General features: G+C 42.6%; 4 protein-coding genes across 10 annotated transcripts; 2 read left to right on the top strand and 2 right to left on the bottom strand.

Annotated features, from left to right (window-relative positions):
• Positions 1-624: 624 nt before the first annotated feature.
• On the top strand, positions 625-27910 carry gpatch8 (G patch domain containing 8). 7 transcript variants are annotated; one of them, XM_034088715.2, is made up of 9 exons: positions 4611-4688; positions 5585-5621; positions 8838-11980; positions 15559-17613; positions 20015-20082; positions 20818-20904; positions 21073-21216; positions 21333-21463; positions 22358-27910. In XM_034088715.2, exons 5-9 carry the CDS (start codon positions 20056-20058, stop codon positions 26289-26291), a joined length of 4323 nt encoding a protein of 1440 aa, XP_033944606.1. In that variant the 5' UTR covers positions 4611-4688; positions 5585-5621; positions 8838-11980; positions 15559-17613; positions 20015-20055; the 3' UTR covers positions 26292-27910. The 7 variants fall into 7 exon arrangements, with proteins under 7 accessions (XP_033944601.1, XP_033944603.1, XP_033944606.1 ...); XM_071203981.1 differs by having other exon boundaries at positions 17572-17613; XM_034088711.2 differs by lacking the exon at positions 15559-17613 and having other exon boundaries at positions 8838-8856; positions 11908-11980.
• Positions 27911-28141: 231 nt separating this feature from the next.
• Positions 28142-32617, bottom strand: gosr2 (golgi SNAP receptor complex member 2). The gene is made up of 6 exons (XM_034090051.2): positions 32412-32617; positions 32115-32179; positions 30427-30535; positions 29830-29962; positions 29451-29591; positions 28142-28959 (listed from the first exon to the last, which is right to left on the bottom strand). Exons 1-6 carry the CDS (start codon positions 32438-32440, stop codon positions 28798-28800), a joined length of 639 nt encoding a protein of 212 aa, XP_033945942.1. The 5' UTR covers positions 32441-32617; the 3' UTR covers positions 28142-28797.
• An 11780-nt stretch (positions 32618-44397) lies between these two features.
• wnt9b (wingless-type MMTV integration site family, member 9B) lies at positions 44398-50383 on the bottom strand. The gene is made up of 4 exons (XM_034089009.1): positions 50212-50383; positions 49325-49578; positions 47624-47889; positions 44398-46222 (listed from the first exon to the last, which is right to left on the bottom strand). The coding sequence occupies exons 1-4, from the start codon at positions 50295-50297 to the stop codon at positions 45761-45763; spliced, it is 1068 nt and encodes a 355-aa protein (XP_033944900.1). The 5' UTR covers positions 50298-50383; the 3' UTR covers positions 44398-45760.
• A 1568-nt stretch (positions 50384-51951) lies between these two features.
• On the top strand, positions 51952-56674 carry arf2a (ARF GTPase 2a). The gene is made up of 5 exons (XM_034089010.1): positions 51952-52046; positions 54732-54886; positions 54984-55094; positions 55208-55332; positions 55438-56674. Exons 2-5 carry the CDS (start codon positions 54742-54744, stop codon positions 55597-55599), a joined length of 543 nt encoding a protein of 180 aa, XP_033944901.1. The 5' UTR covers positions 51952-52046; positions 54732-54741; the 3' UTR covers positions 55600-56674.
• Positions 56675-70961: the final 14287 nt, after the last annotated feature.

Here is a 70961-nt window from a genome sequence, read left to right on the forward strand (position 1 = left end):
AAGCAAACCATGCAATTTTGTTTAAACAGAACAAGCAGAAGAGTGGATTTCAATCTGCTGTTTGCCCATTTAATTGCAGAAGAAAATATGACAAGAAATGTGAGCATTTTTCTTGTCTGCAATTTCGATGGACTAACAAAAAGATGCTATAATCTGGTGGACAAAAAAAGTTCCTAGGACACACTACAACTGCTCTCTTAGATTAAGGGCAAAGCACATCATCTAAATAGATTAGAAACTGGCAAAAAAATTGACAAAATTATGTTGGTATTTTTTTTTAGTTTTTTTCCATATGCTATATTCTGTCAAGAGCACATTCAATTATGGGTTTCAGATATACCCAATACCATTCCAAAATTAATCAACCACGACACAATGCATACAATACTTTAGCTTCTTAGCTTAATATGTCATCAGATTAGTCTTAATACAGATGCAAACAGAGCAGTCAAATAAGTATAAAGAAGAATTAGAAGTATAAAGTATATGACAAATGGAAATACTGCATGAAGTAAATCAAAATGTTAGGTAGGTCCAGTAGCCTACTAAAAATAAATGTACTTCGTTACTTTTCATATCGGGCATACAGTGTTAATATAGCCCCAGTTCATTCCAAAAGGTACACATGTAACATATTGCTGGGAATCATACTGTTACAGTGTATGGTGAAAATTGTTAGCGAAAGGTCAGTTGACAGAGGCAGGATCATTTGCTTAGAGCACCTCATCATCCGCAGCAGCGGCAGCAACACAGTGCATCTGTTGGACACAGACAGACGGAGCAATAGAGAAGCTGCTGCTCGGTTCAGAAAATGGCCGACAGATTTTCTAGGTTCAACGAAGAGCGTGATTTCAAGGTAATGCATGTTAAACAATTGACGGTTTGCACATATTTCACCATGTATGTGTGTTTAAGCACATACATATGGTTTACAACGTAGCGGGTGGTTAAATGTAAATGCAAACGTCTAATCTAGATGTCGCTTGCTAGCACCGCAAGCTGGCTAAGCTAACGCTAGTGCACTGCGGTTCTTTTGAATGTTACTTCCCTGACGTCTCAGTGTTTGGCTGCGTGCTATATTTGGCTCCTGTCATTGGTTATTAGCCTTACGATTATGCTTACCACGCAAACTATCTTAACCACGCAACAGCAACATATATATTGAAGTCCAACTAGCTGTTAGTGACCTTGGGTAGTGTGGTTGTTTATCGACATATGCTAACGATGGATTGCTAGTTAGCTTGTAGCTAACTGGTACGCACATTCATTAGCAGTTGTAGTACTAGCTAGAAATGGCTGTATCATTTTGACAACAACCACAGCAGCTAGTTAGCGTGTTAAAATTGACCTAGTTTTAACCAGATGTATGTAGGCTCGATAATAAATGACACATGAAATTATATCTTACAGTTTGCTACTTAAATGTCTGAGGCATGTTTATCGATTGCTTTTAGATCAACAACATATCCTTGTCCACTTATTAGCTGATATTTAAAAAAAAGTTTTATTTCAAACTGTTTTATAACCTGTGTTTTCCTTGCGTAAAGCCTTTACGGTAAAGGTGACATAATTGCTTAACTTTTTTTGTTTTTGTACCGTTGCCAAGACTGGTTTATCTAGCCTTCATTTTGTTTGTTTCTATCATTCGACTTAAACGTACAATTCACAAGTAGAGAAGTTAGTAACAATGGGTTTCCATTTTGCTTCGTTTGTGGGGAAATGTCAAGCAATTTTACAAATAAATCCGTCCCTAGTGAACAGTTTTAACATGCCTTTTTGTAAAGGTTTTAGTTTGCATATTTACAACAGTAGTGCCAGAGTTGAGTTGCTGAATTACATCCACATATGAGCTGTTTGTCTTTCACTTGTCTATCTTTGATCGAGGACCGCACCCAGTACAAGCCAAACACAAAATTAAAGATTACAGAAAACAAGATGACCATGTTAACATGTGTTTTTTTCACCATAAACATTGTCATTCATCATATTTGTTTACTTCAAATTCTTTACATGACATTCTAATCCCCTACTTTAACTCTGCAGCATTTGTACTTTCTGGCAATACATATTTTAAGCCACCCAACATATTTTTAATGATTTAATGTATGGTTATTGACTGATCTCAAAACTGTCAATAGAAGACATCCTTTGTAACAAAGTATGCAGATAATGTGTCATAATGTTTTCCGTTCTAAATATATCAATGCAGTGTTTTGAAATAAATTGTCATTTGGTTTTTATCAAATTTAAAGCAACTTGAAAATTGAGTTTTGGGATTACCTCGGGTTGTAAGTCTGTCATTCAGCTACAAGTTGCAAAACATTTCCTCCAGGAACCATTTTTTCACATGGTACAAATTAGAAAAGTTGTGGTTTCATGTTATGTATATACAATGAATGTTAATATATAGAAGATGGTAAACATATTGTGTGACCAAAAATGTGTGCTTGTATTTAGAATATTTCGAATTGGTTTAGAGTGAAGTAACTGCAGTGTTCAGGGACATTTAAAGGGTATTGATAAAAAAAATGCAACACCTAACTTGTCCTTACATTTTTCTGACGTCATTTGTTGTGTAATATTTGGCCCATTTTTGAAAAAGAGCAAGTGTTTTTGAACAAGAAGCCGTTGATACTCAGTTTGTTTTCTTAGGTATTTTGGGGGGTTCTTTTGCTTTTGGACAGTTATAAACTTTGCTTAAAATGCTGTAGTTGTTTTTTTCAAAAGCAGTCAAGTACTTTTTGTAGCGATGATATGGCGAATGGGTGAATTAGTAGACAGGCCATTACAATTTTAAGCATGTATAATTGCTTGTGAAATTAGCCAGTGTTTTTCCCTCTAAAGCCACTGTGATGCTGTCGAGTGGGGAACTCAGTATTCAGCTTTTTTGTCAGTGAGAGCTAAATGTTGTGTGCTCTGAATGAGTCTGTTGAAGGCAGCTTTGGCTCAGCACAGTGGAGCTCTGTGTGGGAGATCTGCTGTGAAGGATTCATTTGCTCAGTATTCAGAAAGTTTCTCCTTGACTCCATGGACTAAAGCAAGCTGCCAAGCAACACGGAGAAGGAAACTCCCACTGATGGTCTACCTACTATCTAAAGCAAAACAAGTCCATTTGCAATATGGAGCTATGTTTCAGCAGCTTTAGAATGCGGCTTATCTTGAATTGCAAGACACCAGGTTATTTATGAGCATCTACACTGCTGGCTGGCATTAGTTCTCTTATTTGTTAATGTTAAGTGGTATGGAGCGCTCATATCAGCGTTTAAAAACAAAGAGAAATGTTCTCTTGTAATATCAGAGGACACAGCGAAGATCAGTTCTATGCAGCATTGCCGTGGTGTTTGTTTACCAGACTCAGGGGATGAGAAAGCAGCAGAACATACGAAGTCATTGTGGCAGGCCGAGGTTGTGCTTGATAGCACATTAAGGGGTCTGAGCAGAAAGTCAGGAGGAAGAGAGGTGGCTGGGGAAGAGAAGCCAGGGATAAATTGATTTGTTCATAAATAAATCCTTTGCTATTCTCTGAATCTCCTTCTCATAATCCCGGGCTTCACTCATGCTGACGAGAGGTCCTGTCTCATCTGAATTAATGGCTGCCAGTGTGGCATCAAATCGCCTCTTTATGGTGGGCGGATTTGAGTAGTTGCTTATCTCTGCAAAACCCAGATCCCCCTAGAGAATGTAGGGGGTACAGCTGCTTGCATAGCCCAGTCCATGTTAGCATTGTCTTTGCTGCACAGTTCTGCAGCTGTAACCATATACTTTTTAGCAGTGAAGGAAGAAGTCCTGAATAATACAAAGGCAAATCATTTTTTTGCAGTGCCTGTTCCATCTCCCAGATAGATTACTATTGCTAGTTGCTGCAGGCATCTAGTAAATATTGTACCACAAACTATTTTTGGACTTGTTCAGTTTTTTCTGAAGGTCAGTAGAAAAAACACTCACAAACATGACCTTCGTCTCTCTTCTGCTGCTTAAGAGAGGAAGCCATCTGTCTCTGAGCAGAAACTGCTCTATAAACATAACCCTTTTGGTCAGGGTAGCAAGCCCATTACTCACTCTCAGTCCCTCCCAGGGTATGGACTTAAAATGAAATGCTCAATTTGTGTAAGTAAAGCCCAGCTTCAAATTCAGACAACAAATAGCCTAAGGCGGAAGTCATCCTTCACTGCTGCTACTCCTGGAATACATTTACCAGGAATCTGCTTCCTGAAATAACAACCCAAACTTCAAATTAAAGGCTTTTTTAAGTTTAAATAACTGGAAAATGGGATTGTTTATAGTGGAGTAATGGTTTTCTTACTTGATATGTTTTTTATTAAACTATATAAATGTCATAAACATGATTTTATATGCAGTAAACCACATGCTGTTTGTGGAATGTGTGTTTTGCTTTTATTTGAGAGGTAAACATAATTAATGAAGCATATGTTGTGATTATTTTGGCCTGAGATTGCATGATAAACCCAAAAACTACTTAATGCAGTTAAATCCTCACCACTGACTGGAATATTTAGGATTAGCTCAAAAACTGATTTAACTGATGATGATGAAAGAAAGCAAGTCTACATGATATTTCTAAATTAAGCTTTTACATGTTTTTCACTCAGGGTGGGAATCACTTTGACCAGTATGAAGAAGGCCATTTGGAGCTGGAGCAGGCGTCCCTGGACAAGCCCATCGAATCGGTAAGGCTGCATTCATCATCCCACACCATTGGACCAGCTGTGAGAGTGGATGATTGGTCCAGGGAGAAATAAAAGCCACACCTATAAAATCCATTCATTCTGCTCATGTAGATGCATCCAGTGTTTTCGTAAACACACTTGCCACCTAACCTGTAGAATCACCTGTCTCATGGTCATTAATACCCTTTAAGTCCCTCCCACTTCCCATGTCCTCTGCCTATTCCATTTCCTGTGTGATAGTTAAAAGATAATGTATATGCTAGATCTTCCTGTTTCATGTGCAGCTTACAGATAATCATTTGATTTATGTATCAGTCTCCCATTAGTCATTGTTAGTCATCTTAGCACAATGAGATAAGATGACTGAAAGCATGGGGTGGATAAAGCACTGTCATCAATGGCTGTTTTCTAATCATCCTAGCTGTTATTCATTTTTATTTGGTAATGACAAGACTTTATTGTGGATATACCTGCTTTAAACAAGGTTTCTGCACTGAGCCATGTTGAGAGGGTGATTTACCTTTTCAACAACTGATTTGATGATTCACGGATTTAAAATGTATTCAAAGGGTTAAGATCATAAATGCAATCCTCTTGAATCAAGGCACATGTTACCATTTTGCATTAAAAAAACTGCCAGATTAAGAAGTGTTTACACCTGTATATCTGACTATTTTTCAGTGGCTCAAATGTTTCCGATTATAAAAAGTTGGCAGTGCTTTTTCCACTCCATTTAGCAAACAAAATAGCACACATAAGATGGCGTGAATGGCTACATCTGTGTTTGAATGAGTGTGTGTCCATGTAGCTCTAGAATTTGTGTGTAAGTGTTTGTGTCTATAGGACAGTTATCTTATTGTACACAACTTGGGGTGTTCGACATTTCTCTCCTGCAGCGAATTGGCCCCCTATTAGCTAAGCAGCAATGACCCGGTTTGTATTTGCACGCTCTGCTTTCTTACTCCTATCTTTAGGGTCCTTGTAACGCTTCTCTGACTGTCTTTCTCTCTCTCCGTTTCACTACTGTCGCACTCTACATCTATTCTCTCTCTACCTCTACTTCTCTCTCGCTCCCTCCCTACTACACAGTGATTCGTTGTACAGTACCCTCTGTCATTCTGTGCTGGCATGGTGCTTGTGCAACTGGGACTGCATTTTTTTCGCTGAAGAGGCACAAAGATAATGGCGCAGGCAGCTCTCTTTTTTTCTGTCTTTCCCACTCTCTCCACCCCCCCTGCCCCTCTCTGTCACTGAAGCTCTTTGGTGAGCAGGCCCAAACTCCTCTTACCTACACAGTGTCCCATGGCCTCTCCTCAACCTTAGGGATGTGCTTTGAAAGTCAATCAGATAGTACCGGCAATCTAACAGGCATGCTCACTTTCTTCAGATTCTATAATCATCAAACAAAAGCATGACAAATAAAAGGGATTTAATTCTTTCCTAAATTAAAGCTATATTTAAATAATTAACATAGCTAGATTGCAACATAAGTAAACTAGATATTTGAAACATAATTAAACAAGTACATTATGAGTATCATGAAATAAGAACAGGATTGCCTGAGAAAATACAAAAATTGAGATTAAACATTCCCGTCAATTAAAAAAATAAACATTCAAGCAGCGGAATAAATTTAATTTTGAAAGGGAAAAAAAAAACCTTAATTTATTCACAATTTTCTAATTTATCACTGTATGATCAAATGTGTAGCCTATATTTGCGTTTAAGATGTGCCAGAATCTGGCATAGAATTTTTTTTACATCCTGGTTGAGTTTCACTTATAATGTTTTCTAACAGGCACACACACCTCCCACTGTGTGTGGGTGGTGGAGGGGGAGAAATAAAAATAGAGAGAGGTGGCCTTCTCACCTGGCTTGAGTGACTCTTTAGCTCCTGCGCTATTATTTGTGGAGGGGCGTTGAGGGCAGCGCTGCAGCATCACACATGTGGAAAAGACATGGCCACAACTGTGGGGGGTGTCAACTGTCACATCGTCACTAATAGAAATACACACCTTTACATATTCTCTTTGGAAAGTGCATGCTCAAAGACATGGTGGCAGACTGTTTAACTACAAGCAAGTCACTATGAATGTTTGTTAACCCTGAGGATTATTTTAAAGGATCTGGTGACACAGTTTCGTTACATCAGTTATATTTCAATAATACAAATTACACAGTTTATAAGACTGTCAAATGCAACATGTACAAACAGTATAGTCCAAAAATGCTACCCCTTAATCAGCCTTAAACAGTGCACCTAAATGGATAGCTAAAACATCACGGTAAAACACAGACTGACATAGAGTATGTGACAGTGTTGTTACAGGTACACAGGCCTGATCTGTTAGTGAATGCTTTGGCCCAGCTTCTCGGAGCCCCTCCCCCGCCACTTATTGTGTGTGAACTATAGGCAGCTCGAGGTCTGTGGTACTTTATTGGGATCTTTTTTCTCTTTCTGTCTTTCCCCTTTGGTCTTTTGCTCTTTCTCTATAACATTGTTTTTGCATTGCATGTGTTAACTTGGGAGCATTCAGTACTATTTTATCTCAACACTCTGTCCTAATCACTACTACAGTTTTCCTCCAATACTCATCCCTCCTACGTCATCTGCCCCCTTTCAGTCCCTCCAACCTCCCCTCCTTCCCCCTCTGACCCTGTCTAAGCGATATGCAGCGGGCAGCCTCAGAGCCACAGAAACCACATATACGCACCAGAAATCTAAGAATCACATGTACGCAGACCACAATGCGTTTTTCTCTTAGTAAAAATGTTGTTTCAACTTTTTGCATTCAAGAGTTATTCATTACTACTTGTCTCAACTTGTACTACAGGTGCTAAAATATATGGTGTATTAGATATGACAATTTGATAAGAAAATGAAAACGCCCAATCCTTTTTTTATTTTAATCCTGCCCTACTCGTGGCCTACATTATTTGCAACATGGCAAGCTTTCTATTAAGCACCAGCCTTAATCCAGAGAGCATCAGTGATGCTGTGTTCAAGGTCATTGCTAATGCCCTAAAAATAATCTGTTTTAAAGTCAGCAATGGGGTAAGTGTGGAGAAAAAGAATAACCTAACCAAAAAACCCACTTCAAACTGAATGGGAAGGCCAGTTTTACAGTCTCCGTTTAAAGTTACTGGAGACCGCTACAAATGTTGGCTTCAGTGTCAACTTAATTTCCGGTTGATGCATTGGGCTTTCAGAATTATGAGGTAAGTATGTATTTTAAAATGTTTCTCATTTTCCCAATCACTTAATTCATGAAATCTGTTATCCCTTCGCGGTCACTCTGACACTTCCACACTTCACCTCCATTTGCTGGGAAAAAGGAGCCTGCTGTTAAAGCAATTTGACTCTTGATGCACTGAGACAGTTGTTTCCATTTAGTCACACCTGCAAAAGTGGAGACCAACAAGGAATGCACAAGGGAGCTGCAAAAGCTTATGAGGAGCAGCAGTCAGCAGGCCCTGTCCTCCACCAGCACTTCCAAAAACACATTCCTCAAGGACACGAGAGAGGAGGATGAGTAACTGCAGCAGCCCCCCTTTTTCTGCAAGACAGAACCCTAAAGGGTCTGTTTACTCATCAGAACATGCAAACTCTCAAATCTGTTTTTGTGAGCAATAATCCCCCAAAATGATATAAAATATGTAGTTTGAGTTGATTTAGTTGAGTCACTTGCATAGATTAATATGCATGTGTGTTACATCTTTCTCTGGAACCAGAGCATTTTCTAATATCGAGACATGCTCCAGTACTGTAGACATATCAATGACTGCTTCGACTGAAACTATAAGATTACTAAATACTCTGAGGTCTCTAGGTGGGGTCCCCTGCATATCACTTCCCTTCCCCTTATCTTTTTCCATGCACTGCGCCGATGACGGTACAGTTTTAAAAACACCTCTCCTTTTAGATCTCTTTTGTTTGGATAACATTTTCAATTTTTTCTTTCTCCTGTATTAACAGTCAGTTGGTGGATTTATTGACATGCCCTTTCTGTTTGTATACAGTATTATGTTTGTTTAAGAGCAGAGAGAAAGATTTGCATATGTAAGAACTTAGAGAAGCTAGCAGAATTGCAGTTGAAAGCGTTTGGCCGGTTTCTTACGTTGTGTCACGTGTGACTGTTTTTTTGACAGCCCAGTATTTTAAAGCCAGGTTCGTATGGAAATGCCTTCACTCCACTTGCACTGCTGTTGGACTCGCCGTCGTTGCTTTCATCCGTCTGTCTGTCTATTCTTTTGGTGCACTCATCTGTTGTTCAGACACGCAGTGAACGCCTCATCTCCGCCCTCTTAGTATGCTGAGCCCATTTTGAACTAATCTTTTTATTAGTGTCAGCAGTTGCGACTGATGCCTTATCCAACTTGCCCTCCAAAAACAAGCTTTCTATGAGAAACACATTTAATTTAAGGTAGGGCTTATGTTCTCTGAGCTTTCAGAACATTTCATTATAAGACCCTTGGTCAGACTTCTCTAGTTTTCCAGATCAAAAATAAACAAATCAGCAAACGGGGATTGTGTAAACACGAGACAGGAGCAGCTAGTATAGGGTGCATCTCATTTTCCTTTTCCTTAGATCAGCTTATTCCCCAAATCAATATAGATAATCATGTGTAGAGTGGTGCACCATAATACTGCAGTAAGAGACAGAAGCATACCCAATGTCGGTGGGAGGGGAGGCATCCACTGCAGCAAATTCTGCTGTGTTTCCTACATAATGAAGTCAGGGGACATGTTGTCCACCATGCAGGAGGCAACAAACATTAGCCATGCAGCCTATCTTTGGTGGTGACATGCCAAGGAACTGCCAGGCAATGCACAGTGAAAGCATGTCAAATGTAGGATGTAATGTCCCAGTTATAATTTAAAACAAGCAGGTGTCCTCAGTTCCCTTCCCGCCATGTGAGACCCAGCACAGATTCCCTCCTATCTCACCCCGCAGCGGAAAGGGATCTGAATGTAAACACAGCTCATAGATCCATGAAATAGTGGGGGGGAAATACCAAAGCCAACAGAAACAGGAAGTGAGGCAGTTAAGCTTTTCTCTTGGGAGGAAAACATCAGCCAGTTGTCTTGGATAGATGTATTGCAGATATCTGGGATTTCACCGTTCTAAACACGAACCTATCGGTTTTTTTCTCTCTGAAATAATAAATAGGGCAAAAGAAGGCATCAGTTTGCTCCTAAACGCCAACAGGGTTTGAACATGATTATGCCAAATGTACCACAAATGAGACCCTTTGGGCGGAGATGCAGTGTGTGCTGTGTGTGTGAATCCCACTCCCCTTCACATGCACTAACCCATTCAAGCTCAGCTCACCTCCAACACCCCAGAAACTCACCTCCACCATGGCTCAGCCTGCTCTGTTCTGTCCCCACCTCCTCTTTGTCAAAGAGAACTAATTGAGCCCTGTTGAGCCATCACCTTCCTCTCTGTGCCTGATCCACCTGAAGCTAACATAGATGGAGTTTTGTTACCCGCCCTCCACCCCAGCCCGCTCCACCCCCTCTGTATGTGTGCCATTCACGCTACTAACACCGACGATACTTTTTGTTAAAATATTTAACAAAAAGCTGCATGCTGTTTTGTTCCAACCCCTTCACTTTCTGTTTGTGAAAGTGGTGATGTCAATCTCTTTGTGATTATAAATATCCTTTATGTTTGGTTTGTATGTTTTTTTTGGTAGAATGCAGCACTCTGGTGAATGTTAGCAAAGCTTGGAATAGTTATAATCACAACAGAAAACACTGCTTATTAAGAAATCTCATTGTTTATTTGTGCTTGAGGATGTACTGTAGTGTGTAGTGGTGGGATGATCTTGCATTTCACTTAATGTTTTTGTTTTTCTTGCTGACCCATACTAGTGATATAACGCTCTCAGACTTGTGCAATTGCCCCCCTGAGTATACTAGGAACTGCTGTTGTGTGTGTTCTCGCACTTCTCTCTTGCCTCTTTGATTCAATATAATGGGTCTGATCTTGCCCACATGTACATTGTCTGTATACTTTCCTAAAGTATTCAAATACAACCCCAAATTCATATTTAGTTATTCATATTTAGTTCATATAATTGCATTGTTTATGACCAAATGATGAGCCTCTTTTGTGCTCTAGCCAGGCGCCACCCCTCTTATACAACATATTTTCCAGAAAGAGATAATGCTTCTGACAAACTCCTGTTGTGTGCTCAGTCTTAAAATGAAAACACTTGACAAAGTACAGACCAGATTTTCTCGACATCGCCTGCACTTCATTTGAAAAAATGAGGATTTAAATAAGAGGCAAGCTAACAGCACACATTTGTGTCTAATAATGGTTTAGAATCATAATTGTGCATATGGTTTGGATCAGACCATTGATAAAAGACGAAAGATACTGGAGGTGTCCAAATCATTCACAACAGCTATTTCTAGTGAATCCAACGGGGCTACGTGCACACAATGTCTCCCTCTCTTCACCGGCACACTCACATATCCCCTCACACGTGCATATTCTGTCCACCCTGGGCCTTGTAATGGTAATCCAAGGCCCATTAGCCCCACTTCTGTCTCTTCCTCTTGCTATAGTTTTTGTGACCGCTGCATATGTTTTCATGGTGCTCTCCTTGTCATGGTTACGGAATCACAGCAAGCTTGGAGTTTCTGATCTTTGTTTTGTTAATGCAAGATTTCCATACCTGTTCTGTGTCACTTTTCTTTGTGTACTAAGATCTTGCTCTGTAGTGGTTCATATATGTATGCGTGTGTGATACATATATTGCCTCCCTCCTTCCTACCACTCCTCTTAACTTCTCAGTTAGTGGATGTGACTCAATGTTATCTTTATCGTCCAAAGTAAAAGATAAAGAAATGACTTTGCCTTACAAAACAGCACTCTGTAGGAGGGTGTCCTGTAGTTTACAAGCTACACATAGCCTCATGTAGTGTTCATAGTGGACAAGCTACCCTTCCTCTCAGTCTCCAACCATCTACCCCCCCCACCCTAACCGTCCTTACCACTCCTTGTGCTGGAAGACACTGATAATACACGCTGTAGGTGATGTGGATGACAATAATGGTGATGGTGGTGGTTGTGCTGATGATGATAGTGTGATCTGAGTGTCTTTTTGTTTTTGTTTGTTTGTTTTTGATGAAAACCCAACAGGGAAAAGCTCTTCTTATTATTGGAATATTTTTGGTTTTTTTCTCCTCTGTTCTCTCTGCTAGGATAACATTGGGCACCGGCTGCTTCAGAAACATGGCTGGAAGTCGGGGCAAGGTCTTGGCAAAAGCATGCAGGGTAAGGACAAACTCTTCTGAACATCTGTTTGCAATGTATGCTGGTGGTACTGAGCCACCAACCCTATGTCATTTTCTTCGCCCTCACATTTCTAGGTTTTGTTGTATCAGCAAATGTTTCTTTTCCGTTTCTTTCTCTGGTCTTTTCCTTTGTGTCTGTTGCTAGCTAAAATCAATTTGTATTCAAACAAACCTCATTCCAGTTCCTGTCGCTCTCTCGCTGCTGTTCCCTGGAATGGAAGAGGGAGGGGAATGTTTCAGAGGCCTTGTAAAGGAGTTACACCGAGGGCAGGGACCATAGTGGGTTGAGGGATAGGAGTGGAGTGTTTATTTGTCTTTCAATTATGCAATACAGATTAAAGCGAGCTTTCGGTCCTCCTTCAAAATCACAGTATAATTGAAGACAGCCTTGTTCACATTCAGTTGTTTTAGCCAACGAACTTTGAGAACAAGTGGTTATGGATTTATGTATTGCAGATGTGCTAGCACACAAGTCTTGCATCATCTCCAGATCTTACCCCTGGTTAAAAACATACATCCTCTTCTCAACTTACATTGCCGGAAAAGAAGCTAAATGTACCTCTTCCGAAACATTGGGGCAGGGTTGCAGCTGCATTATAACGAAGAGCACATGGTTGACTTGGAAACACTAAAATGGTAAACAGGGTAGCCGGAACTCTAGCCAACAGAGCTGTCAACTTGCAGGAATGCATAGCACACCCTTTTTTTTCAAGGGCTTTTCCGGCCTTGTTGTAAATGCAATGTAAGAACAGGCCGCTGTGACAATGCCATTGGACCTAGTCCAGAACCAATGTATATTTCGAAAAAGGAAAAACCTCCAGAGCTCTGACTGCCTTCCACCATGTTAACATTGACGCAAAACAGACCCACGTTGCATGCTCCGCCTGCTTCTGGGAGACTGTTGTTAACTTTGGTTGATGCTGGACAGTCTGTTTTTAATGATTTAAAAAAAGATAGTGATACCAATTTTAATCAATTTTAGCATGGTTTATTATGAACCAGATAACCGTTTCAATCCTACTCTATAGTTAGTATATTATTTACTTAAACTGATTAACATCATGTGTACACCATCCGTTCCATTTTTTAAGATCGAGAATTGCGGTCTCTTCCGAGTGAAGTAAAAGCGGTGCTGTAAAAATGCTCTGAAAGCTCTTCCCATTGAATGAACTTGTGTAGAAAGCTTTCAACAAGAAAGCTGCATTAGAGAAGTTTACTTTCAGGAGACATCTGTAATTGGATGTCCCAGTTGATTGACTTGCTGAAAGAGGGGGCAGGCCTGAACAGAGCTGAGTGTGGGGGTTGGTCTTGGCTAACGTCAGCACATCATTAGCTCGACCCTGCTCTGCTCGTCGGCTCATTGGCTCAGAGGCAGTGGTGCAGAGCCCTGGCATGTTTCCACCGAGCCTCTTCCTGTCTCATCAGCCTCTTTCTCTCACTTTCTTTATTCTCTCTTTTAGTTTGAACTTCCTAACTCCCTCTTCAGAGCTGCACCCTTCCATGCACTTTCTCCAAAGAGGATGACGTATAGCATTGGCCATGAGTGATGACATCACTGGCAAGCGAATGGGTCCTGGCAGTTAGCTAAGAACCAAGCTGGTTTTTCTGCATCATTTCTGGCATTTAGTTTTGTCTGCCTCCTCAATCGTGTTCTTTTCTCTCCTGTCATCCCACACCATTTTAACATCAGAGCTTTTATTTCTATAACTCTCATGCAGTCATTTTCTTCTACTTATTCTTCTCATTTGTTGCTTAAGAGCATTTATTTCCCTTTAAACCCAGCAAGAAGGTATCTGCGTTCAGAATTTAATTTGTATTCAGCATAATCAGATTATGAAAAGTCCATGCCTTCCCCGTGTTTGTGGTTTTGTAATACAACAGACACAGAAGACTTGATGAAAATATGCATTCATTTGTATCAGGTGTTTAGAAAACAGGGGTTTACCCTGCCTATAGATGTCCTTGCTTTTGCAGATACCGGCTGTGGTGCTCAACTTCGTTGTAAATGAGAAGAAAAGGAGGAATGGCTCCCTCTCTGGAGTAGGGTTGCCAGAAACTGACCATGATCAAAATCGATTATTCGGCAGCCCTGGCGAATAAAACAAAAGGAATTCCGTTGTTGTCTTTACTGTAACATGTTTAACAGCACAAACAACAAACAAGCATGTCATCACAACGACGTGGCCTTGAAGTGAAGTTGGTAATGGCCAGCTGTGCTGCGTCTTTCTCTGTAACCTCTTTGGCGTGCTTCGCACTCAAATGCGAACGCATTGTTGAGGTTGAGCTGTGATAGACCAACGTCTTTTCTCAGAGCTTGCATTTAACTTCCTTTGGACTTGTAAGTTCGAAGTAGTTCCACGAGGAGGAACTCTTTTTACCTGCCGCTTTGTTCATCTTTAGTCGCACGAGAGAGGGAGAGGGGGGGCGGGGGTGGGGTCGGTGTGTAGCTGCTGCAGCAGCAGTCTGCTCTGCGCAGGCTTCCTCCAAGTTTACAGTAAAACAAACTGGTGGTGTGACCAATGGCCATTTACAATTATTAATACTATTACTATTACTATTATTAGCATATATATATATTTATATATATATTTTGGTTGAAACTAAGCCAGAAAAAAAAAAAAAAAAACATAAATAATAATTAAAAAAATTTAAATAATAAAAAAAAAATATATAAATAAAATCGATTTTTAAAAATAATATTCGATTATGGAGACTGTAACGAATAATCGCTGGCATCCCTACTCTGGAGTCACTCTTGTCTTTATTTAGATCTGCTCTCCACTGTGTCGGATTGAAGTGTCATGATATATTGCAATCTGACATTTAGATATTACATTTTGATTGTGTTCATTGGTGAGCCTTCAGAGACATGCAGAGCTGATGACTGGCTGTTGAGCTGCGTTGAGGCCACCCTGGCACCTCTTGTTCATGCACATATATGGCCGTGGATCCCTGTGTCGTCTCATAGGTGTTCTCGGCCTGACGAAGGCCAGGGACCAGAGTAGACCAGAAAGCTGCGTCATTCTGGGCAGGCTGACAAGTGATTCCAGAGTAAAGACGCAGCAGTCATTTCTGAGCTTAGCATTTTGGTGTGCATGCATTTCCATCTGGCCTTGAACAGCTGAATAGCAATCGATTTGATGTGATAAGAATGTGTGCTTTGTGGAGAAGAGAACAAGTAGCAGGGGCTGACTGTGCTCTTGTGTTTGCTGCTGGCCCCTCTGATGTGTGGTTATGTAAGCGTCCTGCTTTGTGGGCAGATGAGACTGCAGCAAAGTGTGTCCAGTTGTTTTGTAGGAATGAATGGCCCATGAAGGTGCCTACTATCTCTGTTCAAATTTGCTAAATGCACTTGTAGTGTCACACAACACAAAAACGCCCTTGCATCACATTGAAGTTGGCTGGATAATCATTATTATCTTCCTTTCCTGTCCTGTCCTCCCTGCAAGAAGAGAAGGTTTTTGAAGTTTGAAGTGAAAGCATTGTGTCCCCTTTTTAAGTTTTTCACTGTATTGACTTTGTTCTTATTCTTCTTTTGTCCTTTTTGCCCCTTTTTAGGTAAGGTTTGTTGGATCCCCTCTGTATGTCAGTATGTGTGTTTGGGTGTGTTTTCTTTCTCCCACTCTGCAGTTGACCTCAATGTAACACCCCTTTGACAGTGTACCGTAGGCTAATGGCCTCTGTCAGCTTCCTCCTCTTTGCTTCATAATCACTAAACCTTTATTTCAATCTGCACAATGAGTAAAGTGCTTCGATTTGAACAAAGAACAACAATCCATTTCAAATCAAGGTAGATTTAGGAAGCTATGATTCCATCACATCCCTTAGAATCATCATCTCCACGTCCGTTAGATTTTTTTTTCCTCTTTGAGTTTCCGTTGCTGCTGTCGGGTATCTGATTGGCTGTAACCACGGCTCAGACTTTGAATGGCTTGCAGAGTAGACATGTTTTCCCCCTTCTGCTTGTTTGCCTGTTTCTACCTCAAAATCTGTGAAGCTTGTGTGTATGTGTGTGGTCATCATGTGGGACTGAGATGTGTGTGTGCGTCTGTTACTGACCGGGCCATAGAGTCAACTTACAGGGAAAACCTCACCACCTTTCTACACCCCAAATGTCTCTGTCCCCATGGTAAAACACTCCCGTCCTCCCCCCCGTTTCTTTGCCCCTCCTGCACAGCATGTTTGTCCTAGCGGTGCACTCCTGCCTGCCTCAAACCGTCACACTCACCTGGGGCTTTAAGCAGTGTTGGAGGTACTGAGCTACTACTTTAACAGGATAGAGTGAAATGTAACACATTTTTAGGATACTTTGGGAAAACTGCTGCTAGATAGCAACACAGACCACGCTCTAAGCACTGCTCAAAGCCTTGCTGGCTCTTTGCTCAGGTACATTTTTATGTATGTCATGTGTTCACTTGTTCTAGGGTAAAGCACGCCCCAAAACAATCTCGCTGGCTGTAGGCTAGTAAGGAAATGAAAGATTCTCAGGGAGATTTGCTTTGACTGGGCTGACGAGCATCTGCCTTGCAAAACGCTTAAAGGGGGGAAATGGTGGTCGTCCCTAAAGGCATCAATCGTCTCAGACTAGATAGTTGTCCCCATGGTAAAACAAAATTAAACGTAAAGACTGGCAACAGAGGCTAGGCCTGTCACAATAATTACTTTCGATTTTATAGTACGATATTTGGACATGACCACAAAGGTTCTAACGGACCTTGATATTGCCTGTTGCACGAGTGTTTGTAAAGATAAGAATGTCACGAACAGCATGCCAGAATAAACAGTGAGGTTTCCATGGCATTATCAGACCTGCATTGCGCAGTTCTGTTATCAGAGCCAGAGTGTGTTCCATTTCTTTTTTCTATTTCTGTCACATTCCAATCCAATATATTAATATACTTAAGGAGTTAAAGTCTGTTGCTATTTGAAATATTTTACTTGCATTATTATGCCATTATTTCATCAAATCTGTGGCATAGAAATAGTCTTTAAAAATGTCAATAATGTAATTTATCGGAATATGATGCAGTGTATTGTCCAATCTAATGTAACTATCGTGACAGGCCTACCAAACTCTCCACAGTAGATGTTAGTTTTGATTCACAACTCTTGCCTTTTAGCTTTTACCTATCATAGTTAATATTGAGTTGTAGGTTTTTTTAATCACTCCCTTACCCATTGTAGCTCCTCTAAAACCACCTATATGACTGGGTTTCTAATTTCTCTTCTCGGTAAAGGTTAAAAGTGAAGGTTTTCAGTAATGGAGGGATACAGGACTTGGGGCAGATTTTGTAAGGGGGGGTAGTTTGGTACCTTGGGGGCATATTGTGGTTTAGAGAGTGAGGCAATGCCAGGCTAGGCGCCCGGGGACTGGGACCAGTGGTTGGGAGAGAGTGGTGAGAGGAAATCCCTGTAAGCACCTGGCCATGAGTGAAGGGAAGAGGGGGGTGGGGGGGTGACACACTAAACCCCCTCTGGTAATAAACCCCAAAGACACACTCCAAACCCCACCCTCCCTTCTCTGTGTGCCTCAATCTTCCTGCTTAACCAATTGGTGTTTCTTTTTTACAGCGATTTGATCCTGCCCATGTTGTGCTGATGGTAAACTTAGTGGTAAATGTTATTTTATCCCCCAATTGAATTTTCTTTATTTTTGTTTTTATTTCTCCCATTTTTTCGTTTGTTTTCCTCTCATCAGAGCACCAATGCTACATAGGCTTTCAATTCTCTCTGTATTAGTCCTCATTCTGCTGCTTGTATATTATCATGCATATGTATTACTCTTAGAACATTGTCATTTTGTTTGTTTTCAGTTTTTTTTTTAAACCCTGTGATTCACACCCTGTGATTTAGATGCACATTGTTTTTGTCTGGTCCCTTTCTTTTCCACTGGAATGGGTAACGTGGAAGTATTGTCACTGTGTTTAAAGATTGGTGATAGTTTGGGATGATTGTAATTGTTCATTAATCTTTAATTCTGGGCCTAGCTTGTGACTTCATTCAGAATAACCACTGCAGTGGCTGAAAAACAGACCAACCCCTTGTCTTGGTTTCACTTTTCTGCTGTTGGGTAAAGAGTGTGAACACACGCCTATCATTTGATAGTCTTGTGCTCTACATAGCATACAGTCAGTCCTCTTACTACTTCAGGGGAATAAAACCACTCATATGACAGACACTGCAGTGGGACTGAGAGTCCAGGCAGGCCATTCTATGTTCCAATGCCCATGCATCTATGATTTCAGAATTAATATGTCATTGGGCTGTGATGACAATATTATAAAAACAATGCAGGAATGAACCGGATATTAACATCAAATTGTGTCCAGGAAGTAATTTTCTCTCCAATTGAAATGCATTAATTCAGAGTTTAAGGGAAGCTTAAAGCTTTCAAATGCTTATTAAGTAACTCTTTGGCTCAAAGTATAACTCGAGCCAGAAAATTAAACATGTATGGTATTAGCCTTCACTTTTTCTGTCTTATAGAAAACAACTCTTAATTTAAACTCAATTTTGTAAGAAACTTAAACCATACTTGTGACCGGTATTTCACAAGATAAACTTTGATTATACATTCCATATGCCCAATGGTATATATATATATAAAACATTGATTCATGAAAAAAAACTAACTTGAAAATGTGGGAGGAAAAAACTGAAACCAAACCGAATTGATAATCACTATCAGTAACAACTGATTGTTGTATCTGGCTGGCAACAGAGGCAGCAGAACTAGTCCAAATTATTTTGCCTTTTGTTTTGAGATTCCCCTGTCTGTCTGTCTGTCTGTCTGTCCTCCCCTTACTCCCCATACCCATGTTTTACCAGGTAAGTATCCCCATCCCTTGCACTGTCACCATGGCGATACCTGGCCTATGACGTCACTCTGCTGTAGTTCAGTGCTTGTGTCCTTTTTTAATTTTTATTCTGTCTTTCTCTCTGCTTTGTTTGGCTGATTATGAGTGGATTAAGCAATTATGTGTCAATCTCCAGAGTAGTTTTGATTTTTATATATTTTATATCTGTAATGTTTTTTTTTTTGGTTGTTTGTTTATTTTTCTACAGTTAATTTCTTTCTAATCTAGCTCTTTTCACAGCTTACGTAACATAGCTGAAGTAGACAGCGAAAAATACATTTCTCAGCTCTAAGTCATGATGAGGAAGGGGGCCAGGGAACACATTTGAACCTGAGGACAGTGGAAGGGTCAGCAGGCCTGCGGACCGTCCAGAAAGAGACAATGCATTAGGCCTCAGATAATATTAGGTGGCTTTGTTCCTCTCATGGGGATGTCGCAGCAGCTGCGCAGGCCTGTTGCAACTCCCTACACACACACACACACACACACACACACACACACACACACACACACACACACACACACACACACACACACACACACACACACACACACACACACACACACACACACACACACACACACACACACACACACACACACACACACACACACACACACACACACACACACACACACACACACACACACACACACAATCTAACATACCACACAAACACACTCAAGCTGTAGTGTCCTTGATAAACTTGGCATTCTGGTTTGACAGGACTGCAGCAATGAATGGGTGGAGGAGGGGCGGTGGGTTGTACGACTACACTGAAAATAAATGCCAACAGATCTAAACGGACAGTCTTGTTTCCAGTTACTTTCTTTTGTAGGACATATTGCTAAACAGCCCTGTTGCCCTTGACCTCATCTAACAACACATTTGCAGCTAATTTGACTCATTCAAAATGCAAACCAGCAGCCATGTCAAATGTAAGGAAAGTAAGATAAAGTGTTTTATACTCGGTGGCTGCAGTAAGCTGTGAGAATGGCTGGTGTTTGGTTCACTGTAGCTTTCTGGTCTCTTTGCACTTCAAGGCAAATTCTCTAACCCCAGCCCCCTATGCTATGAAAGCAGGCTGTTTTCGAGCTGGCCCCATGTCCCAGTCTCAAAAACTCACCTCGTCCTCTCTCTGTCTCTTTTCCCTCAGGACGCACCGACCCAGTGCCCATCACCCTCAAATATGATGTCATGGGGATGGGACGCATGGAGATGGAGGTGAGATTCCGTTCCCCCCCCCCCCCCCCCCCAATCACTATATGTTGTTTTTTGACGTAAAAACTTCAGTTTTAAAATGCGCAATTGGCTCTATACTGATGTGTGATGTTTTGACATCTCTGATTGTTTTCATATTGGACAAGACCAGTTCTTAGTTGAGCTGTCATGGCATCTTAAACTAAATGCCACAATACATTATGATACAGTAACACTGTCTGACTAAATACACATGAAGATGTTCTGCTGAATCTGCTGGCTGCACAATGTTCCAGTGTTTTCAGTTCCTGTCGTAAATTGCATTTGACCTTCACAATTTTCGCTGAATATCATTCCTTTGCCTTCAGGAGGATTTTTTTTTTTTTATATTTATGTTTGCTACATTATGCATAACTGCCTTGTAAATCATAAGTCCTGTCCTGTGTTCACCTTTGAGAAAAAAACTAAAGAGAAATGTATACTTCAGATGTTTTGGTTTCATGTTTTGCAATTTTTGGATATAAAGAGGATTTATACAGCCACCTGCAAAAAGAGATGACTAAGTTACTTTTCAGTTGAACAATCTGTCACCATCAGAAACAAGTGGAAGAAAACAGAAGTAAAACAAAGTGACCATCAGAGCTCGTATGGGCCTACAGCATAACTGCTTGTTCACACAGTTCATTTTGAGTGGCATATAAGATGAATGAAACTACTGTGTTGTCTGCAAGTGCTGTAACTGCTGTCTATGCTTTTTAGCTGGACTATGCAGAGGACGCCACAGAGAAGAGAAGAGTGCTCGAAGTTGAGAAGGAAGACACAGAAGAACTACGGCAAAAATATAAGGTGAGCTAGTTCCATTCTCATCAGTGTTGATTCTACTAGGGCTGCTGTAGTACATCTCACATAGAAAGAAACGGGAGAGCAAGTACTCTAGTTACTGTCATTTGAGTCTAATCTTCTACTTTTCAAAAACACTCACTCATTCCTTTCTGTTTTCCCCATCAACAATAGGACCAGGTGGAAAAGGAGAAAGCCATTGCAAAGGCTTTGGAAGACCTGAGAGCCAATTTCTACTGTGAGCTATGTGAAAAACAGTACACCAAACACCAGGAGTTTGACAACCACATCAACTCTTACGACCACGCTCACAAGCAGGTATGTCAGAGGGTCAATTCTTGGGTGCTTAACGAAGGTCTTTTTGCGTCAGAATATCTTGTTGTGAGAGAAAAGTTCCTGATGTGTTTCGTTTCTCCCTGTTTCGTCTAATGCAGAGGCTTAAAGAGCTCAAACAGAGAGAGTTTGCTCGTAATGTGTCATCTCGCTCCCGGAAAGGTGGAAAAAAGCAAGAAAAGATGCTGCGCAGATTGCATGAGTTGGCTGAGCAGAGGAAACAACAGGACCGGTAAGAGCTTATTCCTTGAGTGCCCTCTGCTGGCTTGATTTCAAAATATATCTGTCGTGGTCACACAGGTGCATGTCTTGAAGGATCACCATGAAACTTGCTAACAAAGACCACAGCCATAGATTTCTTATTATTTTAACAATTCAATCTCACAGGACAAATATCGAAATGAATGTTCCGTTTTGTCCGAAGGACACCAGAATACAGTTTATTGCCAAGGTTTTCACTTGCAAGGAATTTGCCTTGGGGTTTTGGGCATTCACTAAACATAAATATATTATGAGGAAATGAAAAGACAGGTGAAGTACCGTACTTTTCGGACTATAAAGCGCACCTGCATATAAGCCGCAGCAGCTAAATTGTCCGTCTGCCTTGCTCTCGTTCTGTCTCTCGGTTCCACATTTACTTTAGCGCGCTACCTGTCTCACTCTTTTCCGGCCTCCAGCTTTTCCTGCTGGAGCCGCCGCTTAAAGGTGGCGGGCGCGGACCGGTCATAGAGCCCATAGAGTTAAAGGTGGTTAATTTTACCTGTAAAATCCATAGATGTAGGAGGTTCCCTAGTGGCCGTTAGCTGTACAAACAAAATGGGGGGAAAAAGTCGCGGCTTATAGTCCGAAAAGTACGGTACTACAAATGCCAAGAACATAAATACAGAAAAGATAGGAATAGAAATCTGTACAATGTGACAGTAATTCCTTATTACTGTCAATATGTTGATCAAACTGTATCCTGATACTGAAAACAACCAGGACCCTGTCAAGCCCTTTGTGATGACAAACAAAAAGATGAAGCATGCAACCATCCAGTTAACCTGTCACCGAAGTAACGTCTTGTATTTCTTCAGTTGTAAACATTCATCCCAGTTCTCATTGTTATCATGCTTTTGTGTTACAGCACTCCAGGAAGTGGGCCCATGTTCAAACCTACCACAGTGGCTGTGGATGGAGAGACTTTAGAAGATGGCGACATAATGCCTGAAAACACTGATTTGACAGACTGTGTGCCGGAAGCACCCCTTGAAGAGAAAATTGAGGAAGCCTCCCCAAAACCAGCTCCAACCATCAGCTTCTCTCTGGGGAGGAACAACTCCTCATCCCCGACCCCTAGTGGGGCATCCAAAGTTAGTGTGTCCTTTTCTTTTGCCAAGAAAGCCCCAGTAAAGCTGGAAACAGCCGCCGCAGTGTTTGCTGATCATGGCGAGGAGGCTATGGAGGATGAAGAGTCACAGGATGGAGAAAAGGCTGGAGGGCAAGAGGAGGTTTCTGGCAGCAGCTCGGACAGCCCTAAGGAAGGTGAAGGTGAAGGAGAAGGTGAAGGAGGAAGTGAAGCAGGAGAGAGCGTGAGTGTGGCAGTGGCAGAAGAGGTGGAGCAGCCTGATGACGGAGCCTCTCTAGCCTCCACTCTCAACAAATTAAAGATGATGATGAAAAAAGAGGAAGGATATGCAGGACAGGAGCCGGAGTACTATCACTATATACCTCCTGTTCACTGCCGGGTGAAGCCTCACTTCCAGTTCCTGCTGTTTATGAAGGCCACTGATCAGTGTCTAATCAAAGCAGACGACGAAGAGGAAGAGGGGCAGGAGGAGAGGAAGAAGGTTGAAGAAACGACTAAAGAGACAGAGCCCGACGCTACAGAGGAATGCAGACCTGAGAAAGAACTAGATAATGTCCCTCCATCCCCTGACCCAGAGCCGACTCCTCCGTCGCCTAAAGCAAAGACGGAGGATGTCTCTATCCCCGCAGCAGATACAGTCTCATTGCCCACTTCCCCTGTTCAGAAAGCGGAGAGCACACGGGATAGAAAGGATTCCAACTCGGGTCCTAAGATCCCCACAGGTCCCTTCTTCCCAGTTCTGAGCAAAGATGAGAGCACTACTCTGCAGTGGCCCTCTGAGCTCCTCGAATTCACCAAATCTCAGCCCTCCCTGTCCTACAGCTGCAATCCCCTCTACTTTGACTTCAAGCTGTCCCGCAACAAAGGAGTGCGTGCTGGGAAAGCAACAAAGTCTCCAAAGCCTTGTGAAGTGTCTAATGACAAGGGGCAAGAGATGGCGGCTTCAATAACAACAACAACAACAACAACAACAACAACTGTAGATGCAAAGACTAAACCTGGAACCAGCACTGACAATGATAAGCCAACAAAAAAAGGAGAGCTTGAGCAAGTAGAAAGTGAGGAGCAGAAGCTTCAAACTGGAAGCACTAGTGCCAAGAAAAAAAAGAAAAAGAAGAAGCACAAGAAGTCTGCAAAGCACTCAAAACGCAAGACTGGAAAGGATGGGAAGGGAGCCAAAGAAGATGCGGAGGGTGAGACCGAGGCAACGCAAGAGAAGCCCAAAAAGAAGAAAAAACACAAACGGAAGAAGAACAAAAACAAGGATCCCAATCCAGGTGAGGCAGCTGTTGATGAAAAGGAAAAAGCCAAACCAAAGTCAGAAGATAAAACCGTGGCCTTGTCTGTTCAGCTGACAACTGGAAGTGGAGAAGCTACAGGAAACACAGCATTAGAAACAGGGAAGAGGAAACGTGCTAATAAGGAAGTGCCTTGTAAGTCTGGAGCAGAGGAAGGAGGAGCTGGAAAAGGCAACGACAAAGTCAACTCCTCAGAGGAGCACAGTGGCGCAAAACGACAAAAGACTGACTCCAGTGAAAAATCTCAGAGTGCCTCCTGCTCCTCCTCAGCCCAAAAGAATCCCGGTCCCGGTCGACCTCCCAGCAGCGGGAGTGAAGGAGGAGGGGGCTCTAATGCCAAGCGCTCACGGCATCACAGGTCAAGTCCTCGGGAACAACGGCGTCACCACAGCGAGGAATCGAGGCGGTCCTGTAGCCGCTCTTCGAGGCGGGGGGAGAGACGGGGCAGCAGTCGCCGGCGCCATCATGGCCAAACCTCCCGCAGCCACTCGTACTCCAGCAGCTCCGAGCGCTCCTCGGCAGGCAGCAGCGCCTACAGCCGTCGCAGCCGCAGCAACTCCAGCTACAGCAACTACAGCAAAGAGGGCCGCAGGCGGAGGCACTCCAAACGCTCCTCAGACTCCGAGTACGAGCGAAGAGGAAGCCGAGGACATAGACGATCCAGGAGACATCGTTCCTCCTCTTCCTCCTCAGAAGAATCCCGATCACGTTCACGCAGTCACAGCCGCAGGAAGAGGCACCGGCGGCACCATCGCAGCAGCTCGAGAAGCTCCAGCAGCTGGAGCCGCAGCACCAGCCCGAGATCCTGGAGGCGCAGCTACAGCCGAAGCCACAGCTCAGCCAGCCGATCCTCCAGCTCCACCAAGGGCTCTTCTCGCCGACGAGCTCCCAGGGCTCGAGGAGTGGAAACCGACGCACAACGCAGAGACTTCAACCGCTCGTGCATCTACCGCTCCCAGTCTCCGCGTTCATCTTCCTCACGAGGCCTTAACCGCAACACCCATTCATCCAGCTCACAGTCTCTGAGGCAAGGGGGGTCCCGGGATGCAGGAGAACAGAAAAACAGCCTGACTGCACGCCAGCTGCTGGAGAAGGTTCAGTCCAAAAGGAGCTCTGAAGATTCTGCCACAGGAACAAAATCTGGGAATAAGATTAAAAATCCACCACAGGGATACTTTGGACCCAAACTACCCCCGACCCTGGGAAGCAAATCCATGCTGCCGCTCTTTGGTAAGCTGCAGGCCGGAAAGAAACCCCTGTTTCCCCTCACCAGACCTATGGAGGTTGATAAATCAGGAGCTGGAAAGTGTATTGAGCCAGAGGTTATCCTGGTAGAGGCTATACGGGAGTTCCCCCCTCCCCCCCCACCACCAGCTCCCCCGGTGCAGAAGGTCGAGGAGGCCCCACAGGTCACAGTTGTGCAAGAGGAGACACAGCATCCCGCTATAGAAGCTCCTGTTCACCAAGAACCCCTGCCGCTGTTCGAACCCGATGAGCCTTCCATGGCGATGGCCCAGTACCAAGCAGAATCTGGACAGGACCCTTCTCAGAACCCCATGATGGAGTCCCTCATGCCAGAAATGCAGCATCAGCAGCATCAGATGCATGTCTACCCTTCTTACCCCCCACCCAGCCTAGAGGAGGAGTGCATGGAGGCGGAGGAAGACGGCCTGGCTCCTTTAGAGAGTCAGCCCATCACGTTCACACCAGAGGAGATGGAGAAATACGGCAAGCTGCAGCAGGCTGCTCAGCAGCACATCCAGCAGCAGTTGATGGCCAAGCAGGTGAAGACTTTTCCCTCAGCTGCTGCTGCCAGCCTGGCCCAGCCCCCCCCTCCCCCCACCATGCAGCAGATCCACATCCAGCAGCCCACTATGTCCATGGCCTCCGGCACATCAATCACCACAGTGCAGCACGCCATCCTGCAGCACCACGCAGCTGCAGCCGCAGCCATGGGCATCCACCAACACCCTGCACATGCCCACCACCCTCACCCTGCACATGCCCAGTTAGCCCAGGTACACCACATTCCCCAGCATCACCTCACCCCCATCTCCCTGTCTCCTCTGGGCCACTCCCTGAGTCACTCTCTGGGACACACTCTGGGACACTCTCTGGGACACACTCTGGGACACTCTCTGGGACACACACTGGGACACTCACTGGGACACGCAGGATTGATTCCTGCCCACCACACCGCCTTCCTCTCCGGGCAGCCAATACACATTATCCCAGCATCTGCACTTCACCACGGCCCCTTAGCTCTCCACCATGTACCACATGGACTCTACCCCACACTTTTTTCATCCCGCCCCTCACAGGCTGCTGCAGCAGCAGCTCTCCAACTTCACCCGCTGCTACACCCCATCTTCTCAGGGCAGGACCTCCAGCACCCACCTAACCATGGCTCCTGAGTGATACAAGCAAAGTATAGTCACAGCCACAACCACTGAAAGAAAGAAAGACTGGACCTGAACCGGCTTCCGTCAGGGTTTGGATGAAGTCTTTGAGACAGAAAGCTGTCAATCAGCAGCCCTTCTACTGACCAATGGGCAGGAGTTGTAGCCACAAAGTGGTGCTGCCTGTGTCCCACTCAGAGTTGACATTTTCCTCTGGCTTTTGCAAGATATTTTTTTATGCATTGCCCTGAACTTCTAAAAAAGAAGTTCAAGTTTAAAGAGACTTCTTAAAGACATGGTTTATATTCGAACTTGAGGTAAATTAACACAACCCATTTACTTTTGAATGATGAATAAGAGAAATCACTGGAGTTTGTTTTCCATATGAATATTATTTCTGACTTTTTTGCTCATCTTGGCAGCCATAGAGTGACGTGCTGGCTGAAGCTATAAGCTGCACCATGTTAAGGTGAGGAGTACGCGGTAGGCTTTGACTCTATAATGTACCCTTCAGAGACAGACTACTTCATATTTACTGGTATTGTTTATGTTCTAATATGACTACTCGATCTCTATTGGATCCTTGGTCTCAATTCATTTGTAATGCAGTAACGTGTACATATATCAGTGTGTAATGTGAAGAATCCCACCAATGATGACCATATACAACGACCGCTATGGTGTCCTAGTCGGTATGACAATGTCCCTTATGAATCATTCTCTTAGTGGGAAAGACAGGGGAGGGGGGGGTGGTTGAAGGAGGGCTTTGAACATCCCTGATGCTCTGAGGCAAAGCTCATGTTCCCTGTGTGGGGGTGCACCTGAATAAATTGCACTGAAAATCTGTACATCAAGATGGTGCGTTTGCATCATGTAACTATAAGATTGTAGTATACTGCAATAATTGTATTTTTCTGTTTTTAAATTATTTTCCAGAATGCTCTTCAAAAGAAGGGCTGTGTTTTGCTTTTGTGTAATTTTGTAAATAAAGCGGCTGTAGATTAACCTATTAACGTTCTAGCAGGTTGGTATTGGTAAAAGCAGAATTACAAGATGGATGGAAGACGGTCACGTGAAATGTATTCTATCAAGTTTGTTTCTAAAAGAACCCGGTTCACAGTGGCTGGGATGGCAAAGGGTGGGGGTCTGTGAAGCAGTAGCACCTCTGTGTTTCAGCAAATAAAGTCTTGAGTTCATGTGTGTTTTTCCATAATATGCGGGGTTAAAGAAATTCACATGTTAACATTTCATCTTTCAACCACTCGGCAGTCATTAGAATAAACGCCAGCATCAGTCCCTGTAGGGATCAGTGTCCAATATTAAACACTAGGTGGCGCCCTAGCTGTCTTAATACTTGTGAAAGCTGTAGATCAACAAGAAACTTATCAGCAGAAGAATTAGAACCTCAGCTTTAACCCATTTTTGTGTTGTTTTTTTACCTCAGCTCCTTTGATGAGTGTATAATGAACTGTGAAGCCATAAGCATAGGAACGTTCTATTATATTAGGCTTGCAAGCTAGAGCCTTGGCTTCAAAATGTCTGTTTTTTCCCACTGGTTTGAGACATTTTCTCATGTTGGCCGAGTATGCTATTTTCCGGTTACTGCTCCAAAAAATAAACTGCATTAAAATAAATGTTGATGCTAATTATTGACACATCCTAGAAGGAATTTAAGGTTTTAATATTGTGGGTAATGTCCACAGTATTGACATTTACATGTCTAATGTGTAATTGTAAAGTGCTTTGAGCACCTGTAAAAGCGCTCTAATTAAAAAATGTAATTTATTATTATTATAATATTGATATATACAGTTAATTCACTTTGTTCCTGTTACAAGACGAGTCAGTTGAAGCTATACAAAATGTAATGAAACATGTTTTGTTTATTAAGAGAATTAAGTCACTCACATAGTGAGATTTTACCCAAGGTTACATCCTAGAGAAACTATATAAACAATAACAAATTAACTGCAGTTTACATTACAGATTGTTGTTGCAACCCTGTTATTTAAAACACATAACACAAAAACATCTTTAGGGATTATTCTTGAGATGCCTTATAATGAAACATGGAGAATTGTATGTATTTCTATGAAGGCAGAATAACATTACAGACAGATTCAGGAGCAAATCCCAGAAAGAGATTTTCACTGGAGAGGAGAGCAAGTTGAGCGAAGATCAGTGTGAATTCTTTAGAAAAAGCCATTTGGGTCCATTCACAAGAGTGATTGACAGCATCGGAGTGGTTTGGATAAAAACAGTAGAATATGAATTTGAGACAGAGTTCAATGCTCGTTTGGAGCTTCAAGTGGAATAAAATACTGAATGTAATCAAGGGCTTCACTGTTTCTCATGTGCCAATAATAATTTAAATGGTGGAAAAAAAACTAATGGCACAATTTATTTCAAGAAATGTAGTCAAATCTAATAAAAATTAAGTTCTTTCATATCATGAGGGATGATGTCATGCATAAATGTCCATGACAGATCAAAAAACGCCCGCTGTGATTGGACACGGGGGTCAGGCCAGGTATCTGATCACCAGGAACATGAAGACGCAGGTCAGCAGCATGCCTCCAACCATGATGAGCTTATCCTGGGTGGCTCTCCTCTCTATCAGTCTCATCACTGTGTTAGACAGGCCCAGCATGTTAGCCACATCCAGCATCTTCTTATGGGTCCCCTGTGCAGAGCCAAAACAGAGCCATGTAAACACTAATGATCACACAAGTTAGATTAAGCCATAAATACAACATGTTATGGACAATTCAGGCATTATATGAACACAGTGTAATTATCGAAACTAATTAGTTTGATTTTGGTTGACATTGAGTGCCAACACCCTGTCTGACGCGCCACTCCGTCAGAAGTCTCTCATGGCGAGACAACCGCGCCATGAGTGCTGATCAGCAGACACACCCTGATAAGACGAGGCCTGAGGCACAGCCAGGAAGACCATCTCCTCCCTGGAAACAAGGACTCACCCTCTAGCCGAGCATACGCACACTAACAATAGGACCATTATGTGTACACCAGAAACTGGGTCAAGCATCATACAACTTAAACAGCAGAACCATCAAATGTAACCTTTTGAACTGGCACCATTATTTAGAAAAAAGGGAGGGGAAAGATAGAATTAGTTTGCCTATTTTGTATAAAGTCATATGCACTCACCTTCAGTGTAGATCTCTGGTCTCTAATACTGTTGAGCATGCTACTGCCGCTGCCCAGGAGGTCGTCCATGCCACTGTGTGCGTTTTGCAAGTTGGAGTTTAACTGTAGGGTCTCATCTATGGGGATGGAGGTATCTGCGTCCTATTGAACAAAAATATAATTCCACTTTATCATCCTGAGTTATCACATGCTCCACGGCGGAAACGAGCACGTGGAGATGAAAAATCAAAGTTCATGGAGCGCTATCACATTTTCACCAACACGTTTTTATCAGAGGACTTGGACCTTTGTATGCTGCATTCAGGTGCAACAAAGGGAACTTTACTGTGCCAAACAGTATTGTTTTGTATTGCTTGCCACCCTGTTTTCAGGTACTTACATTGGTGGTGAAGGTGCGGCTCATGAGCTCCTCCCGGTCTCGATCCTGGGCCTCTCTGGCGTAGCGTCGCTGCTGGAAGTTTTGCAGGGCGGTGCGAAGGTGCTGGACATCATACTTCAGCTGGTCCACTCGCCTGAGGGAAAGCAAATAAAGAACACTAGTGATTCATCGTTGATATGAAGTTGGAAAACGCTCCACAGCATATTTTATGCGTCATTGCACCTCAGTTTATTGTAACTATTTGTAATTGTTCGGCTGATGAGAACATCTTTCCCCCCTCAGATCTCATGTGGTGTTTTTCACGGTCTCCATGGCTTCACTCGGACCCAACTGGAGCTGTACTGAGATCTGAGGAGTGATGTGGGATGGGGTGTACCGTGTCCCCTAAGGCCTGTTTACCCAGCTCAGAAACGAGTCTTCGCCCAATGCAGCAGGAATGCTGGTGATGACGGGGCTCCTGAGGAAATGTTTTCATAGAGCCATGTCGCCACAGGGCTACGCATCTCCTCTTCTACACCCTGTGCTGTGCCTTTATGAGATATGGCTTGTCCCTGCCAGCTCTGGGGCTCACCATCAATTGGGCCACTGCAAACTCACAATTTGGCGTTCTGGCGGCGGTTTGGTGGCTCCTTGCTGGCCAGGATCTCCAGGCGTTCAAGATGATTGAAGATCTGGTCGGTTCTAGCCTGTAGCTCATTCTCTAACACTTGAATAATGAGAAAAATAATACAATAAATATGGTATAATTGCAAGAAAGAAGACTTAATTTATCATTTTGATCCATTCAACATAAATGTAATACATGTGTCTGAAAGTTAGATTTACTATTCCTTTCTGAGTGTTTATTCCAGAGTGACTTCAGTGGTTTTAATTAGCAGAATAACTGTCTTTTATTAGTTAGGCGCCAACTAATAATAGTTGTCCTGTTTTTTGATTATCCATTTTTCATTTAGTCCATACAATGTCAGAACATTGTGGGAAATGGCTACCCCATGTCTAATGGGATTGGATTTAAATGGCTCTTTTTGTCAGTCCAAATTGAATAGGTATTCAGTTTAGAAAACAGGAAATAAAACAGAGAAAATAAGGCAATCTTCATAATTGAGAGCTTAGCATTTTCTGCTATTTCAGTATGAACAAATCTTTTATCAATTATTTAGTTTAGTAGGTGATTATTTCTCTGTCCATTAATACCCATTAGTCATGAATGCTACATCCTCTTCTGGGTTAAAACACAAGTTGATGTCACACTTTAGGAAGGGGGGGGAGGAGAGGGAGGGTTGTCTACTGCCTGGCTCCCACCATTATCTAGAAGAAGCCCTCCCAGCTTCAGTCACTGCACCCACCCTGCTCCTTCCTGTCCTGGCACCAGCCTGGCCCACCACTGATTTGAGTCGGCACCAAACACAGAGAACAATCCTCCAGAGACACCACCTCCCCTCCTTTCATTCTGTCATTATATCAGGGGAGGCAGCCATAACAAGGAGTCTGCACTGAATTAGAATGTAAGGATTTAAAAAGAACAAACGAGCTAGAAGTGGTGGCATCAACAAAAATAGTTAGTGCTGGCTTTTGAGATAATATCCTATACCCTAATAAATGAGGTTGAAACGATTGAACACTATTGTCTGAGCATTAGGGTAAAGTGGTCATCCTGCACTAAACTAACATATTGTTCATATGTATTATCATATTTTTTATAGCATTTCTTCTTATATGTTGTTGTAGCCTACTTTTTCTATTCTTTTTCCCCCCATTCTGTTTATGTTCTTGCATTTTTTATTTCTCTCAACATCATTGTATGCAAACAAAGGCACATTTCTTGTTAGAAACCCTACTTGGATATAAAACCTTCTGATTCTAATTGTGTGTCCAAGCTCATAACTCAGGCGAGTGGGTGCCTATATTGTTAATTGTTTGTTACATGTTGATGTGTTAAATAAGGAGACACTTTCTATGTAGTATATAGCTCTTTGAAACTGTCACAAAAGCAGGTTGGTTATGGTAAAGGAAGGACATATTATAATATGATAATGGGGTGGACAATATTACATGAACACTATTCAAACATCTTCTTAAGATTATAATTGGACATCTGGCAGTGGTATGTTTGACATATGGTAAATCTGTTATTTTGATTAACTTTAGTTTATTGTTTTAACTTATTGTCAGTGTGCTTGTATTTATCTTTTAGTACAAGTCAATCCTCACCTACTTTATAAATGACTGCATTAACACTAATATTCATAAAAGTGGGACAGTTAAACGGTGTAGCTTCTACTCACAGTGGACTGACTGACGATCCGTCCTCTCCAGATTTCCCATATAAGACTGCACCTCCTGGATTTGTCTAAAGAAGAATAAAACATAACGTTAATGGATCGGAACAAACACAGTACATAACTGCAAACCCGATAACATTAATGGACGTGAACAATCATCTTTGTGAAGCTTTTAGCGACCATATAAACCCCACAAAGGTGATATTTCTTTGCTAAATTTCAATCAAATGAAGTTCAATCGCATGTAATTAGCTCGTTAGCTATCTGAGAGTCTACAGTTTCCATAGAAGATACACTTACTTGTTTGTCTGATGGTAAAGCGCCTCCATCTTCCGCGATTTGTTGGAGTTTCCTCCGTGTTTCTTTATGTGTTGTAACTTTGCTTTATTCTCATATAACACCGTTATTATTCTGACAGGTGTCTGGGCTAGCTAGCTAGCCAGCTAACGGTGGTAGAGTGTACACGTCATCAGCTGAGCGTTTGTGTACGGAAATGGGAAAGCGGAAGTTGTGCAGCGTCACCTGTTGATAGAAAGAGAGTGCGGCGGGAAAATACAGAGAGCTCACTCTGCCTTGATTTTTAGAAACGGAGTTGCAGATATAGTTGCTCAGGTGGCAGCTGTTTCTCAGACATTGTATTGAGGTAATGCAATGTTTAAAATATTTGAGAAGGTCGTTTCATAGATCTTTTTTGACAAGAGTAGTTTGATATATGTTTTTAGTTTTTGAATTAACGATCTTCGCTCGTACATTATGTAGAAACGCAATCAGTAGCAGACACATTGATAAGCAACCTAACCATGGATATTTAGCTTTATGAATTATTCTTCTTGGTTTGTGTACTGTCATCGACCTACACAAGGTATGGTGGAGCAGCTTTCTGTTTTTATGCACCAAGACTTTGGTGAAAACACCCATCACAAAGAACACAAGCAGCTTCTATTTGTAGTTCAAGTAGCCATCTTGTATCTTGTTTTTTAACTTGTTAGGACTTTATTTTTAGGTTATACTGTTTGTGTCTTTGTGTTGTTTATTTCTCTTGTAAGCATTCTGAGCCGCATTTTATGTTTTGCAAAATACTATATAATTTTTTATAACGCTTATTTTTAATCCTTAATCCTTTGATACATTGCTAAGGTAAATCTGTAGGAAGTGCTATGTTCCCCAGCTTAATATCCTCTTTAAATTACACATTGAGGAGACTTTTATTCTCATTTAAAAATAACATCATATCAAATGTTCAGTGTATGAATCCCCGGGTCAATATATTGCAATCGCTCTCCCACAGCCTCAAATTTGATGGCAAGACCGTTTTCTTTACTATAGACATTGTCATCCCCACAGTGGCTGAATGGATTTTTGACCATTTTGTCCACTTGTGCAAAAATAGCTCATCTCTTAATGAGGTCTCTGGGAACAAAACACCAAATGATACCACTGAATGTCATGCAGACACTGAATCCAGGTATGATGGCTGACAACCCCCTTTGTGAACAAGTCGACATTTCGCTGAGGTCATTCAATTGATGCTAAACTTCCCAAATTTAAATCTAGGCTGCAGGCAATATTTTCCATTATATTTGATATTCTCTTCAGCGTAGTAGCTGACAGGTGTGATTGCAGAGATCCTTCCCCCTAACCTAAGACAAACTCTGAGAGCATATAGCATAATCTGTTGACATGTAGACATGTGACAGGAAAGACTCTGTGTAACATGTCCTGGGGCTATAGCTTTTGTCAGCTCGCCCTGATTCAGTCTAATAAGGCTATCCTCTTTTTCCACAGATAGGTGTCAGGATATTCCTGCCTGTCCATCCAGAGGCTTTCTTTTAGCCTGCGGTCAGAGACACCAAAACTAATGATATCAAACTTCCCAGTAAGTCCCCGCATACGATGGAGAGGATGTCAGTCAGAGGAAGTGTGTTTGTGAGTACTGTGTGAAAGTGGCATGATAGGACTTCCCAGAACAAGCTTTGAGAATTTCACAGCAGTTCCTTGGTGATTTACTGTGAGGAAAATCATCCCGGGGCGCTGCCTGGCACCTTCACAAAACCACATCTCAATCACCTCGATCCAAGCCTCCATCACGGTGCAGGAGCCAGCAAAGTAGACTCAAGCATCATTATTAGTGCAGTGAGCTGTTTCAAGCTCCTGTGTGCCAATGATAGCCGTATTTGTTTACCTCCTTTAGCACAGCAATCACAAGTCGGCCCAGATAGTCTTCCGCGGCTGCCTGATGGTACTTGAGTTGATGGTTGTATCTTCAGGCTAGACACTTCTCAACAGAGGTCCTTTTCACCCACCCCCACATGTCAGCAACCTTGGGATCTGTTCATGCCACTTCTTGCTCTTGCTGTTCACCATTTTCGGTTGTCATAACACATCCCCAGGGCAGTGGTTAGATGTGCAAGGCTTTAACCTGTTGCTCAGGAAAGAGGTGGAAGAAGGGAGAAGTAAGGCCCCCCTTCTAAACGTTTCCAAACAGTACAAATGCACATTTACCTCTCTCTCTGCGCTCTCTTTCTGAAGGTCGTGGGGTTCTCTCTGTCTGTCCTTTATCTCTCAGCCCTGAGGAAAGGATGAGATGAGCTTACTGGTTTTCCTCCACACCTGAGCACCACGGGCACATACTAGAATCCAGACTCCAGGTGTGGAGTGCGATCACGCCACTCCAACTGACCGAGAGCTCACATGTGGTTACACCAGTTCGTCACTACCTTAGTGTTATGCACATGCACGATGCAAAGCTTGGGTTTTGTCCAGCTATTACCTCCACCAAGGAAACTACATCTTAGTTCCCTTTTGTGTTTGTGTATAATTTTATTTATTTTTTGTACAGATTTCAAAGCAAAATACAGATTGAATATTGGATTATTCCTTTTTCCTCATGAATTAGTGCACTTCATTAGTGCAAAACTATTACATATTTTACTTAAGTAAAATTAGCAATACCAAAGAGTGAAAATAATAATAAAGTCCTGTAGCCCAGAACAGTCAAACCAGATGTTGGCTCTTGGGAGTGCCTTTGCAGGTTTACGTTACCTATGGGTCAACGTAGTTCTTTGTCTCACTGATAAAGAGAGGGGTGAGAAGAAGGGTATTTTAGTTGGTTGCAATCTGCAACCTCACCACTAGATGTCACTATATAGTATTTTCAAATATATTCAGGTTAAACATCTCTGGTATTATCAGCAAAGTGCAGTTTAATTATTAAATATTATAAATGTAATATTATTGTGGATTTGTTTACATATAAGCAGTATTTTGAATAGTGTTAAGGAATAGCTAACTTTAAATATTTACATGGAGATAAGCCCCGAATATTCGCATCACTCTAATCGCTCAAGTCTCACCGCAGCTGTCAGCTGTGTTTACTCCTGTCATTCAAACAAGACGCGCTGGAGAGGGGGCGGGGCTTATATCCATGCAAATACTTTGGTAGATACCAAGTTGGTATTACCAACTACAAGCTGCAGCTGATTCAGAACGCCGCTGCTCGAGTCCTCACTAACACTAAGAAAGTGGATCACATCACTCCTGTTCTGAAGTCTTTACACTGGCTTCCTGTGTGTCAAGGAATAGATTTCAAAATACTGCTGCTGGTTTATAAAGCATTGAATGGTTTAGGCCCAAAATACATTTCTGACCTACTGCTAAATGATGAACCATCCAGACCTCTCAGGTCTTCAGGGACTGGTCAGCTTTCTGTCCCCAGAGTCAGAACTAAACATGGAAAAGCAGCGTTCAGTTATTATGCTCCAAATATCTGGAACAAACTCCCAGAAACCTGCAGGTCCGCTGCAACTCTGACTACTTTTAAATCCAGGCTGAAGACTTTTCTTTTTGTCGCTGCTATTCATATCTTAGACTGCACTGCAACTTTTATCCATGTATTTCTTCTTTTAATGTTTTAAATTTAAACGTAATTAAACTCCATGACATTTATGAGAGGGACTGCTCGAAAGTAGGATATTTGGGATATCCGTCGTAGCCAGGGTTTACGATCAGTTTTTGGGTGATTTGTACTGAGGAACAAGTATCACATCACAGACGGGTGAAAAATAGTGTTTTGGTAACACGGGGTGTTCAGGTAACACTTAAAGACTTTGTTATGGAACGCAAAGCAGAGTAGGGGGCTAGTACACCCTCCTGAGGGTCCGATTGTGGATGTCATGCGAGCAAAAAACGTAATTAAACTCCATGATATTTATGAGAGGGACTGCTCGAAAGTAGGATATTTGGGATATCCGTCGTAGCCAGGGTTTACGATCAGTTTTTGGGTGATTTGTACTGAGGAACAAGTATCACATCACCGACGGGTGAAAAATAGTGTTTTGGTAACACGGGTGTTCAGGTAACACTTAAAGACTTTGTTATGGAACGCAAAGCAGAGTAGGGGGCTAGTACACCCTCCTAAGGGTCCGATTGTGGATGGCATGCGAGCATAACATGGTGAAAACAATCAGTCTAAATTAACAATCGGGACGGAAATGTTCGGATTTCCAAAGGGAGGTTCATTCATATCTTAGACTGCACTGTAACTTTTATCTTTTAATGTTTATTTTATTAGCTTTTCTTTTTAATGACTGATTTGAAATGCCATTTTCTTAATGTCTTTCATTGTTTGTTTTTCTTTTAATGTTTCATTTATTATCTTTTACTGTTTTTAAATGCCTTTGTCTGATTGTCTTTCATTTTTGTAAAGCACCTTGAATTGCCTGGTGCTGAAAGGTGCTATATAAATAAACTTGCCTTGCCTTACAACAAAATTAACATATTTTACAGTGATTTAATTGTAATACACGTTTCAAAATGATGACGAAGTAACAACATACTGATACCGGTTAGTAAGAAACATGAATTAATGCTTTGACAAGACGGCAGGCGAAAAACTTTAAAACTTTAAAACTTTTTAAAATGCGTGTTTTCTGAATGGAGATCAGGCTAAACTAACCTGTAGCTGCTCCGTCCAAACTCACAACAACGTCATACAGACAGAAATAAAGCAGCGACTGTATTCGCCATGACATAGACAGTCTGTGGTTTGTACATGTTTAACTTTTGTTCAGTTTCTGAACAGATATGAGGAGCTGTGAGCTCTGTGTGCTAACAGCTAACGGCTGATGTTTTGGGACATGTTGCGCTGTCAGGTGCTGACCAATCACGAAGCGTCATTTCTTGACTGGCAGCAAAAACAACCAATCACAGCAGTGCTTCTCTGGCTGGCTCTGTCCAATCACAAACAAGAAGTGTTCTCCCTAAAGGAATACCATTTCCGTAAAAGTTAAAATGTTGACGTGTTTTGTGAAACGCTGAAGCGTTTTGTGAAACGCTGTAGCGTTTTCTGAAATGCTGAAGCGTTTTCTGAAATGCTGTAGCGTTTTGTGAAATGCTTTAGCGTTTTCTGAAATGTTGAAGTGTTTTGTGAAATGCTGTACCGTTTTCTGAAATGTTGAAGTGTTTTGTGAAACGCTGAAGTGTTTTGTGAAATGCTGTAGCGTTTTGTGAAATGCTTTAGCGTTTTCTGAAATGTTGAAGTGTTTTGTGAAATGCTTTAGCATTTTCTGAAATGTTGAAGTGTTTTGTGAAACGCTGTAGCGTTTTGTGAAACGCTGTAGCGTTTTCTGAAATGCTGAAGCGTTTTGTGAAATGCTGTAGCGTTTTGTGAAATGCTTTAGCGTTTTCTGAAATGTTGAAGTGTTTTGTGAAATGCTGTTGTGTTTTCTGAAATGTTGAAGTGTTTTGTGAAATGCTGTGGTGTTTTCTGAATTGCTGTAGCGTTTTCTGAAATGTTGAAGCGTTTCCTGAAATGCTGTAGCGTTTTGTGAAATGCTTTAGCGTTTTCTGAGATGTTGAAGTGTTTTATGAAATGCTGTAGTGTTTTCTGAAATGTTGAAGTGTTTTGTGAAACGCTGAAGCGTTTTGTGAAATGCTGTAGCGTTTTGTGAAATGCTTTAGCGTTTTCTGAAATGTTGAAGTGTTTTGTGAAATGCTTTAGCGTTTTCTGAAATGTTGAAGTGTTTTGTGAAATGCTTTAGCGTTTTCTGAAATGTTGAAGTGTTTTGTGAAACGCTGTAGCATTTTGTGAAACGCTGTAGCGTTTTCTGAAATGCTGAAGCATTTTGTGAAATGCTGTAGCGTTTTGTGAAATGCTTTAGCGTTTTCTGAAATGTTGAAGTGTTTTGTGAAATGCTGTTGTGTTTTCTGCTGTTGTGTTTTCTGAAATGTTGAAGTGTTTTCTGAAATGCTGTGGTGTTTTGTGAAATGTTGTTTTGACTTGCACTTCAGAGCCACCGTAAATATGTTTACCAATTTAGAGCTTTGGCAGAGTATTACAATGATTTATCTAAGAATATTAAGTAAAGTGTATATATTATAGCCTATATGTGTGTTTGTATGTGTCTGTTTGTGTGTGGCCGCCTCATTGGATTGTCAAAGAATGCTATTTCCTGGTGCGAAGCTTTGCTCCTTTAGGGGCTCCAGCTGGAACCAAACAAGATTTAGCGCTGGATCAGTCTGCCTGTCTTGGTTAGACAACATGGCAGCAGAGTTGTTGTTTGGTAGAGGAAAAAAAGCACTCTGTGTACTACGTGACTAACCCTGCTATAACAGTGTTTTGTTCATCAAGAGAAAATTATACGTTACTGAATGTCTTAAACAACATACTTAATGATGTTTTCCATGCAATATAATACATCATGATTCTCCAATGATTGCCCAAGACAGACAAAGTGAAGAAGCCAATTATGAGGAGCAAAATCGCCCTGGGTCAACAATTTTTGGATACCAGTCATTTTTTGGAGGCACACTGATCTTCTCACTCCCCCCGAGGGAGATGATCCACTCGTCTTTGAAGCCGTGATGAGACGCTGAATGAAAGCAAATGAGGGCCTGTCAGAGATGACAGGAGAAACTCATAAGCTCCCAGTGTCCCTGTGGGTTTTGGTGGGAAAGGGGTCCAGAGGCGGGGCCGAAGGGGGGGCCAGGGGCGGCACAGGCCCCCCCCCCAGGAATCTGATATTACCAAAGTAAGAAGGTGATCGGCAGTTGGCTTGTGAGTATCAAAACCTCTTTATGGAGTGACGTCAAAAAGACACTCAAACAACCACTAAGAAAGGGAAAAGGAAAACAGAGAGACACAAGACAAAAACAGAGCAATTCAAAACTACTGTAAAGAGATGCAAGACCACTACAAAGAGATACAAAATGACCTGAGATAGCAAAAGAGATGCAAACCAACCACAAAGAGACTATACATCTTATAAAGACTTGCAAAACTACTACAAATATACGCTAAAAGAACTACAAAGAGGAGGAAAACGGCTCTTAAAATATGCAATACAAACCCAAACAATGCAAAACAACTACAAGCAGATGCAAAAGGAAATGCAAAATGATTACAAATAAGACACAAATGACCATCTAGAGATGCAAATGGACGAAACAGAGCTGGAAAACAACTACAAAATGACTCAAACTACGCTTCTTTTTTTCAGTTTTTGTTTAATTTTGCGTTATTGTGTTAAATAGCATGTTTTTCTTTCATAATCTGTTCACGGCTGATTTTACATAAAGCTTGTTGCGTAGCTGCAGATATTTTTGCATACAAGCACAGCGACATTCTAGACTTTTTCCGGGAGATGTTGCTGGTTTAGGGAACACATAGCTCTTCCCTTTATCTGTGGAACGTTTTGTTGTGGTTGTAATGGAGGTCAGTGCGTGTGTGTGTGTGTGTGTGTGTGTGTGTGTGTGTGTGGGGGGGGGGGGGGTGCTTGCAGCTGAGAGAAAAGCAGAGGAGTGCGGTAAAATAGGCATTGGGAGTCAGTCATATGGGAGCATATCATGTCCTATCACAGCGGCTGCTGTGTAAACCCTTTGTTTTTGGCGCTGCAGGTGTTTCTGTGAAGTAGCATGGGAACAGTCTCCTCCAGGAGTTTCCCAGTGGGGGTGGGGGGTAACCAGGGACTGGTCAAGACGGATGCCAGTAAACATATGCCAGGCATCTTTGCTGTTTGGAATCTAGTCACAACACTTTGCAGTGTGCTGCCCCACCTACTGCGTTACGCTTCTTCTTTCTGTTGTTAGCCACCTCCCTCAAGCCTCCATCTCAATCTTTTAACCAATTTATACCAAGCTGGGCAAGATGTTTTGATTGAAAATGTTTATTTATAATGTTGATTTACTAATGTAACACAGTGATTCACAGTGTGGCACTCTGCCAAGGGGTCGGTTGAAAGTTTCTGTATTCATTAACTTGTCATATATTGATTCCATGATATATCACTTTTATTTTACAAACATTTCATAAAACTATTTTTTTTAAAAGAGGCTTTCAAAGTCATTTTTGTTTTTGAAATAGTTAATAGATTATGTTTGAATATAACTAATTGTTATGTATTCACAACAAAAACCCCGTTATATCCATGTTTGACTTTTAACCCCTATTCTTAATTTTTAAATGTATTTATATTTTATACATTCGTTACATTTGCTTGTATATGTGCATAGGAAATGATGTGCAACAGTGTCAAATACACCACGGCTGTAGCCTGATATGCTTTAGGAGCTGTAAAGATGTAGCAAGGTTACGTTTCACAATTGATCCATCGGTTGATGCGTTTTTTTAAGAATTGATTCATCATCAGGTCAATCAAATGTCAGACTCAAGACTCTGTCAGGCTCTACTCAAGCATTCTCACATGTACAAAGCTAACAAGCTGATGTATAGCAGGTGTAACGATAACCACCTCAGATTTTAAAAGGCTAACGTGTTGATTTGTCAGCCACAGTCGATGGGAATGTCATGCATTTTGCAATATTTGTTCATAAACCAAAGTATTGGACAAATATTATATTGACCTGATGGTGGCCCTAGATGAAAAGTTTCCAAAGTCACTAGGGTTCATCATCTGGGAACCATGAATGTCTGTACAAAATGTCACGGCTATCCATCTAACAGTTGATATTTTTCAATCTAGACCGACATTGCCAAATGCTGTCATAATTTCCTGGAAGTTTAAAACCCAAATATCTTTTGTTGAATTCATATAGGGGTATTGTTGTAGGAACAAATCTAGAGAAATTGGAAGTATACATTTTGGGTATTCTGCTTACAATACAGACTTAAACTTTGTATCCGTTATGAAGAAATATGCATTTTCTATTGGTCAATTAATCAAATGACCATCTCACATGACGCTGTTCTCCAAGTTGTAGAGGCTAGACTCTGGTATTACAGGATGACACTGACTATCTTGACTGTACTAAATATCTATTCTACTCTAACCATCTCTTCTCTGTTCTCAGACGTAAATCCATAATTTCAACCGTGCTGCCCGCTCATTTGACCGTCTCACAGGTACACACTGTCTCTCAGCCACCCTCCCTGTCCACCCTGGCCTCTGCGTTAGGCCCCCCCATAGAGGTATGCACTCAGCCTTGTCGTAGCTCTAGGCAGTGCGTGTTCTTGTTGTGGGTTGAGCAATTGTATTAGTCATTTCACATTCCAAATTCCTACCCCATGCCGTATTCACAACTCTGCCTCTCTCACTCTCTCACCTCTTCTTCTGCACCCAATCTGTGTCCCTCCTCATCTTGTTCATCATTTAATGTTTTCTCTGTGCCATGTCAGAGTGTTTGTGGGGATTAGGCCCCGCACTGATGCTATCTCAGCACCTTCTCCTCAGAGGCGGAAGTCGTGTAGGGTGTAGAAGTTTGACCCGAGGCTCAGGTTCCGATTACAGGAACGGCCTTGCGCTTTGTGTCCTTGAGCAAAGTATCTAAGCCTTCTACGCTTCAGTTAACTTCTACTGTTCTTACACAAATGAGTGATGTATAAACCCCGAAAGCTATGTATGTTGCTTTGGATAATATTTATTTTTCGCCAAGCAATGCAAATATAATACATATCTCATACAAATGCCTCAGCAGCCCCGGTGTGCCAATTCATCTTCATCCATCAGAGCATAGTAACCTTTACCTGAACCAGGCCAGTGCAGACACAAGAGATAGTGTTACCACCAGCGTTACCATACATTGTGCCATTCAGGGTGACGGAGAGAAGCTCCAGCATACAGCCGGCTGACTGCCCGCACAGGAGAACCAGACTACAAACACACACTCCCACATCATTCCTGCTGAAGTGACCACAGGTGTGCACAGGGCAAGTATGCACACACACACATATGCAAAAACCTTTTCTGCCCTCACCTGTCTGCTGTCAGGACTTTTTCAAACACACACACACAGGAGCTTGCCTGTTGCACCCCTGCTCCGTCCAACCCCCCACCCCGCTCAAAGCAGCCACCCTCTGGGCTTGTGCGTGCGAATCTGGCTGTGGACTCAGCAGCCCCCATCGCTGCACCCCCCCCCCCCCCCCCCACTCAGGGTAGTGAGGGAAATGAAGGCTTTAGGAGTTCATTATAAAACAACAACAGCAGCAGCAGGGGATAGGCCTCGCGGGGCCACAAACTATCCCTTCTCATCCCTCCATCCTCATCTTTTTCCTTTCTGTCCCTCAATATCTCAACCCCGTCCACCCACTCTCTGCGACACACTCCTCTCTCTCATCCCACCGCTCTTCTCAGAACGCCGCTTTATGAAAATACAGCATTCATGTTGAATAAAGTTAAATATTGATCCGCAATATTATAATATGGTGAGTTAATATAGTGAGTCAGTAGTCTCGGCATATGAACTTGGATGACCTGACGGATGACGCACTTGTGTAGCACTGAACTGAAGATTTCAACTTTATTGTCCAAGAGGGGAAATTAATATTGAAGCAAAGGATAAAAGTGTGGGTTGATATTGGTAATATATTTATTTTTATTAGATAGACAAAAGCATGTTGTTGCTTTCCAGTTAAAACCACATTTCTCAAAACATTTCCACTTTAGGTGAGCCAAGTAAAACAGCCCTGTTTCCAGCTTAGTAACAATGTATTGTTCAGGTTTTAAAATGGTTTATTTAACTTTGAGAATTGATCAACCCCCAAAATTAAAACAATTGTGAGATACATGCTTTTATTATGCCGGAAAACACAATTCTTTGCTTTTTTCTTTTGGTCACGTTTGAATATTCTAAAGAAAGGCAAACATTCAAAGAATTCTATATATGCGTGATTGACCATTTTTTATTTAAAGCTTTAACAATAATCCTACTACTTGTTTTGGTCAAACGGCCAAAAATTCAATTGCCAGCTATTTTGTTAATGGATTTACCGTTTAAGTATTTTTTCATGCAAAAAGTAGCAGAAAACGCTGTTTTGTTCCTCAAAATATGGAGATTTTCTGCTTTCTCTGTTTTATATCATATTAAACTGAATATCTTTGACCAGTGCACTGACAAAACTGGACATCTAAAAACATAACTTTCACATGTTCACAATCATCTGATACATTATAGACTGTTAATCCAGAAATAATTTGCAGACAAATCAATAATGAGAATAATCAATACTTGCAACCCTAGTTTGATTTTAAGATACACGTAGAAAGATTGTTAATGTGTGTCTCTAAATCAGTCAAACCTTCCTTATTGCTCCTCGTGGTAGAGCTGCAAGCAGTAAACTCATCACACTGAGAGATAATTTGCTCCAACAATATAATAAACTGTGCATCCATTGTAAGGTTTTTAATGTTATTAAACCTTTGAGAGTCAATTTAAATGGCCCTATAATTCACTGCAATACTTGGGGGCGCATGTTGATGTTCTAATAAGGAATAATAATGTGTAATCATAGTAATTAGAGAGCGACATCAAAAGCACCAGAGCACACACTATAAATACTTCGTACAATAGCCCTCTGTGTGCTGTGTGCTGATGAGTGGAAAAGTTATGATTCAGGGATAATAGCATGTAAACGGCTCTCATCGTCAATCTGGTGCAGCCCAAAGTAACGTTCTAATGGTGAAACGGGGGTCAAGCGCTCGGTTAGACAGCATTTTCCCAAGTCATCGTCTTTTTCATCATCGTCATTATGATTTTCATCGCGGTTGGTGTGCTGGCTTGAGGCACAACACCTGTATGCGTGCCAAACACCCACCCACCCCGTGCCTTTTACCGGGCGGTTAGAGGGTGATGCATCGAGACCACAGGCCTTTCAGATGAAAAGGAGGGCAGGGCAGTATCAGCAGGAAGTGGTTTTGCTCCATAGGTGCAGAGTTTCAGGCAGGTGTATTGCATGTTTGTGAAGGTGACCGCCTACAGCAACTGAACAAGACACAACACACACACAACGCTGTTACAAATGTATGTATTTATTTTAAATAAGAACGTAATGCAACAAGATTAAAAAAACAACATTTGGAGATGTGTTGAAGCAAAATTCAAAAGAACTGTACAAGAAAATCTAAATTATGATCTTTAAACAAATGCAAAAGGACAGGACATAACTCTGCATAGCTCATAAATCTTAATGATATTTGCCAAAAGATGAAGTGAGGTAGAAAAATTACGATTCCATGTTGTCATAAGCCTGGAGCCCTGACATGAGTTATATTCATATCATATATAAAGTTCAGAATCACTCAAACAAAACATAAACTGGCCAATAAAATAAACCTCTTGGGTGCACTTTTGACCTGCACACATGGACTTGTAAGAGTTGTCGTGGATGTAGGGATAAGTGAGTAAACACTGGGATTTACTTTAATTGGCATTTAAGGAAAATAAGGAGAACGATTAGCCCACTTCAAAGGCATTTAGAACAAAGATGTGGCTAAATTAGACTTTGAAGACTAAATAGTTCAATTTTAAACTTGAAAGCATAGCATAGTGCATGCTTCTATAAATAGAGAGGAGGGTTGGTATGTTCAGAAATGAAACATTCTTTTTTGTTTTTCAAAGACAGTGGTTGGTGTTTCCCTGACTATTACCCCAGGTATTTCCTTTTGTTCTATTGAGCACACATTAGGCTACATGTAGACATTTCCATAGACATTTCCATAAGAGCAACTGAAAACCCAGCTTGTTTCTTTACACAATAACCCTGTGTATGCATGTTACAATGTATTTCAGTGGCACCCCTCAACGCTTCCAGTGATTCGGTTTAAACATATACTTTAAATAGTTATACCATGATTTATTATCTTTGTATCATACATAACAAGAGCAATCTAAGTGCTTTTTTTAAAATCAAAAATGAACTCCTAACATGTCTCCACAGCAGGCAGAAAGACAGACAGGTGGATTCCCCTTAAGGCCATGTTAGCCTTAGTGGCAATTATAAGAAGGTTAAGGTATAAAGCAGCAGTACAACAGTGACTGATACAATAAATAGTCAAGTGGAAGGGGCCGATGCAATAACAATACGCAAAATCACTGTTAGAGACGACGTACTGCTGGTGACATCCAGTCCAAGTACCTGTTTTAAGAGCTCAGTCCCATAAGAAATGGGATTTCAGTGCATCCAAAGCAGAGTTTAAAAACATCCTAACTTACAGGAAAGCTGCTGCGTATCAATTCGGTGACGATTAGCAAAAAAAAACAGCAATATTATAATATTACAAGTGTATATTCCTCCCCAAATAACATGCAGGTCTGAATGGAGATTTGCATATGCTCTGTGTGAGATTGGAGCTTATAGTTCATCCACGTCAAAATGTCTCTCTCACATTTCTGTTCCCAAAGGATCATTTTACTTTCTTCTATGCGTTCTTGCAGGTGTACACCTCCTCCTCCCTCACACACGTCTGACACTCCACGTGGCAGCACCAGCGGACCTGGCAGTGGCAGGAGAGGCTGGTGAGGCGCATGGCTGTGTTGTACCCCCGTCCGCAGCACAGGCTCTGACAGCTGGTGTCTTTGGCGCAGGACCGGCCCCCCGTACCCGGGGAGTACCGCGAGGGCCTGCAGAAGCTAGGGGAGTCCTCCAGGAAGACCAGGTCAGTGGTGCGGAGGCTCTGGCCGTGGCGCCGGGGCCCCGCCAGCTCCGTCTCCCCGGTGGCTTCGTTGGTGACACTCAGCACTCGCACTGCCGTGTCGTACCTGTACTTCAGCAGCCGTCCAGTGTCTTTGAAAGGAGACAGCTGCTTCCAGCAAGTCCGTACGGCACAGGAGCCGGAGACACCGTGACACTTGCAGGTTGTTTTCAGCCCGCTCTTCACTGCCTGAGATGGGAGAGAGAAAAACCAAGGGAGAGGGGGGGGGGGGGAAATGCAGAGATGTCAGTTGGTTCAGCTTGATTCATTACCTGGCCTCTTATCTGGGAGGTCTATCTGGACTTAGAGAGACCGTTTCCTGAAGGGTGGGTAGGGGGGTTAGGGGTGGTGGTCTGAGGATTCTGCGCCTTTAGCCCACCTCAGTCAGAAATGTTGACATAATGGATTGAGGAGGACTGTTCAGAATGTCGTATTTCATTCACCTCGCATTTTTCACTTGGACAGCTCTTGCAATTTTTTGTTTCCCAATGTGTTGAAACTAGCTCTGTCTGCTTCTCTCCTGTCTCTCTTTCCTGAAGCCCGAGGCATAGGTGACAAACGGTGCAGACAGTGGAATCTCTCCACCCTGTTCTTTGTACATGCCTGCTCATGGAAAACATTGATAAGAATTTCTGTGCAAGAAGTGCCAAAAACAATGCAGCGGCGGTTGTGCGACGATGTTTGGGTTAATAGTTCACTGAGCTTGATGGTCAGCGATGAGAGCGCGATCACTCAGCCTGAGAGCCGCTGTCTTGACGGAGGCCAGAGACAGGTCACACAGAGGGAGCCAGAGGGGGCTTCTGGTTGAAAAGTGCTGCTCAGTTCCTCCCTTTGCAGGTATGAACACCTCAGGGGCTTCAGAGCACCATTACTGAGAGGTGAGGGGGCGCCAACCACCTCATGTTGTTGTTCACACAGCTCTTCTTGGCCACATTGGTGTAAAGTGAGGAAAACATTTAACTCAGTAAAGATGAGATAAGATAGTTCCCCCTTCCTGTTTTCTTTTTTTCTTTTTGTCTCCACTGGCTCTACCTAGGTGAGAGCTTCAGGACCCCGGGGCCTGCTATTTAGACCTACACAGTGGTGGTTATGAACATTAGGTGGATTTATGAAGAGCACAGTGATCCAGTAAGTGGAAAAAAATGCTCGCTCGTATATTAAAAAGAGGCCACGGTTATAATCGTTCTCTCCGACATGAGACCTTTAATTTTCTGTAGGCCCGCACAGCAAGCTTTATCATGTCTGAGAACACCTGGCTCCAACGATCCCACAGCCATGTTGTCTCCCTGTTGCAGCGCCTCTGCCTCTCTGTTATCCACCAACCAAGGCCAACGACAGCAGAAAAGAAGGGGGTGTTTGTCTGGCTGGCACTGGGAAAATATGCAGGTGAGGATCGCAATCCGTATCCTCTGATGGCGCACGAGGTATAATTGTGAAGTAAAATTGCAGCCCAACTAATTGAGCTCAGGTATAGGTGATGTTTGTGATTCCCCTGGAGGAAACTTCCATGATGGGACAGGGCGGCTCTTTTGCTGAAGCACATTCGATCACATTTCTAATCTTTTAGGGGGTTTATTTGTTCACACTCACCCGAATTCCAACGTTGGTGTTGTGGGCGTCGATTTGAGCCCTCAGGTCCTTGCTGACCTTCTTTTGGCCGAGGAACTTCTTTATAAATTTGGTGCTATATTTCAGGTTGTCCCCGCAGACCCCCCACTGCCACGCTTCTCGATGCTGTATGCCGGGGGAGTCGTCACATGTGCACCTCTCCATTCGACCTGAGCTGCACGCTTTGGCGAGTGCATGAGTCAGCGCCGCAGAGGACACTGCCAGAAGGAAGGCAGTCTCCTTGAATGCTGGGACAGATATAGGAGAGATTAGAACATGTTGTGTAAAACTATAGGACATTTAAAGGGCTACATTTACAGAGCTTTAAATGCAAGTTGTGTCAAGTCTTCTGAGGACAAACTGTCTATAGCTTAAGGGGTTCATTCATGGTTTACAATCTTCAAAATGTTTACAGAGAGCTCATTACGTTGTCATGGTTTGCTACAACCTCAGCATTATTCTGCAAGTTTTTCTGGTGTCATAATTCCTCTTCTGACCATTCCTTTTGGTTATGCACTGTTATTTGGCTCACCAAGAGCCGTCACTGGGGTATACTTTGATCCAATTAATTATTATTTTGACTAGGAAGGATTTTCCCAGATGAAAGTGGTTTAATCATGCCACCCTTTTCCTCTGGGAATGGGCGCTTTCCCGGGATAAAAATAACCACCGGGCTTGAGCGCTTGTCCACCGCACCACATTTCTAGGGTTTCTACTCCCTCATTATCTCCATGCTGACCTGTTCATGTTCTCCCACACACTGATATCCATATGCATAAAGCATTTTCTGTGCACAGCAGACCTACAGGGGACTTGAGATGTATCCAATATGTTGATCTTTTCTCCCAAGTGTAGCTAATCAATGGTTGTAGCGTGTCATAGAAAAAAGTATTTAAGTACAACCTTTGGAAAACTTTTTTTAGGGGAGGTATGAAGGCAAAAGCATGTGGAAAACATCTTAATGAACACAAAATAAAATGTTAAAAAGGATTTAGACTGTCACCTGTTGTGACAAAACTCAAATTAATAAGGAAACTTATATCTCAAAATGAGTTAAACGTATTGCTGTGTTTTAAAACCAGCGACAGGGAGGAAGCAAGGCAATAAGCAAGGCATTAACAACACAACCATTTTAATTAATATTCTAAAAACGACATAATACAATAACTGGTGTTAATTTTATATTATTTTCTGTGACAATACACACTTCTATTTTTACTTTATCTTAACCTTATCTCTGTGTTGTCATGTGACTTATGTCACATCAGTACAAACGTTTTATTAAAGTTAAACAACAATAATGTTTGATAACTGTCTCCTGTCGTGCCTCCAAACTTTCATAATATCTCAACTGAAGACAAACAACTGCTTATCATATTTCTTCAATCACTGCAGGCCTGTCTCACTTTGTTTTTTAGATCATTTACATTGCCTCAAGGTACAGCACCCAATATTGCTCTCCTGTTCAGAGACACTCAGCTGAAAATATGTAAAGCATACTGCATATCATGTCAGGGTTGGAGATTTAAAAAAACATCTGGCAGCTGTGTCACTCAAGAAAAAATTAAGATTAAAGACATGAATCCGCAAGTGAATGGTCACGAGTTCGAACCCAGCACTACCCGCTTTGGATGATGGGTTAATGCTTTCTGCTGTAAAAAATACTTGGTGTTTAAGTCTTACCTCTTTTCAGGAGGCTTCCCCGGCCTTCCAGGCTGCAGTTCCAGCGCTCGTTCCTGAACTGATAGCGACACTCCACGAGGCTGAGGCGCACCGACTCCCGCAGCGCCTCTGCCAGACCCGGCTCCCTGCGACACAGCCTCTTCTGCCGCCGGGTCAGACTCATCTGCTCGCACTGCTTCAGGTGGGCCTTGCCCGTCGGAGGTTCATTGGAAAACGGACCAGGTAAAAACACCAAGGGTTCCCGTCCTGTCAGCCTGGGGATGCAAAGAAAAAACAAATGAGGTGAGTTGCATTCATGGCATTTGATATGAAGTATGACTACACGATCAAGTTGATATTGTTTCCATTAATAATTCCATCACTGCAGTTACTTTATACCTAAAGAAAATATGTGATTGTGATGAATTTGTAACTTAGTTTTACGCTGTCTACTCTGAACACCTGAACATGTTATTTCCTCTTCCCATAAATAAAAACAAAACAAATATATATATGTATGTTAAAGAAAACACAAATATATATCAGTTTTTGGACTCGTAAAAATACTGTCAACAATATAGCATAAGTCCGTATAAATTTAAAACGTCAACGGTAGTTTAACAAACTCAGAGAAAAACGCGTGAAAACAGCCAAAACACAAATGTTGTTGATATACATCTTAAATAACACTGGTGATGATAACCCACAAACATTAGCATGACAATTAGAAAAACTACAGCGGTTTCAAACAACATAATAACAATTCACCTTACTAGCTTCTGCGCAATTACGCGTGCGTAATTTAGCTTAAGGTTACTGGTTGCCGTTTTGTTATCTCTAAGGGTTAAAACAACATGGCAATCAATTAATGTGTTAGGCAGAAGTAAAACAAAAACACTTCAGCTGACCCAAAATAAGCTGCAGTGTTCGAGAGGAGGATGCAGAGTGCAACGAGTCGCAATAGGCAGGCGGTCTGTGGGAGCCTGGAGCGCATGGTGCCGGGTTGTTGCTGCTCTTCATCTCGCTGATTCTTCAACGGAGAAAGTCTGTGCCGTCTGGCCGGCGCACCTCTTTAAGCGGCCCCACATGCAATCAGACGTTCAATCCACTGCACCGGTCCCAGTGGTCCGCTGGGAGGCAGGGCCCTTTGGGGAATAGGGGAGGGGGGCATCGTCCTGCTGCACCCTCATTGGATTCTCTCAATATTGTTACTGTATGTTCCCTCCCACTGTTACGCCACCCAGGTGGAAGGAGCTGCAAAGTGTGTTTACCTGGTGTGATGTAGAGAGCTCAAATACACCTGGGTACCTATCCATCATGTTCTATCCGGTCCTCCTGGTTAAGCACTGGAACCAAAACCTCAGATCAAGATATTGTTTGGGCTAAATCCTATTTTTCCCCCCAGGGAAACTCTGTAGTTAAAACACTTTGTTTGAAGTCAGAGGTTTTTATTTGTCAGCTTTACTGTTGAGCAGGATGCTTCTTTTAAAACAACATGGTGGTTTCATGACCCATAATGGCAGCATATCTGCAGTGTCCTTGAACATGGAGAAACCAAAAATAGATTTCCCACACTTTACAAGTGATTAAAATATAATCATTGCAATAAAGCAATAAAATCCACAAATCTTCCAAACAACTCAAAACACAGCATTCACCCAAAAGATAAGTTACTAAAAGACCCATGCAACCTGAGATTAAAGGACAACAACATACAAATATATTAGTAAAGGGCCTACACAGCTTGTTCTTCAAGTGAAAACTACACAGTCATGTAACTTCATTGGTCCTTCAGATAAAAAAAGAAAACATGGATAGAGCACCATCTAGTGGATTCAGTATGTAAATTAATCTCTGAACGTAAATGGATGTTATGTAGTTAATGTTAAACCCAACCTGAGGAAATGTAGCAAAATATAATATTGGGCATTGAAAATTGCTTGACATTTTTATTTTATTTTCACCAAAAGAAGATATGTGATGTCTAAACAGTATATATTATATGGTCACACATATTTTTGGTTAAGGAGACATTTCAACCTGGCTTAATCCAGTGTTCAGATTTATGATATGAAAATGTATGCAAATAAGCAAATATTTAATATGATACTGCATGATTTGCGTAGTCTAAACAAAGCATTTCTGAAAACTCTGTTAACATTTTTACCTGGGGTGTCTCCTATTACAGCCTACGCTGAGCTGACAGAATGCAGTACTGGTCACACTGGTTGAACTGGCGTCTGAACAACCAGGTACACGTCACATCACAGTCTCTTTACTCCCTATAATGAATGATTGGCCTCAATTCTACAAACAGTTGTTTTATTTCCACTTTGATTATAGGGAGATGTCTGAGTGTGACTTAGTGTGACAGTGACAAATTGAATAGAAGCATGCTCAATATTCTTGCACTTTTTGTAATTTCTCTCTCTCTTTCTCTCCCTCAATTTCTTCAAATTATACAATCTGATTGGAATCATATTTTTTAATTTCAGGAGTGATATTTTTAGTTTATTTAACGTAGCCTACTTTTGCTGAGAAGTCCAGTAGATGACTTGATTTTCAGTGTTTGAGAATAACTAGGTTCACCGAAAGGGATGTTCGTTTTTCTCACCTGCACTATCAAGATGTTGTAATTTCTCATTAAGAGGGCGGGGACAGAAACAAGAAGAAGACGACACCGGAAAAAGACACATTTGTGTTGAACAAGACCAGGAAGAAGGACTGAGACGTGCAAGTAAAGGTAGATTACTTTTATGTGTAATTCATCATTAATCATTACTGTTCGTGGATATGAATTTTCATTTTAATAACCTTAAGTTTGGAGATCAAAAAACGGTTTACGTCGACAGTTTGCTGGAACGTAAAAACCTAGCGCGAAACGTAGTGAGCTTTTCCCTGGCAGTTTAACTTCATTGCGACTGTTTCCTCAGGACATTTTTAAATATTTAAACTTTAATATAAATTCCTCATACATATTAATGAGAATTTATAATTCCGTGTCGTTTTTTGTGAAGGATATTCCTCCCTATGCTAACGTTTATCTATGCTTCCTAAAACTTTCACGATCCCAGTTAACGCCTGCTTTAATTCATGACTATAATGAGTCATTATGGAAAAAGCAAGTATTTACACAGCTACAGGCAAAGGTAACATTACTTTTCGATATCAGTTTACCTTAACTCACAACACTTTACCTTGCCCAGCTGAGTATTTTCCCACATGCGACATATTTTGTTCCTACTTTACCATTCTTAAGTCAAATTGGCCTTAAGGTAGATGGGAGACATGATAGGAAGTTAACCTCAGTTTAAGAGAATACATTACAGATTTCTGCATTTGAAAAGAGCAAGTTTTGCTTCGTGGGATCGTTCTTGTTAATGAATGATGAATCTTAACGTCACTGTTCAGGAAAGGTAGCACAGATTTCAGACCGATCCAGTGATACAGGTTCAACTCAATTCTGGATGAACTGGTCCACATTTGTTATTAATCCTGTCTTCATGGCTCTACGATGGCTCTTTCTTACATTTGACCTAAGATATTGTTTGAACTGCTGTTTGCATACATAGGTAGTCCATCACAGGACACACACAATGCTTGGGTATGGTTCATTCTCTCTTCCTCCCTTTTATTCAAACACAAAAGCTCCTTATTACGACCATTGTTGTTCAGTAACTATGTACATTTACTCAAGTACTGTGCTTAAGTACACATTTGAGTTACTTGTACTTTACTTGAATATGTACATGTTTTGCTACTTCATACTTCTACTCCACTACAATTCAGAGGTAAATGCTGTACTTTTACTCCACTACATTGATTGAATTCCTTAAGTTACTCTAGTACAGATGTGGATGAATGATGTGAAATATAATAAAGTGTTAAATCAGACTTTAGTTCCACCTGGAGTAAATTCACAAGCTACCCTGCAGAATACAAAGTCATTCAAACTAGCTGCACTTTAATGATGAATCATTATAAAACATATAATGTACATTATTCTGAAATGGGCCAATCTGCATAATGAGTACTTTTACTCGCTGTACTTATAGTATGTTTTGATGCCAATACTTTTCAATGCAGGACTTTTACTACAGAGTATTCCTTTCCTACACTCTTGTATTTCTGCTTTTACTTAAGTAGAATATCTGAGTACTTCTTCCACCTCTGATTACAACCAGAGGGGTCCAGGTGAGGGGTTTTCGTGTGGTCTATAACAAAAACAGATGCAAAGAATGCAAAATAAGAATCCCAGGAACAGCTTATATTTATATTATAGCCAATTAACAATCCATTTCCTTAAATGATGCAACTGATTATGTCTTTATAAGTCTTATCAACAAGTTAAAAGAGTTTTAATAAAACAGTCATACATGTACAGTAATCACACATGCTGCTAACACACACTTACAGGTCATTTAAACATATCAGAATGCTAAAAGTTACAACAGTTTAACCAAAAAGAAGAAGCTAATGTTTAGCTTCTTCTTTTTGGTTAAATAAATAAAACCATTTGAGCTCAGCATCTAAAGATTCAAGATTTAAAGGCTTTATTGTCATGTGCACACTGCACAGTAGCTACAGTGTAGAAATGGCAATGAAAATCCTCCTCCAACAATTCAGGACATAAACAATAACATTAAATAAAAATAGTGCAAAATGAAATAGAGAATACAAATAGTGCAGATTATGTTGCAAGACCAATGTGCAAGTAATGCAGATGAAGTAAACTATACTGTACATGTCAGAAAGGAAAATAAAATACAATAAGCTAAATAATGCATAGAATGTTGTAAGTGACCAAGTGAATGCAGGAGTCATGTAAATATATTTAGATATACAAGAATGTAAATTCAGATATTGTACAGTGAAATAAAATACTAATACCAGCCTTTATGAACACAAAACATTTAGTAAAGTCAGTAAATGCCCCATTCCGTTGTAAGTAAGTAGTTCGTGTCACTACATGTTTATCATAGAGGAACACGACTCACGCCACTTGGATGTGGTTTAGACTCGAAACGCTTTGTGTTCCGTTTGTCTGTTGAGCCCGAGCCTCGTCTCTTTTCATGTTCCTTACTGACTGTGCAGAATCTTTCCGCTGCAGTGCCTCATTCTACCAGTGGGGGGCACTGCGACCACAGTCAACAGCCTTTCTAACAGTTCTTCCAAGCGTTGCATTCAGTTTCCAACATAAAAAGTCTCTTTCTTGGTCAACCTGCAAAAACCCCAGAAAGGCCTTTCTGTGTTCTGTATTATGAAACATCAGCCTTAAAGTTGGAACATTAATACTTGATTCATGATCTCTTTGGCATGGTTTTGTATCCTCGTTTAAAGACCTGATCACTCGATCAGAATCAGAATTCCTTTATTAGTCCCATGGCGGGGACATTTAGAAAAGATTGTATGGTTTGTTTTTCTGCAGGTCAGTCAAGATGGGGGCTTTTGCTAGCCTGATGAAAGGTATGTTCGGTAGTAAAGAGATGAGGATCCTGATGGTAGGACTGGACGCTGCTGGAAAGACAACCGTCCTGTATAAGCTCAAACTGGGAGAAGTTGTTACAACAATCCCTACTATTGGTGAGTCCTCTGCTGCATCTTCACACGTTTCCAACTGCGTGGTCTTCTTACCAATGCCAAGATTGAAAAAATCCCTTTGTTTTACCCTTCCTCCCAGGTTTTAATGTTGAAACGGTAGAATACAAGAACATCAATTTCACAGTGTGGGATGTCGGTGGTCAGGACAAGATCAGGCCGCTCTGGAGACATTACTTCCAAAACACACAAGGTCAGAAACTCCCTAATTTGACCAGATCTCTCAGTCTGTTGGTCGTGTCCTCCATTGCTTGTGAAACTTGAAAGCACTCTCCCTTACAAACCTCACGTCTTTTCCCTCTTTAGCCGTGGTCTTTGTAGTGGACAGTAATGACAGGGAGCGAATTGGTGAGGCGAAGGAGGAGCTGATGCGGATGCTGGCTGAAGATGAACTGGCAGATGCAAAGCTGCTTGTTTTTGCCAACAAACAGGTAAATATGTGTTTATTGTATTATCATTAGTGGAAGAACACCAGGAAATGATGTTTGCCTTTTTCTCTAGTTGCTATTTAAGTATTGTGTTTACTGCTCTTTCAGGACCTTCCCAATGCCATGAATGCAGCTGAGATCACAGACAAGCTGGCCCTTCACACCCTGTGCAATCGCAACTGGTATATCCAGGCAACATGCGCCACTACTGGAGACGGTATCTACGAGGGTCTCAACTGGCTTGCAATGACGATAAAGAAAAAAAAATGATTCATCACTCCATCTCCTCTCTGCAGTTTAACAGGAGAATGCTCTTTTGTTCTCTTTCTCTCTTTTCACTAATGCGCTGTATCTTTTGACCATCGCTCCCCCGCATTGTTTCTCTTTAGGGGGGCGAATGTGAGTCAGAGCAGCCATGTTGTGTATTGAACTGTTAACCTTAACCCCTGACAACCCCGATGTTCCAACGTCCCACAGCACAAAACAAAAATCTAAGAATGACAGATATGTGTACCCATTTGTTGAATCATTTCTTCAGTTTTTAAATCAAATTCAGACCCATGTCTAAAATGAATTGGGTCTTAAAGTCTATAAATGTTACAGGGTATGTTTGCACATATGAAAGTGTATTGAGTGAAGCGGTGTTGTTCAGTTCCATTGACTGACTGGTGAGGCCTGGAACAATTATTAAAATAGAAAATTGGACTAGTGCAATATCAAAATTGCCGGAGCTGCAATAATTGTTCAAAACTAAATATGTATACAATTCTGAAGTAAGTATAGTATTGTTATAGAGGTCCCTTCCTACAAATCATACCCTAAGCACTTTGTTTGGTACAGATCCTTGCAAAGGAATCACACCATGATCATTTGAATATATTTTTCATCTAATCCATGTAATTAAGCAAAACGATGCCAAAGTCATAATTTCCTTTTCTATTGTGAACGACATCACAACTGCAATATCAATCATATAAGATATTTTTCACTTCACTCTGTTTTTTATTTTATTTTTGTATTTATTTCTTATTTTCAGTTTTTTACAGTTCTTTTGGTCTGTTTTCAATGTTAGTATTCCTCTTTTGTTACTGTTGTTCCACGTACAACCTGTTTTACTTGGCAGCCAGTTACAGATCTGCAGTCTTTTGATCAAAATACTCTTGGGACCAATTGATAATTGATCGAATTAGTGTTCTCTTGGGAAGTTTGAGTAATGGATCAACTGTCTTGGGGTTTTCTTTGTCTTTACTCCAGGTATTTCTTCAACACAAGTAGAGCACATATGGTGTACAACAAGAAATAGTAATGTGTATTATATAATGTAATAAAATGTATTTTAACTTGACGTCCTTGGTCAGATGTTGGTCAGCTTTAATTTACATGAATCTTCTGTGCAGATGACAAGGTTGTACATGTACAAAGGTTTGTCTTTCTACCTTCAACAATTGCTTTAAGCTCGTCTTTTGACATTTGATAAATGCACTATAGTAAAGAGATTTACTGGCCTTTTCATTGTAATACCTTCAATATATTGTTTCAATATGAATTAAAGTACTAAAAAAAACTAATGCCCCACAGATAATCATTTTAAAATTATCTTGCAGTAGCCAACAATTTGTCTGTTGAGATTCATATTCAGTACAAACAGAAACATGTTTTTGGATCAAACACCCAGGCAGTGCACAATTCAAGTATACCAAATTAAATGGTTTAATAAACAAAAAAGACCACAATAAGAGTTAAAAGTCAAAAGTTGTTTTATGAATTTCTCTTTTTTAATTTTTCATAACTTTATTTACTTTATGATTGCCATCTTATTCCTAAAACATGTTGACAATTGATTTTTTGATCGCTAATGATATTTGTTTCTGACTTATGGACTGATGTATGACAAAATGTTGACAAAATGAAACTTGCTTGATCCAAAGTTCAGATTTATAATCTGTAAATGAATCCAAATTATTAAATATTTAACAAGATAATGTATTATTTGCATATTTTAACAACACTTGCAAAAACAGTTGTATGCGAGGCAATTTTATTTATAAAGAACCTTTCAACACACGGCAGTTCATAGTGCTTTACAAAAATGAAAGACATTAAGAGCATTAAGAAGTAGTGCAGCAGAAACACATAAAAAGCATAATAACTGAACGCATGAACCATGTTTAGTTCTGACTCTGGGGACAGAAAGCTGACCAGTCCCAGAACACCTGAGAGTTCTGGATGGTTCATCATTTGTAGATCAGAAATGTATTTTGGGCCTAAACCATTCCATGCTTTATAAACAACAGCAGTATTTTGGAATCAGTTATTTGACATACAGGTAGCCATGTCTGTCATGTGTTGCCACTTGCCAGGGCTTAGTGCGGGTGAGAAGCCTGGTGGCAGAGTTCTGGACGTATTGGAGCCTCTCCAGGGCTTTGCTTGGAACCCCGGACAGGACTCCATTGCAGTAGTCCAGGCGGGAGGTGATGAAAGCGTGTATGAGGGTTTCTGCCACAGTCAGAGAGTGAAGGCCTGAGTCTGGAAATGTTCAGAGTTCTCACAATTTCCCACATCCACCGCACTCTGCTGTTTTAAATGTGGGACTGCATTTGACAATTTATCGAGCTTTCTGTGTTCATGACAACTTCACTTCTGGTCTTTTTAGCTCTTTAATGAATTAGAAAGACCGCAATTGTATGTTTTGCAGACCTGAGGTGGTAAAAATCTGTTGAAAGTGAATTCTACCGGCCTCATCCACAAGGCCCGGGACCCCAACTGACACTTTACCTCAGCCACATCATAGACTCTATACATTACATTAATGCACACAATGTACACAATATCTGTTTGTTTTTGTATTACTGCAGACACACACACACACACACACACACACACACACACACACACACACACACACACACACACACACACACACACACACACACACACACACACACACACACACACACACACACACACACACACACACACACACACACACACACACACACACACACACACACACACACACAGCTGCTGCTGATGCTGCTAAAGCAATACATAATGAAATGATACAATCAACCATATCTGTACAAATGCATAATCGCTTTGTAACAACCCCACGCCCACCTATGACGTGGGCCCCACCGCCAGGCTCACTTCCGTATAAATAGGAAGTAGGCCCTACAATCCACTCCTACTTTTCTTCAGCGCTCCATTGCAGAAGCATTGACAGGCAAAACAAGTTCTTTTAAGAGCTACTTACTGAAAAGCAAACATTCCTCCTAAAAAGCTTTGTTTTTCTGGTAAGATAGAGACTGAGCAGGAAAGTCAAGGTTGCGTCAGGGATTGCCTCGTATGCGGGTCGGGCTACATTATGAGCTTTGACAGGCACTCACAGTGTGAGTCCTGCCTGGGAATAGAGCATGCAAACGCTGCTCTCACTCCCGGGGTATCATGCTCGCATTGTGCCCGTCTCCCGCTGGCCCTCAGACAGCAGAGAGCGGACGCTCTCGCTGCTGCGGCTGCCGAGGACGATTGGCCCGTCCAGGAGGAGTACTCCGGGGACAAAGCCCTTGACTTCCTGGATCCGAATGGCGGGCACGAGTCGGACGACTACGCCCCCTCCATTAAGGGATCACCAGGTGATTACCCCATTAGATTCCCCTAGCTCAGGAGAGCTCGCCTCCGGATGATATGTCCGGGGTGTTCTCCCGGGTACACAGGGTCAGGAGTGACCCGGTCTGGCCACACTTCCCGGCCATAAGGAAGTACCAGGAGGGGGCGGCGGTGGACCCTGGAGCAATGAGGGCTCCGATAGGGACATACGTGCCCCTCACGAGAGTGGTGGGATTCACGGATGTAGGTTTCCTGACCGTGCCTCCTCTAGAGCCGAACCTCACGGCGTTCTTTGGGGCTAGGCAGGCCAGCACGGTTACCGGACGGCAACCCATGCTGGCTTCCACCAAGGATCGTTTTGTCGCCCGACAGATGGACCGAATGCACCAGTGTGCGTTTCAGGCGTCAGCGGCGGCGAACAATATAGCGTTGCTGTCAAACTCCATGGTGGAAATGTCCGAGCAGTCAAAAACCATGTCCTCAGTGGAGGCTGAGGAGATAGGTAAGGCGGCCACTACTGCACTTACACTGTGCGCAGCAGTCGCAGTATCGCAGGCGCGGATTGCGGCATGGGCGACACAGGTCCACCGGTATCTCTGGCTACAGCAGGGGAATATACTGGAGGGTGCAGGACAGGATCTGCTGGAGGCTCCAATCAGTCCGGACGGACTATTTGGACCACAGTTCCACACCATGGTGGAGACTATGAAGTCTGCGGCAGAGCAGGTAGACGACATAAGGCGTCACGCTAGCTGGCTTTAGGACAAACGTCCTCAGCAACAGCAGCGACAGCAACGACAGCACCCGCAGCCCCCGCAACAGTCTCAACGGGGGCAGCGCGGACAGCGGCGAGAGCAGCAACGGCGTCAGAATCGCCCTTCGGCATCTGCAGGGGCTCCGTCCCAGGTCTCCGCTCATCCGCCGCAGAGACAGGATCTGCAGGCGACGAGTCGGAGGGGAAGGAAGAACCCCCACTCCTGGTCTGCTCCTCCGAGAGAACCTCCGAGTAAGCAGAACCGAAGATGACTCTTTACGGGGGTTATGTGGGAAGAGACAATTATTAATAAAAATGATTCAAGTCTCAACAGTGTGTCTGTAGCAACTGTGTCTCACATGTCCCCCACACTAGTCATGCCAGCTGCCATTAATCTATTGATTAAAAGGCAGCAGGACTTGTTGCATAATCCATCTGTTTTTAACCTGTCGGTTAATAGACAGAGGGACTCGCCGTTTGAGCCAGCTGTTTCTAATCTGTCGGTTAGCAAACAGCTAGGCTCGCTGTATTAAGCCTGCGGTATTTAACCAGTCGGTTATAAGACAGCAGGGCTTGACATTGAAATCGGTCGCTTCTATCCTTTCGGGTAACAAGCAGCGCGGTTTTTCCTCTGTCTCAGTTATGCCTACACACACTCGTAGTAAGCCTAGCGCGGCTATTACGCACGAGGTGAAAAGCACTGCACACATCTCCGCGAGTTGGAGCGTAAACCCGCCTCAGGGTCCTGTTTATGAGCCTTCTCCTAAACAGAGACAGGATGAGAGTCGGGGTGTGATGCAGCGTGTGGAGACCCCTTCACAGCCCTTTAGGGCGGGGCCCCCCTTGGGTTGCTTCACAAGCAACGGCGGCAAGGGCTCTGGCATGGCTTGTCACCATGACTACCACAGCACAACAAAAACAGGTACGCCCGCTCTCAGAGCGGTGCTCAGAGTGGAGGCGGCTATGTGTCATGGACGGATGGATGAGCAGGCTGATCAGCAGAGGGTACTCTCTGCAATTTGCCTTACCCCCCCCGCAGTTCGAGGGGATTCAGGAAACACTTCTGTCATCCCAAGAACAGTGGCTTGCGCTCCAGTAAGAGCTGCGGAAACTCCTGTTAAAGAGAGCAATTTCCAGGGTTCCTCAAGGGGAAGAAAATCGGGGGTTTTACTCCCTTTATTTTCTTATCCCGAAAAAGACCGGGGGGATGAGACCCATCCTAGATCTGTCAGCATTCAACAGAGTGATACGGAAAAGACCGTTTCACATGCTGACAATCAAACAGATAATGGAGTGTGTTCACCAGGGAGATTGGTGCATCTCCATAGACCTGAAGGATGCTTACTTCCACATAACCATCATCCCAAAACACAGGAAATTCCTGCGTTTTTCATTCCAGCGTACCAGTTCAATCGACTGCCGTTCGGATATTCCCTGGCTCCACGCACTTTTTCAAAGTGTGTGGAGACGGCGCTGGAGCCGCTACGCAGAGGAGGGATGAGAGTGTTATTTTATCTGGACGACCTGCTGTTGCTGGCTCGCTCCAGAGAGGAAGCTGCAGGCTTGACAGGGGGTCAACTCAGCACGCATGAGAGCACGACTCTCACAGCGGAGAGTGGAGAATTTGACAGCTCTCCTCAGGTGCGTCACACCCGGCAGGGTGGTGACAGCCCTTTCCGTGATGCAGCTGTTGGGCATGATGTCAGCTGGTCAAGTGGTGATTCCCCTGGGTCTCCTTTACATGAGGAGACTTCAGAGGTGGTTTATTCGCCTGTGCATCGACCCCGTGCGTCAGAGGAGACGCAGGGTGTGCATTCCTCTATCCGTAGGTTTAGATCTGACCTACTGGAAAAATCCCCATGTCCTGTCAGTGGGGGTTCCCCTCGGCAGAGTGACGTCACACACCTCGGTGTTTACAGACGCATCGCTCTCAGGGCGGGGGGGAACATGCATGTCGCAGGCAGTGGGGGGACAGTGGCCGCCTCACATGTCCCTTCATATAAACACGCTGGAATTACTCGCCATATGGAGAGTAATCCAGCACTTCGCCCCGTTGCTGTGGAATCATCATGTGATGATTCGAACAGACAACAAGACGGCGGCAGCCTACATAAATCGTCAGGGAGGTGTACGATCAGCGCAGCTGCTGGACACAGCCAGACGGCTGTTGTGCTGGGTGCGCACACACATACTCTCGATCAGAGCAGTATATATTCCCGGCGAGCTGAACAGAGGGGCAGACCTCATGTCCAGAGGAGGTCCTTGACAAGGGGACTGGAGCCTCCACCCCGAGCTGCTCTCCCAAGTGTGGAGCAGGTTCGGGAGAGCGGAGGTGGATCTGTTCGCTGCACGCGGGAACTCACAATGTGCTCTCTGGTTCTCCCTGAGAAGGCAGGATCACCCCCCTCTGGGGGTGGACGCGTTCGCACACAGACCTTGGCCCAGGATGTTACTGTATGCTTTCCCACCAGTCTCTCCGATCCCTCGGTTCCTGGACCGAGTGCAGGAGGAGCGACTGATAGCGGTCTTAATAGCCCCGGAGAGCACGGGAGCGTCCTGGTTTCCCTGCATACAGAGGATGCTGTCAGGGAGACCGTGGGAAATTCCGTGGTGCGGTGATGCTCTTTCCCAGGTGGAGGGAGCAATCAGCGGTCACCCAGTGTTAGGCCAACGTTTGTGGGCATGGCCCCTGAACGGGAACACTTAGAGGGGCTCGGCCTCTCTCAAGATGTTGTGAGTACTATTCAGGGATCTAGAGCCGCATCCATCAGGGCGTCTTACACAGCCAAATGGACAGCGTTCCAGCGTTGGTGTTGGTGTGTAGGGAAAGGCTTGGACCCTGTTGCGTGTCCCCTGCCTCACGTGCTGTCATTCCTCCAGCTGTTGCTGGACAGGAATTTGGCCTATAGCACGATAAAAACATATGCGGCTGCCATTTCTTCATGCCATGTAGGTTTTGAGATCAGCACGGTGTTTAGTCACCCTCTGACAAAACGTTTCCTACGAGGAGTACAGAGACTCAGACCGGTATCACGCGCTTTAGCGCCTTAATGGGATTTGGCTGTAGTGCTGCGCGCACTAAGTAAAGCTCCTTTTGAACCATTAGATCAGGTTCCCCTGAAGCTTCTGTCAGCCAAAGTAGCTCTGCTCTTGGCTCTGACATCAGCTAAAATAAAGGGTGAGTGATTTGTCTGCTCTCTCTGTGGCTCCGTCATGTCTCCAGATCCAAGGAGATGGCAGCTCAGCGGTGTTGCGCCCGAACCCGGCTTTTATGCCAAAGGTGATCACAAGCTTGTTTAGATCGAGAGTGATAACTTTGGATGGCTTCTTTCCTCCTCCTCGCACATCAGAGGAGGAAGCCACATCTCATCTCCTCTGTCCCGTGCGCGCGCTGGCATGCTATGTTGCACGCACGGCTGCTTTACGCAAATCCCGTCTGTTTGTGCATTATAGAGAGCGCTCATTAGGGAAGCTTCTATCTGCACAGCGCCTGTCACACTAGCTGTGTGAGGCACAGGCGTATGTTTCCTCTGGGTTGGATCCCCCGGAAAACATTAAAGCGCATTATTTGAGGGATGTCTCCCATTCCTCTCTGACACATTCAGTACTGAATAGCCTGCCAGAATGAGTAATGTCGGGTTTTTTTCAATTGCATGCCCTCTCTCCTGCCTGTCGGCACTTAGAGAGCGGCCTTTTGTTCCCCTCTCTTGATCGTTTTTAACAAGTGAGACTCGATCTCTAATTTTTATAAACGACAGATAGCCCGAGTAAGCCTACTTTCGTTCCCTGATGGAGAAATATTCATTTTTTAATGCTATTAATTATTAATTATTCCCTGGGAATGGGATGCTCCATTTACGCACAGGGCGAAATGGACATGGGTTATTAACTGAGTAGGTGTGTTTTGTGCTTCTGGTAACGGACGGAACCAGTGGGGCGTAGACTACATCCTGCTTCGCCCTTAACCCAATAGCGATAGCCTTAGAGGGCGAAGCCTTATACGATATAGAACTGGGGTTACGTAATGTAACCCAGCTTCTATGAGTATAGGCGCAGCCCTCTAAGGTTCGGGCCCCACTGGTTCCGCGAATAGCTGAAGAAAAGCTGTTAGAGTGGATTGTAGGGCCTACTTCCTATTTATACGGAAGTGAGCCTGGAGGTGGGGCCCACGTCATAGGTGGGCGTGGACTAAGTCTGTCAGTGCTGCACACGTGCAGTGGGGATTACCCAATAGCGATAGCCTTAGAGGGCTGCGCCTATACTCATAGAAACTGGGTTACAGTACGTAACCCCAGTTCCCTGTGTGACTTTAACGTTTACAACATGATGCAGGAGTTCCTTCGTGTTCCGGTCACACCGGTCTGACATCAAACTGCTGCTGGTGTAGCTCATGGATGTATAATAAGAACTCTGCTGGTGTAGCTCCAGGCTCCTTTATTTATTTCCTGCCACATCTTAGCAAGAGATGCCTTTTTCATCTTCTACAAGTTCACCTTTTCCAGCTCTGGTTTCAATGTCATCCCGGTTTTACGGTCTAACAGTGTTGCAGCAGTTTTCATCACTCTTTGAAACCATCATTCACCACCACCGCCCTATGGATACATCTCTCAACACCCATATGAAACAGAAATGTAAACAGATTTACTTTTTCTTTATGCATATTTTACAAATCACTCCCCTAGCAACTATTCCTGAAAAGTTCGGTTTTAACATCAGAACTACAAGTTATTTACACAAAGAAGCTAAACCGGAGGGTTCATTAACATTACCATTACGAAATAAAATAATATAGTTTAGGGCGAACTAGAAAAATATACCAGAACTGATGGGGGGCAAATTAAAACATGACTGACCTGCTTGGAGCATCAATGCTAACTGAAGCTGGACTCTGACGTGCGACAGCGAAATACACCCCCCGGGTGCAAAATAAAAGGTATGTGTAACACTTCTTATCTTGGGCTATGCTATCTGACTAGAAGGATTCTGGGTTCTACTAGAGTGTATAGACAGGTAAGTAATTAGACCAGAGACCAGGTGGTTTGAATAGAACAGCCGGCAATTTACTGACGAAATAGACAAATAGACAAAACATTAAACATAGACAATAAATATTTTCTGCAGTATAATCAGAGGTAAGTATTTCACCTTTCCCTTGTTTTCTGATTTCTGTGACTTAGTAAATGGTATCCATACAGGATGAACAAAATAAAATAGCCTATTTTATTTTAGACCGGTCTACTAAGTATTATTTATAGATTTTTCCTATTTTAATCTCAACTCTTTTTCTTTTCCCTTTTCACAGGTAAAATATATCTAATTCAATGAAAAAAAACACAATTGTACCATCAATGAAATCAAATGCCAAATGAAAACCTAGAGTACAATATATAGTGTCTCTTTAAATCCAGGTACAATTTATATCCAGTTCCAACCTTATAATTTCTATATATTGAGAAACACCCACGGGCCGTTTCTCAATCTCGAGGAAACTGGCTTCCAAGCCAATATTTCAAGGATGCTACGTCATCGAGTGCCGCCGAAGGACTGTTCCAATCTCCAGCATACTTGGAATTCCACCGAGGCCGCGTCCTTGGTTTGGGGGAAATTTCGAGGCTGCACATGGGTAGACTTCGCGTCCTTAAAATCCCCACAATGCTTTGCGCACGGACCAATTTCAAAAACCCTTGCGGAGAATTGCTGAACTATAGGTTACTTACGTAACCCCAGTCCTCAGAGTAACATGAAGTGAGATGTCTCACTATGGGATGCGCCTCATCGCGGAGCAAACAGAAGCATCAATCTCATTACGCCAATCCTGATTGGCTGGTGATCTTGACGTCAGCGTCAGGGGAAATCACCCCCTATAAGTAGCTTGCGCCACAACGCATGCGTCATTCAAAATAAGCACCTCTTCTCGCTTCACCATAGCAAGGAGGGCCGTCTGGTGAGACATCTCACTTCATGTTACTCTGAGACTGGGGTTACGTAAGTAACCTATAGTTCTCATTCATAACACTCCGTTCGATGTCTCACTATGGGAAATTGTAGCTCCCGTATTGCCAGACGAGCTTATCTCTAAAATCACCAAACCGACCAGAACTTTAACAGGTAGGGCTCCGACTCAACCAGGTGTCCAGCACTGCTTGAGTCAAAACTGGGAGTAGAACGTCCAGATTGTTAAAAGGCGGACAAAAGTGAGCGGCGAGGACCAGCTCGCCGCTTGCACCAATGTCTTGGATGGGAGACATCCTGGACAGAGCCCAGGATGCAGCCAGACCCTGAGTCCAGAGAACTCGCGAACCCGAGGGTGCCTGCGAGCTCTGACTTGTACGGGCCCCAAAGCAATTGCCTCCACAATCCAGTGGGAGAGCCGTTGCTTAGTAACAGGCTTGCCCTTGTGAGGGTTAGCTCAGGAAACGAAGAGTTGGTCATTAAGACGAAGCTCCTTTGATCTGTCCATATATGTGTGTAAAGCCCAGACTGGACACAACAGATCCTGCTGCTGCTCCCCGGAGGAAACCAGCTGCGGAGGAAATGCCTCAATGTCAATTGGGGTACACGAACCAACCACCCTTGGTGTAAAGGCAGAGTTGGGCTTCAACAACACTCTCGTTTGCCCTGGGGCGAACTGAGTGCATGAGGGATGTACAGTCAGTGCATGAATATCACTGACCCGCTTGGCGGATGCCAGGGCCAGTAACAGCACTGTCTTGAGTGACAGATGTTTCATGTCAGCTCCTTCCAGGGGTTCAAATGGGGTCATTCTGAGCCCATTTAAAACCACTGCCAGGTCCCATAAGGGCACCAGCGACCTGGAGACAGGGAGGAGCCTGCGAGCTCCCTTCATAAAACGGCAGACCAAAGGATGTTGGCTAGCCGTCTTACCCTCAAAGCCCACATGGCATGCAGCAATAGCAGCCAGGTACACCTTGATCGTGGAGAAAGCTCTGTGTTTTTCGATCAAGTCCTGTAGAGATGATAAAATCACCTCGACAGGACATTGAAAAGAGATGTGTCCTTCTTGAAAGCACCACTCCTCAAACACCCTCCACTTACAGTCATAAAGAGACCTGGTGGAGGAAGCTCTCGCACTCTGAATAGTGTTTATCACCTTCTGAGGGAGTCCCACTGTATTCAGATTGTACCACTCACGGGTCAGGCCCATAGTGCCCCGCGCTCTGGGCGTGGGTGAAGGATCGCCCCCCCCCCGCCTGAGACAATCTGTCCCTGCGTGGTGGGGGCTGCCATGGCTGCCCGCACAACAGCTGATATATCTCCGCCAGCCCGTACGTCGTACGGCTAGGGCGGAAACATCAGAGTAAGTGTGTGGCGTTGCTCCTTCACTCTGGCCAGAGTTGGGGGTAACAGAGCCAGGGGTGGGAACTGTAAGGAAATATTTGTATGTATTCATGCAAACTGTGAAGGGCTGTTAAGGATTTTATTGCTGTGGGGGAGCTGGAACAAGACCCCGCTGTGGTCTCTGGAATGTGATGGGGGGATGTGTGGATGCTGCAGAGGCTGCAGAGGCTGCAGAAATAGGAGACAGTGAGGGTCAGAGGTGTTTGTTTGAGATGACTGGACCAGTTGTCCTTAAACTCCACCCCCTCCTGTATCATTTGGTATGAAAGCCTATCCGGCTTGCTGTTCTCTCTCTCTCTCCTCGCGTCGCTCAGACTGGAAGGTTGTGGCGGCCTGTGGGCAGGAGTCAGGAGTAGGCCAAACTCCTGACATTGCACATATGATACGATATGGTTGTGTATGGTAATGTATTTGATTGTATTGCATTGTATATTACCATTAAAGTGGATTATTGTTTAACGGTTAAGTGTATGCTCTGGATTTCCTTCATGTAAGATAACGGCTTGTGTAGGGACGCGAGGAGATTTAAGAAAGCGGACGAGTTGTCCACTAAATCTCCTAACAAATGGTGACCTCCGACGTTTCTGAATAAACATGAGCTGTGGAAGGATTCAGACGACCACACTGGGTCGGGAACAAGCACTTTTAGACGCCTCGGACAATAGCAGGGCCCTGTAGGATTGTCTGTAGGCGTTTCAGAGTGTTTTTGAAGTTTGAATGGAGTATACAATGCATATTTTTTACCATGTTAGGAAAGTTATATATAACACGTGAACGTTGATCGCAAGGTATAGAGAGTCCTGCGTGACGAGAAATATAAAGCAGTTAGCGTGGATCTCAGGTAGTATATTCCTGAAGTGACGTAGAAGCGGTGCAGTTCGTGGGCTGTAGGTGTAAGTCCTATACGACGGAACCTGGATGATCGATATTTCAGATCGATCCGCCGTTTATAACTGGGGGTAAATAAGAGTCCAAGACCAAATAAGCGAAAGTGTCAGCGGACTGTTATCTGTTAAATCCTTGGGAGAGAGCGCTAACGTCACCTACCTTGTGACGAGACCGGCTCCCGTTTCCCTTGTCTGTAAAAATTAATTTGAAAGGCTGACGTAAACATAACGTTGATCGCAAGGTAGGCAGAGAGTCCTGCGTGACGACATATGTAGCACGTTATCAAGCCGGACAAACTGTACGGGGAATAAATCTGTGTGATTTTTACCCAAATAACCTGTGTGACCGATTGTCTGTGATAATCAGACATTCGCTCAGAAGAGTGAAGCTCATTTGTGCTCTGCTGCTGCCATCTAGTGGCTGAAAGGGGGGGAAGCACGTTAATTAAGTCAGATAAATAAAAGCGAAGTCAATATATTGCGTATATTTAACTAAATGAGCTGTCTGTAGGTTGTCATTGTTGATTAGTACAGACCTTGTTTTATGTTGGTAAATGTAATGATACAAAAGCAAGCTATTCATCACAATTGTATTTTTAGGTTATGAATAAAACAAAAAGTAGTGGCCTAAGGGATAAGCAGAAAGGTTTTTGAACGCTTGTCAGTTATGACAGGGCGTTTAGGTTTTCAATGTGCGCCATCACGTTAAAACAGGATTGGTGATCAGTTCATTGCTTGCTTCCACACGCCTTCCCCCTCCTTGTCTCTTTCATGACTATAGTTAATGCATTAGAACGATTGTCAACTTGCCGTGTTTCTAGGAATCGGACTCGCTGTTCCGGAACGGCCTTTCAAAATAAAAGCCAAAGGCCGCTGTTCGCCAGAGAGGCCTTCACAATAAAACAGTAATTTGCTTAACAATATATTTAACTTATATTACGTCCTTAAATATTGATTTTAATTCATTACAGATCTAACCTGCTTGTAACACAACTTTGATCAAAATAATAGGATAAGCAAGTGGTTAAAGGGGGTTTCCTGTCTGGCTCATTTGATTTAGAACTGAAGTAAGGGAGAATAGTGTTTTCATTCCTCATGGTTATAGAGATAAATCATCAGTTTGTCTGGACTTTGATATAGAGATAGGATCATGGTGGAGAAGGAAGACCTTTTTTGGTTTCAAATTAAAGAAGAGTTTAAGGATGAAGTAAGCAGGACTTCAACTGGCCAAAAGACATTTTAAAGTTTAATATTCTTGGTTAGCAAACAAGACATCTGATTATTATGTCACACATGATAATCTTGCTATAGAAACTAGCTTAAAATATTGGAGAAAATATGTAGATGTTCTTTCGTAGTGTGTGGAATATGTGATGCTGGAAACATGTACGTTTTTCAATGTATAGGAGAAAATGGTTTCCTGAAAGAGTTATGTTGGGTACATATGTAGCAATGGATGAAACAATTTTTAGAGTGAGTTTTTGTAATATCATTTGTAGACATCAATTAGGTTGTTTAGATGGCATTTAACAATTAAGACAGATAGTATGATTACAAAGAGTCAGAGTGGAAAGGGTTGGATTTATTTAACCTCAGTGTGCTAGATTTTTTATAGGTAATGCGTCCCGAGACCTGGACTCCCCCTCTGAGTTAGAAAAGGCTACGATCCCGACCCTCCAAGCAGACAAAAGACCTAACCCAACGGGAGACTCCTCCTTCTCCATCGAACAGACAGAGAACCAGAGCTGAAACAACAACAACAAGACTGCAGCCAGAACTATCTCCACCTGTGGCATCCAGAACCAAACAGCATGCTGACGGGCAGAAATCTACGCTCATCAGTCCCTCAGACGGGACCATGAAGTTCCAAGCTGAGCACAAGAGCAAAGTGTGGGACATGAGAGCAGAATCCGCCCTCCATAAAAACAGCAGGGAGACTGTAAAGGAGGGGATAAAATGCAAAGCAGTGCAAGAACATTGGCATGCAGATGTAACTGGGCCAATGGCTGACAGCGGATGAAGTTACAGCTGATGGACTGAAGAGAACACAGAATCAGAGGAGTTGGCATGGTCGATTAGAAGTGAGGAGGCCGGGGTCACGGCTTGAGAAAACCAGAGGAGGAGAAAAGGAAAACGGGAATGAGTGAGTTTACACATAAACACACTTATTCACAAAACACACATTTAAAGCATAAATACGTAAAGACAGAAAGATTTATTAAATTAAAAATAGCAGTAGACTATTAGAGTAAAATGAGAACACACTGAGGGTTCAGAGTACAACCATATTCTTCAATCTTTTCATCAGGTTAACAAAATATTCTTTGACATTTTTATTCACGTGTGAATAAAGTAGTGGGATAGTTTTAGGAACCACTCTATAAGACAAATCTTTATCTGTATGGATAATGTTAAAGGGAGAGCTGGTGCCAAGCCAGATATCGTATTCCAATCTAAATAATTGATTTCACCATTGTAGCATAGTTATTACCATAGGAAATATGAAATGACTTCTGTTTTAAATCCTTGATAAAGGAGGGAGGAATGGTTGCATGTTCGGACATCCAGGGTTCCACACACTGCTAAAGAGTTTAACATTGGTTTTTAGGTGGACCAGAATTGAGGACATGTGGTTGTTATACCATTGTTATCGTGAACAAAACATAAATAAGGACATAGTATCTGCTTGAAGATGAATGGATTTCATATCCTAGAGGGGATTAGTTATTGTGAAGACTCCACAAGGGATCTACTAATGTATTGTAAAGAACTTGAATTGACTTGATAAATAAGTGAAGATAAGAAGATGTATGGACCATAAATTAGTCAATTGGTAAATAAAAATAGCGGAAAAGAGGAGAACTATTAAAGTGAAGTGTAAAATCAGTCTAATACACACTGGAAGAAAAAAAAAAAAAAAAAAAGGGGGGGGGGGCATGAAGGAAGTATGCACTGGGCGTGACTTTTTATTCGTGTGTGAATTTGGTAGTGTTTTAATTTGTTACAGTATTGATCAGTTTCAAAGG

The sequence above is a fragment of the Pseudochaenichthys georgianus genome, chromosome 8 (genome assembly GCF_902827115.2).
Source record: "Pseudochaenichthys georgianus chromosome 8, fPseGeo1.2, whole genome shotgun sequence".
NCBI classification, from domain to species: Eukaryota; Metazoa; Chordata; class Actinopteri; order Perciformes; family Channichthyidae; genus Pseudochaenichthys; species Pseudochaenichthys georgianus.

Excerpts from the sequence above, each read along its gene's own strand:
- gpatch8 (XM_034088710.2), top strand. The coding sequence starts at position 812 with ATGGCCGACAGATTTTCTAGGTTCAACGAAGAGCGTGATTTCAAG. Across the intron at positions 4,689-11,907 it reads TGGACAAGCCCATCGAATCG|GATAACATTGGGCACCGGCT; the intron begins GTAAGGCTGCAT and ends TCTCTCTGCTAG. Across the intron at positions 20,083-20,817 it reads TGGGACGCATGGAGATGGAG|CTGGACTATGCAGAGGACGC; the intron begins GTGAGATTCCGT and ends TATGCTTTTTAG.
- gosr2 (XM_034090051.2), bottom strand. The coding sequence starts at position 32,440 with ATGGAGGCGCTTTACCATCAGACAAACAA. Across the intron at positions 29,963-30,426 it reads CGCCGCCAGAACGCCAAATT|GCGAGTGGACCAGCTGAAGT; the intron begins GTGAGTTTGCAG and ends GCTTTCCCTCAG. Across the intron at positions 29,592-29,829 it reads GCCGCACCTTCACCACCAAT|GACGCAGATACCTCCATCCC; the intron begins GTAAGTACCTGA and ends TTTGTTCAATAG.
- wnt9b (XM_034089009.1), bottom strand. The coding sequence starts at position 50,297 with ATGCGCTCCAGGCTCCCACAGACCGCCTGCCTATTGCGACTCGTTGCA. Across the intron at positions 49,579-50,211 it reads AACACTGCAGCTTATTTTGG|GCTGACAGGACGGGAACCCT; the intron begins GTCAGCTGAAGT and ends TTGCATCCCCAG. Across the intron at positions 46,223-47,623 it reads ACACCAACGTTGGAATTCGG|GCAGTGAAGAGCGGGCTGAA; the intron begins GTGAGTGTGAAC and ends CTCCCATCTCAG.
- arf2a (XM_034089010.1), top strand. The coding sequence starts at position 54,742 with ATGGGGGCTTTTGCTAGCCTGATGAAAGGTATGTTCGGTAGTAAAGAG. Across the intron at positions 55,095-55,207 it reads TTACTTCCAAAACACACAAG|CCGTGGTCTTTGTAGTGGAC; the intron begins GTCAGAAACTCC and ends TTCCCTCTTTAG. Across the intron at positions 55,333-55,437 it reads TTGTTTTTGCCAACAAACAG|GACCTTCCCAATGCCATGAA; the intron begins GTAAATATGTGT and ends CTGCTCTTTCAG.